This window comes from Oryctolagus cuniculus, chromosome 7, assembly GCF_964237555.1.
Source record: "Oryctolagus cuniculus chromosome 7, mOryCun1.1, whole genome shotgun sequence".
NCBI lineage: Eukaryota > Metazoa > Chordata > Mammalia > Lagomorpha > Leporidae > Oryctolagus > Oryctolagus cuniculus.
The window spans coordinates 72,086,573-72,158,661 of NC_091438.1; the positions used below are offsets into that span (position 1 = coordinate 72,086,573).

General features: G+C 39.1%; 1 long non-coding RNA gene across 1 annotated transcript; it reads left to right on the plus strand.

The window, feature by feature from the left end:
- The first annotated feature begins 23,653 nt into the window (after positions 1-23,653).
- LOC127493579 (uncharacterized) lies at positions 23,654-54,895 on the plus strand. The gene is made up of 3 exons (XR_007923971.2): positions 23,654-24,042; positions 53,888-53,982; positions 54,523-54,895. It is a non-coding gene; the product is annotated as an uncharacterized lncRNA (long non-coding RNA).
- Positions 54,896-72,089: the final 17,194 nt, after the last annotated feature.

The window sequence follows — 72,089 nt, forward strand, 5'->3', positions numbered from 1 at the left end:
AAAAGAAGGAAAGGAAAGGAAAGGAAAGGAAAGGAAAGGAAAGGAAAGGAAAGGAAAGGAAAGGAAAGGAAAGGAAAGGAAAGGAAAGGAAAGGAAAGGAAAGGAAAGGAAAGGAAAGGAGAAAAAAGGAAAGAAAAGAAAAGAACTCAGCAAAAATGAACAGGCGCACAGATTGTTCACAAGCATGGGGAGAAAGACACTCTTAGAGCCACAGTTCTATCAGAGATGATCCCTACCATGGGAGATATGGCAGGGAACCAGTTAGAGAGGCAACACTATCTAGGTAGCAAGGATTTTATCACAAGTGCCTATGGTTTCAAAGCTTAACCAAAAACTCTGTCTTTGAAGCATATTCATGAACCATTCTGATCATTTTCTTTTGTGTAATCTTTGTGGCTATTTCTCTATTCCTTTACTAAAACTTTAATTTGATAGATAGCTTCTAATATCGAGGCCTGCCTCTGGGTTTGGTCAAAGGATTTCTTGCCCAGATTTGTGGGTAGAGAAATGATGCTATTGAAACACAGTCCAGTTCTCACTTTCATTTCCATTAAATGGGGAGCCCAGTACAATGACTGAAGACATTTTCACTCAAATACAAATTCTTTGAAGGCATGGAATGTATGTCAGTAATATGACTTGTAAGAATATTTCAGTTTCTAAGTAATTTGTTTCTTCCAGATGTACTAGTACAGCCAAACTGAAGACAATAATAGTAAAATTGTGAATGCAGAAAAATGTTAGAACCCAGAACACACTAAGAAAGCAAAGAAAGGGGATCAATAATCTGCCATTTGGTTCTAAGATATTTTTCTAGAATGTCAAATTTGAAGTTTTTCTTTTCTTTGTGAACTTCTTGATTTTTCTTTTATTTGAGAATTTACTCTCATACTCTGAAATATTTTAATGCCCAGTTAATCCATTCCCTCCCACTCAGGTTTTGCAAATGGCATTTAAGATTTAGCTTCTTAAAACATCACCTGATTGGGCTTTAGAGCGCCAATGGATTTTTCAACCCTGAAAGCCTGAATCTGTAACTCTTCCACGAAATCTTTGTGGATTCTCTCTCCATCTGAAAGTGTGCTTTCTCTCCCTTAAACATTTTCCATACTCTTTCAATGGCATTTGATGCAATATTCCTTTCACCACAGCAATTCTTTTGAATAGCTTGTCTTCCAGACTCTGCTCTTGTATCATGGATGATGTGTCTGTGTTTGATTCATCTCTAGTTTCCATCAGGCCCCTGGAAACAATGTCAATCAACTTGGGAGACTAGTGCTCAACGCATGCTTGTAAAGTGATTCAATGAAGAATACTGGCACTCCAGAAACAGTACAAAAATTTTGAGATCTGATAGCCAGTGCAAACTCTATATAATGGTCTTAGCCAAATATATTTATCAAACACTTGAAATGCTATGATGGTCTTAAAAATAAGATTATTTTGTAGCCCCAAATCATTACACCTAGGATGTTGTCCTGGCTTCGTGATCAAATACTTACAAAATAGTCCAGCAAATCACTGTTTTGTTTGTTTGCTTGTTTGTTTTTTACTTAAAGATTTATATAAGACAGAAAGAGGAAGAAAGAGAGACATTCCATCTACTGTTCATTATCCAAATGACTGCAACAGCCATAGTTGGGCCAGGCAGAAGCTAAGAGCTAAGGACACCATCTGGGTCTTCCACATGGCTAACAGGAGCTCCAGTATTTGGGCCATCTTCTATCACCTTCCCAGGTACCTTAGCAGGGAGAGCAGGGAGCCAGATGAGAAGCAGAGGAGCTACTACTCATATCAGCACTCTGATATGGGACTCAGACATACTAAGCTGCAGCTTAATGAGCTGCCCCATGACACTTGCCCTATCTTGGTTTTTGATCCATGAAATGGGAAAAAAATCTCAGCTTCATGTTGTTGTTGCCATAATTGGCCAAGAAGCTCTACATGAAAATGCCGAGAAAACTACCAAGTGTTATATAAACATCAGGGTTATTGTCTTATTTAACAAATGTCAGTTACTGAATGTATTATATGCTTGTCTGTTTCTTCCACAATTTTACATGTGTAAATAAATGGACAACCAAAAAATATGAGGGAAAAATCTACTTAAACAGCACCCAGACCAAATATTTTTAGTATTCTTTACTATGCTTCTAAATATTTAATAGATTATTAGTAGATGCAAACATAGAAGACACTATTTCACATTTGCATGTTAATGAAAAATCATGAATTATACATTATTTGCTATGTAGAGTAGTGGAAACAGTATTCATTTTTTATGGCCATAAAAACTTAGATTGTCTCCTGAAACACACATCAAATCCCCTCCTGTAATAGTGCCAGAAAGAGCTGCAAGCTTTTTAAAACATCTCCAGCGAAATTAGATAGATTTGTTTATGCTGCTTTGCAACACGCTAGTGTGAAAGTTCATTTTAAACAAAATAGTTTTAATAATGTCATTACTAATGTATATTTGGTCATCACTAAAAAATGGGGTTTTAATATGAATGTTTCATTTTAATAAACGGCAGAGGAAGCAAGTTGCCCTGAGTCAGCAGGAAGTTGTTATACACCAGAGAACAGCCTGATTGTGTTAGATTCATCCAGAACACTGAACAGCCCAGAGATGGTCCAAGAGAAAACAACTGGCTTTATTCAAATGATTAGGCTTACTGCAGCTCGATAGTGAGATTCACACATTCTCCTATTATTTCTTGACCTTGTGCCAGAAACTCCCACTTACAGTAATAATTAGAATTAGTGTTTCCAGTGCATGCCTCCATCTTCCTAACAAACAGTAAAAAAAAAAAAAAAAGAAAAAGTGGTGCTTACAAACTCTGCAGCTAATGAACATTGTCTTTACAGCTCAATTTTCATAACTCTCTACCATTATGCCCAAGTCTATCTACCTTGTGTTACTAAAACCACTACAAGTACTATCTGTAGCACTGTCAGTCCGACAGTTTTGAAAAACCCCCAGTGTTTCCTTCCAGCTCTCATTAAATTAGAAGAAATTCCTTTTTATTTTCCTGGTTGGAGCAGACATGGAATGCTGTCTGTGATTGCTGTCATCCTGCGCCTCATGCACTTTTGGTCCAGTGGTGTGGAATCCTGTAAACACCTCAAATATTGAATCACAAATGTTGGAATGAGCATATAGTACAAATTATTGTGCCTGCTATTTTAATGAAAGGCAAAGTTTGCGAGAAGGTCTGGAAAGGTCTGTGAAATCTTTGTGGATGCCTGTGAAATGCTTCTGTCTACATTGCCAATCTGAACCCCTCCCGGGGCTTCTTGTTTTGTGCAGGTCTGCACTCTCCAAAAGAAAGGTAAGAAGGGAGTTGTGTTGCATTGATGTGTTTAGCGGTTCTTGTAGCGCTATGGTGATTACCACTCACAGAAGCCCAACACATTCATCCAAGGAGTTTACCCTTAGTTGGCAGGACCTAATGGGAAATCAAATAGAAATCATAAGGTGTGAAAAATAAACAGGAGAAAAATTATCAAAAGTTTAAAAAAAGATTAAATAGAATAAATCTAATTACTATACCAAATGTGATCTGAATTCCCTGTAGGAGACAGAAGTCAGAGTTGGAATTCCAAAACCTAGACCAAACCGCAAAGCACTGCCAGTAACAGATTTTACTCTGCCTGGATGAAGCACTTGGGTGGGGAAAATTCTGGCACACTGAAGCTCAGTTTTCTTATTTATGAAGTGGGGACAGTAAAATCCTCGCTGAAATCACCTGACCGGCTTGATCTGAAGACAGCTGAATGTGGGTAAGTCTAGTAAACTGTCCACAGCTAGATTCTGATGAATTTTGGGGTCTGTGGCAGAAGCTTGTGTGGTCAATTCATCACCTCATTCCTTCACTTCCAGCACGTGGTATCCAGGCTCCTCCCATGGCTTCCAAGGCCTGCGTGAGCTGGGATCCGCTGATCTTTCCAGCATGACATAACACATGCAACAGCCACATGTGCTGGGAATATGTCACTTCAAGGCCTTTTAGCTGTAGGACCCTCTGAAGAAAATGCTCTTTTCCCAGCTCCTTCTGTGACTTCCTCTTCCTGCAGGTCTTGTTGATTTTGACCTTGGCAGCAGGCCTTTTTTAGCCTCCAGCCCAGATGGTGCCTCTCCAACAGGGCACAACTCCCTAGCTCATCCACTGTAGTTTTACAATCTGAATTTATCCACCCCACTGACTGATTTGCCTGCTTATTGAAGGTCGCTAGAGGAATGTATGTTCCCTACAAGTAGGACCGTTACTTGTCAAGTTCACTGCCTCAGAGTTGACACTAAGAAATGTCCAGCCAACAGTAGGCACCCAATACTTGTTGCTTGAATGACTGAAAATGGCAATTCACTGAGACAGACAGAGACCAAGGGGGACCCATCGTAGCTGTCCCCAGTGTGTCCTGGGCCTCCACTGCACAGCTCCTCTCCTCTGCCTTTGGGACTTGCCCACGCATCTTAACTCTACCTTCTCTCCCAAGATACAGCAATACTAATAAGAGAACTAAGCATTGAGCCTAACTCATAGCTAGGTATTTAACTTGTGGGATCTCATTTAAGTTCTTAGAATGTTTTACTTTCCAGAGCACCAAGGATTCAACAGCTTGCATCATATGCTGAAGGTTACACTACAGGAGATAGATCTCATGTTCAGTGCACGTTCCGACACTCAGGCCCTCTCCTGCTCCATGTGGTTGCCTGTACAGCAGAGCTCTTACAGAGAAGAACTTACACTCTTGCTTCATCTCACTTTTTGTCTTGTCCAGCGTCTCCCCTTCTGGGTGAAGAATTGAGTGAATTATTAAAGAAATAAATTGAGTAGATCATGATCCTCTTTTCCCATTAAGGTAGATAGATCTGTTATCAGGAGCCTTCTGAACACAAACTGACTTGGAAGGGAGAGTTCCAGATTGATGATCATCTTAACAGCAAACATTTACGGGACACACATGAAGTGTTGGGCACTGGAAACTTTGCAACAACTCCATGAGACAGGTACCATTTTTATAAACATTTTATAAGTGAGGACACTGGGCAGAACAGAGGTGAAAAAACTTGTCCATGTGACACAGCTAGTCAGTGGTAGAGCTACAATGTGTACTCAGTGGTGAGACTGTGAAGGCCATGTGCTTTATCACCGTGTTAAACACATGGGCCCAGGAAAAAGAGGCGAAGGCTAGTTTAGTTGGCCTGTATGTTTAACTCACTTTTAATGACAGCTCATTTTTCCATAGAACATCTGGTCTAAAAATGAGCCCTTAAATTAATCAATCTCTATTTTTGGCAATGTTAGTGCTTTACTCTTGCAATAATTTTTAATATTAGAATAACTTAAAAATATAGTCTTAGATAAATAAACAACCTATTTTTCATTTGATGCAGATGAACTCTCAACCAAACAGTATCATTAATCACTGTAATATATCTATCACCAAGCCTTTCTCTGGAATTCTTTCTTTCTAGGTCAATGAGAAACATACGAAAGAAAATAATTGTTGTCATAAGATATCATGCAAAGAACTCACTAGCATTTTCTGTTTCCATTTTGGGTTTTATGGTGGTTGTTGTTACGGTCTCAAATCACATAGATTTTAGTAAGACCCACAGTTTCACTAATATGAACTTGCTGGAATAAGGGAGGACTTTAAAAAGAAATAAAAATAGTTGTAGAAAATTCCTAAAGCAAAGGCAATTTTAATGAGACATTTTTCATTTGAAATGAGAAAAATTTTAAAGAAAAGTTAATCAAAGGAGGAAAATATGACAGTTCAAAATCTGTGGCTCAGGCGTTTTAGTAATTAGCCACCAAATTTCCAGATCATAAGGCAGAAATTATGTTGTGTCTTGCAGAAATTGCCCTCTGGGGAGAAAAGGAACTAAGGATTTTGAGTTTGACGGTACAACCTTGTACCAGAACCGTTTCCCTCTCCTGCTGGTTCAAGGAGTTCTAAGCACCCTTCTGTAAATCATCCTCTCACATCTGTTTATGATCTTCCAGCTCAGTGCACAATACTATCTGTTACACATGGATACCAGCAATAATACACGGGGGGCTCTGGTCTAAGAGACAGCAAGCTCTGCGCTCGTCTGCGTTTGAGTCTCATCCTGCAACAGGGAGTTTCTGCTCACGCTGTAGCCACCATCGTCAGCAATTAAATCGCAGGTATTATGCTTCTGGTATTTATTCCTCTTTGCTGTGCTCATGCAATGTGATGTTAGCCGTCCGGTACCATACGGATACAGAGAGTATTTGACTGCCTTGCAGTAGCGTGAACTTGAAGAGATTATTTTTATGTTTCTTTCTTGCTGTTACAGTGGACAATTTAATAGGATTTTGGTAACCTGTATTACAAAATACTTGTATACACAGTAGCACTGTTTCTGTTCAGTGGAGAGCTAAAATAAAATGAATTCCACATCCCTGCCAAAATGCTACAAAAATGCTAGCTATTATTGCAGAAGAGGAAATCAGACTCTGTGAAACAAAAATTAACAACTTCAAATGTATGCTGCACTGCAAAGATTCTCAACACAGACTCTAAGACTCACCTACAAACTTTAAAAACCCAGACACCTGGAGTCCATCCACTGAAGACTGTGTTAATCTAGGATGGGGCCCCGCTTCTTGCATGTTTAAAAAGCTCCTCAGCTCCTCAGATAATCCTGTTTGCTGACCGTACTGAGGATGACTGGAGTGGGAAGACAGTCACGGCCAAGTTACTGCTTTGGTACCTGTCTGATTGTGACCTATTATGAAACTTTCAATGAGTCCTTCCTCTTTCGTTTTCTTTGTGGTCTCATCCATTGTATAGATTTGTCATAAGGATTAATTAAACCAAGCAAAACTGCCTCGATGAGCATAAAATGTTGTAAAAATGTAAAGTAAGAAAATGAAAGAAGTCTGTGAAATCAAAGAATCCGGAGAACTATTGTGAATTCCGGCATGATTTTTAGACTGAGATATTCATCTGACATCTGATGTATCCGTTTACATATCTTGACCTTACTTTCCTTACCTAAAAAATGGAAACAATGTGTTCAACCCACACCTGACAGACAGCGTGATAAATGTCCTTATTTTATAGAAGTGTGGGGATGAAAAGATAACTTTTTCTTAATAACTGAAAAAATTAATGAACACAAATAATTGTACATGCTTATGGGTTACAGTGTAAAATTTCAATACATGTATGGGATGTGTAATGATTTTATCAGGATAATTGGTATGTATATTGACTCTAACATTTATCATTTATTTATGATAAGAACATTAGCTATTCTGTGTACTAGCTATTTTGAAATATACAATTAAATATTGTCAACCATAGTTACCCTACTGTGCTATAGAATATTAGATGTTAATCCTCCTATCCAGCTGCACCCTGTACCCATTAACCATCCTCTCTTCATACTCCCATCCCCATTCTTCCCAGCTTCCGGTAACTACTATTCTTTTCTCTGCTATTATGAGGTCAATTTCTTTAACTCTACATGTAAGTGAAAACATGTGCTATTTATCTTTCTGTGCCCAACTTGTTAAAAGAATAAGGTACAACCTCAAGCCATTTTACAGAAAGTGACTGCCCTGGAGTACCACAAGATTTTATTTTTGTTCCTCTTCTTCCAACATACTTGAGGGTCAAATGAATTCATGTATGTGAGCGCATTACAACCATGTTTGATTATCACTGTGCTCCCATTATTACTGTAAGTTTTCATTATGCCTCCCTTTATTCAACTATAAAATGAGAATATCAAACTCAGTCATTCTAAAAACATCCCTCAAGTACTAGAAATCGGTGGTTCTTAAGAAATGGGAATTGTATACAATAGATTCTCTGTGTGTATGTGTGTGTGTGTATGTGTATTGATGAGAGAGAGAGAGAGCACTTAAAAGGAAGGAAGGAAGATTCCTGAGTTGTCTTAGTCTGGTATCCTCACACTTTGTGGCTGCATTCTTTCCTGAGAACCCACAGGAGACTTTTGAAGAGTTCACACAAAAAAGTGCCTTGCTGTTACACAAGTGTGGGTGCACATTGACTTCAGTTGCTTTTAAGTCACTGGGTTGGGTGCTGAGTTCTAACTTTGTTTCAAGCCAGCAGGCTACCAGACATGCCCAGTGGGCACATACTGCTCTCCAGAATTGTCCACAGAGGACCGATTCATATTGCTGTCCTTTCTGACTCACATAGAAACAGAGCTGCCAGACTCCTCAAACAGATGCGATGGCCAAATTTCTGATATGAGATTTGGGGGCGAAAAACACGTTTCTGCATTTGTGACAGCATCCAAAGGGAGCAACAGGAAAATGCTTCATTCTGTCAGTAGGTGAATTTCTGTATTGCGTCTCTATTATGTGAATCTTTAAAATTTCCTGCTCTGCAGGCTAATTTCCTTTAGGATATAAATATGCTCAGATTCTCTAATTTTAAAACAGAACTAAAATGAAAGTAGAAATTAAAAATACTTCCTTCTACCCAATATTATTGTGTAGCTCCGGTACTATTTCTCTTTCTGCTTCATAGCCAATGCATTTAGAGAGCTATCTGTGCCTATATTTTACCTCTTCTGATTTATTCTCCTTAAATTTTTTTTTGAGGAGGGTGGAATTGAAGAAGGAGGGAGAGAGAGAACACATTTGTGGTTCACTCCCGAACACCCAAAGTGCCTGGGCTAGAGCCAGGACCTGGGAACTCAATCCAGGTCTCCTATATAACAGGTAAGAACCAACTACTTGAGCCATCATCACTGCATCCCGTTGATGAGAAGCTCAAGTCAGGAGCCAGAGCCAGAAATTGAACACAGGCACTCTAATGTGCGAGACAGGCATCTTAACAACTATGCTAAATGCTCCCTCTTTTCTGATTCATTCTTTAAAAAAAAAAAAAAAAAGATTTATCTATTTATCTGAAAGGCAGAGTGACAGAGACATGGAGGAGGGTGGAATAGGAGGGAGAGGGAAAGGGGGAGGGGGAGGGAGAGAGGGAAGGAGAGGGGGAAGGAGAGGGGGAGGGAGAGGGGGAGGGAGAGGGGGTGGGAGAGGGAGATCTTCTATACCCAAGTTGTAAGAACAAATACAATTATATAGCTAGCTACAGCTTGGTTAAAAACACACCTGATTCTGCTCTCACAGTTTGATTCAGGAAAGCTGTGTAAAATCCTGTATGTGAGAGTGTCTTTTGTGTCTTCAGCCTCAACATATGCAGCATCAATTCCAATGCCTTTTCTTTAGATGGCACCTTCGTCAACCTATGAGCCTCAAACCAGAAAGAGAAGTCACCTTTGACTTCTCCCTTTGCCTCACCACCTACCCATTCTGAAATCTTGAGGTCACCAACTCCAATCTTTCTCCCATATTCTTCATTGCTGCTTTCCATTGGTTTAATTATATCACTTCACTATCATCCCAGTCATCCTCTTTGTAATCCATGCTTCGTTTAGCATCCAGAATTATCTATCCTTTCTATCATAACAATCAAGGCCACTCATGGCCTTGACTTGACTTTCATTTCATCATGTTGTGTTCCATTCCTCCTTAGTCACATTGGACTGCTTGTACTTTCTCCAATGTGATGTGATATGTTCTAGCATTCTTTGCATGCACTCTTTTTACAGCTTGGATTGTATCCCTCCCCCCAACTCCTTCTTCTCCTGATTTATGCCTACTTATTCTACAACTGCACTCAGTTGCCTTCCGCTAATGTGGATTTATCACCCTTCACCTTTTCCTCTCTTTGTAGTCAGCGTGGCCCTTTGTTGAACACCCTATTATGACTTTTTTCTTTGGGAATCATTTTCCCGCTAGATTGTGAATAATTCTCCATACACCATAGAAGATTTTTTTAAATCCTCCAATACTCAATATAGTAGCTGGCAAGTAGAAGATGTTTCATTAATATTTGCTGAATGAATAAGTGATCAAGATGGTAACTATATTAGTCAGTTTTTATTACTTCAACTAAAATACTTAGGATGGAAGAAGGCTTATTTCAGCCTTTTGGGGTTAGTAGTGCAAATTCAGGCAGCCCCCTTTAGTTTGGTGTCTGATGAGGGCAGAATACATACTGAGGGAGGAAGGCATGGAAAGCCAAGAGACCAACACAGGGAACCATTTCTGTTGTCTCCACACTATGCCATAATGATTGGATCACAGGTTCTAACCTAGGAGCCTAATCCACTTCCCAAAGGTCCTGCCTTTAGATACTATAATTGGATCAAATCTCCTCTCTTAATCCTTTGGATTTTGGGCTTGAAGTGTTTGCATGAGTTTGGGGAGCCAAACCATTTTCAAATTCATAAATTACAGTATATGCCACAGCTTAATATAAAGGAAAAATCCATGGGAAATGCATATTATGAAAAAGCTATTTATGGATTTCAATTTCTTGCAGCAAAATAAATTTTTTTTTATTTCATTTTTTCAGTACCTTTTAGAAGAGTCCTCATATAATGAGTTTCATTGTCAGAGAGATTAAATTACTTATCCTTTGTTTTTGTTATGATGAGGATGATGTTAGAAGTCTAGTGAGGGTTCTTTCATAGTTAAATGACTCTTCACTAAGCTGTTGCGTGTGGCTGCAATGTATAAACCTTGGAGGCTGAGAACTTCTGTTGCCTGGGAGTGATTTGTTTAAGAAGGCTATGTTCATTTTTGAGGAACTTGCAAGTAAGCAATCCAATCTTATTATCTGAATGTGAAAATTTCTCTGCAGATTTCAGAAGTTGTTTCATGTGCAACAGCTGGAAAAAGGGGGAGAAGATAAAGGGTGGCTCTGTGGCTAGTGGAACCGTGGCTCTGAATGGACTCACAGTGCGATGAATCACAACAATTAAGGAAGCTCAGAATCAAATTATCTAAGGGATGAATGGGCTGAGTGCATTATTTCACTATTCATACTATCTCTATTCTATAAGATATAATACTGAGCTTAATGCAAAAATGCTTATTGTGTAAAACTGTTGGGTACCAATATGGAAGGAGAAAGGGACTAGTAAAATCATCATGGGATGCCTCAACTGATTAGCAGATGTTAATTTGGTTTGGGAAAGTACATGAATGAAAGGCTTCCTAAGAAAGCAATAAAAATTTATGAATTTAAGAAACATAAGTATGATGGCTAATTTCATATGTCACATTGATTGGGTTGGGGTACCCAGATACGTGCTAGGTCTCTATTTCTGAATGTGTCCATAGGGTGTTTTGGAAGAGATTAGCATTCGAAATGAATCTGAACAGGTTCACAGTATGATGGACCACAGCACTTAAGGAAGGTCAGAATCAAATTATCCAGAAAATTTTATACAGAAGATCTGCCTGCGTCAGTACGGAAGGGCATCATCCAATTTGTAGAAGTCCTAAAAAAAAAAAAAAAAAAAAAAGGAGGGGGAGGAGAGCAAATTCTGTTCCTTGGTTTGAACTGGGCCAGCATCTTCTCCTCCTCTCAGACACCGAATTCTTGGTTCTCAGGCCTTTCTACTCCACTGAGTCACGCCACCAGCTATCCTGTTTTCCAGTCTGCAGACAGCAGAGAGTGAAACTCAGCATCTGTAATCATGAGACATTTTCTATAATAAATCTCACATACTTGTATCTTCTAATTGTTTGGTTTCTCTGAAGAACCCTGTCTATACATGTATAGTAAGTTTTGAAGGTTTTCTATCTGTAGGCAGTGCTTAATCAAACTGGCAAAATCATGGATGCTTCTTCATAGGAATGATCCAGCTCCTTCCTATCGATAAAGATTCTCACAACAAAACAAAGGAGACAGTGGATATTTATCCAGGGCTCAAAGTGTGTCAGGCACAGTATTTTACATGCATACACTTATTCCTTTATTAGGAAAACTAGTCTTTTGTTGTGCTATTGGTATTCTTTTTTCAGACCTGGGTGTAGTAAGAATAAAAGTGTCCCTGTGTTCAGGACCAGATTTCCTTCACAACACTCCATGCTTCTGCCTCAGGGCTCTTCCTCCTCCCAAGAGCTAATGATTATTTTACTTTGACCATGTTGAGCCAGGCACTGAGCTAAGCTTGTTCATATTCACATCAACCTGATGTGAAAGGGACTTTTTCCCACCAATGATACAGAAGAGCAGACTGTAGCACAGAGATTAAGTTTACCAGTATAATATTTATAGTAAATACCAAAATTGGGATTTCATCATAGACCCCAATCTCCAGAGCCTCCACATCACACATCTTACCAGCCAGACATTATTGTGGTTAAACGCACAAAGAAAAATAGGCACTGAGAAACCTAGCTCTAAGCCTTGCTTGTTTATTTATTTATTTATTTATTTGACAGGCAGAGTGGACAGTGAGAGACAGAGAGACAGAGAGAAAGGTCTTCCTTTTGCTGTTGGTTCACCCTCCAATGGCTGCTGTGGCGGGCACACTGCGCTGATCCGAAGGCAGGAGCCAGGTGCTTCTCCTGGTCTCCCATGGGGTGCAGGGCCCAAGCACTTGGGCCATCCTCCACTGCACTCCCAGGCCACAGCAGAGAGCTGGCCACCCCGACCGGGACTAGAACCCGGTGTGCCAGCGCGGCAGGCGGAGGATTAGCCTAGTGAGCCTCGGTGCCCGCCGCCTTGCTTGTTTTTAATCAAGCTGGGGAGCCTTGCCTTAGTCACTGGACCTCAATCTCCTCATCAATGCTAAGTTTAATTCTGATGCTTGCTACGGTCCCTTTCGACTCATATTTTGATGATATTATCACTGTGTTTGAACTGAACCTGACAAGCTTAACAAGAAAGAAAATAATCATATGTTTTTAACAGCCAAAACCAGTTTGCAAAAGGTTAAAGAAAAGTATCGGGAAAGTGAGGAAGCTCAAGGCTGCAACAACATGCACCACAAATCTAAAAGACTGTTTATATCAGCCTGTTTTAAATGAATTTACTGTCACTGTTTAAGCCAGCTTGTTATGAAAATCATTTATAAAATTGCTATTTCTTTGTTTGGGCCTTTTGGGCTTTTAACCTTTACTTCATTTATTTAATAAGATTTATTTGCAAGGCAGAAGTACAGAGAGAGCATGTGTGTGTGTGTGTGTGTGTGAGAGAGAGAGAGAGAGAGAGAGAGAGAGGTCTTCCATCTGCAGATTCACTCCCCAGATGACCACAAAACCAAGAGCCAGAAGCTTCTTCCAGGTCTCCCATGTGGGTGCAGGTGCCCTAGGACTTCTACTGCTTTCCCAGGCCACAGCAGAGAGCTGGATCAGAAGTAGAGCGGCAGGACTTGAACTGGTGCTCATCTGCAATCATGGCACTGCAGGTGGTGGCTTTACCCACTAGGCCACAGCACCGGCCCCAACCTTTACTTCTTTTGCCAGTTAGATAAATAAAATTACCTTCCAGAGTTATTGAGGCACACCCTTCAGGTATTTGAACAAGCAGAGAGAAGCCACTTTGTAGCTCATTTCTCTGAAGTTGAGGACTCTGTAGCCAAGGAAAGTCGTAAACACACTGTATTTCCTGGGATACATTCAGGAAACATAGGCTTCCAGGAGAAAATAACCTTTGTTACATTATATCCTTCTTTTCAGACAGCACTGCCATCAGATCATGGCTGTGAATATTACCCAAGAAACTCCCAGAAGCAAAAATTGCCCATGCGCGTGCGCGCACGCGCGCACGCGCGTGTGTGTGTGTAAAGAATTAAGTTCTTTCAAAAAAAGGTCTTCTTCTAATGGTGGTTTCTTAATTTTGCAATTAATAATAGGTTAGGAGCCTTGGTTCAAGCCCTTACTTCTGGTCCAGGAGGAATTAGCTAAACAGTCTCTGAGAAATTTCTGCATATCTTAATGTCTCTGTCTCACTAGCTACAAAATGATTAGTTGGACAAAATGATCTTAAGTTCTTCAAAGTCCTAACAGTCTATAATTCTCATTTTCACCAAGGCTCCAGGATTTGACTTGATTCTGATATCCCAGATATTGCCACAAATGTCTCTTTTGCAAAGTCAATTTTGTAAGCTCAGAATCTCAAGCTCAATGAAAAACATATGGCGGAGAGGGGAAAAAACATTTATTCTTCTTATAGAGTTTAAGGATGAGAAACTAGACTGCAGATGGTTGTCTTGGGTAAACTGCAGTGCGCCCACACTGCCCTGGCTTGGAACTCTCTTCTCTTGGGTCAGAACCAGACCAGCTTTGAGAGGAAGTCAATTGCCTCCCTACATTTTCCTCTAAGTTAGATCTGAATGAAAAAAATAAAAATAAAACCCAGAAAAGAAAATGTTTTCTTTTTTTCAGAAGTCAACAAATTGCTGTAAGTAAAAGATTGTTTGGGCTCTGAATCAACTTTATTTCTTGTCTTTTTCCTCTTTTGAAAATAAAAAAATCTCATTTCCAGCTCATAAAGTAGCATTAGTTCTTTGTATTCCCTACATTTAAAGGCAACTGGTAATTCATACAAATTGAATTAGCAATTTTGCATTTAATTCACTGATGACAAACTGTAGATTCAACAGTTTTTCTCTGATAACCTTTAAAATACTTTAATTCCACCAGTGATTTACACAGGGCTTCATTTCCCACTGCTTTAGTCTTATTCTCCAAAACAGAAATGCCCCATGGTTTTTCAATTTGTTACCTAATCAGCAGAATATATTCCTCCTTTACCTCCTTTTATATTGTCTCCTAAATTTGAGACTTCAATATTTGAAGAAATTGTACCAAGAAACCTCACATGGATTTTCTATTTCTGTGAACCTTTAGGGGAATAAACAGAGAAAAATTATTCCACTGAACTAAGAGCTATTGCTTGCAAACACAGTGGTCTTAAGATGATTGCATTCAAATAATTTTTTTTTTCAAATCATGATACTTGAACATTTCAAAAATATTTCCACAAATCCATCTAAAGCTCCTAATATCAGTATATCAAAGTCTCTGGGAGCTATATCAGTGACAAATATTGGCATTCTAAGAAGCAGCTTCCTAAGGTGATTTTGATGAGGCACACTGTGTCACAAAAGCCACTCACTGTTCCCTAAATGCCCCCATTTGGGCTCCAGACTAGGAAGTAAACTCTATTCTCTCTTGTCTCTAGATTAAAACATCGCAGAGATAGTGGGAGTGAACCTAAAATACAGAAAACCTGGGATCTGGGATTTGTTAGTCAGAACTCCATTTTATTTGACCCATTAAAATCCTATGACCATTGTAGCCATATACTTTATATCTAGTTAACACTGTGACCATATATCCATATATATTTATATATTACAAATATTTACATATTCTCTCTCATTCTGTCCCTCACGCACACACACACACACACACACACAAGATGGCACACACACATCCTCCTTCAAATTTTATGAAAGGTTTGGAGGTGCTCGTCTTGACTAAAGGCAGTGAAATCAAATTGTAAATGGAAAGTGCAAATATACTATGATTCCCAGTTCAACAAAAGCACCTCTCTCTTAGGAACGGAAATGGTAGGAAGGATCTAGGAACTTCCAAAATACCCACCACAAGTGCCTGGTGGTCCCAGTTGGGATGCAGAGCCATTTGACTGAACCAAGAGGCTGGGCATGAAATGAAAATGCACTTGAAGTTTTATACTGGACAGGGCAAATGGGAAGACGTTTGGCCATTTGAGTAGAAATACCCACTTTATAATATGCCTTGGAAATTTGACAAAGAAGATCCCTGCAGGGGAACTTGTCTTTGAGGGCTGCTCTGGGGAAATGTGTTTTGAATATAAAACGGAAGAACAAAAATCACAGCAACAACAGTCTTAAGGAGAGACAACAGTCTACAGGGATGAAATAATCCTCGTAAAAAGTCATTCATTTTTAAGTCACCTTTTTATGATTGCATTATATTCATTATAACTACACGTTGCCACATTTAACTTCTGACACTTAGTCTGTGACATAAAATTATATGCTGTGCCACAAATTTTACTCATAACAAAATAAGATATACCATGACATGAAGTATAAAAACATTGAACATATAGTACTGACTTTATTTTTATTTATCTCTCTTATCCAGTGCAATTTCTTAGTTAAGTATTTATATTTTATTTGTACACTGCTTTATAAATAACTTCCTTAACTTTTCCCAAATGCATAATTTTATGAACGAGGCTCAGGATTTCTTTCTTTCTTTTTTTTCTTACTTGTTGACATTGTGTGACATTTAAATCATCCTTGGTTTTCTATGCCTTTTTTGCAATTCACGTTGGCTTGGTTGCTATTCTGAATGAATGTTAGAAACCATGCTATTCAGCCGGCGCCGTGGCTCAATAGGCTAATCCTCCACCTTGCGGCGCCGGCACACCGGGTTCTAGTCCCGGTTGGGGCGCCGGATTCTGTCCCGGTTGCCCCTCTTCCAGGCCAGCTCTCTGCTATGGCCAGGGAGTGCAGTGGAGGATGGCCCAGGTGCTTGGGCCCTGCACCCCATGGGAGACCAGGAAAAGCACCTGGCTCCTGGCTCCTGCCAGGATCAGCGCGGTGCGCCGGCTGCAGCGGCGGCCATTGGAGGGTGAACCAACGGCAAAAGGAAGACCTTTCTCTCTCTGTCTCTCTCTCACTGTCCACTCTGCCTGTCAAAAAAAAAAAAAAAAAAAAAAAAAAAAAAAAAAAGAAACCATGCTATTCAATTTCCACTTTCAAAATACACTTTCCTGTTGATTACTGTCCTTTCCTTGCGTCTTCACTTTGTATTTCACATTCTCCTTTTGTCCTTATGACTAAACAGAGCAACAAAGATTGCAGTGTGACTTCAGTTAACTGGAATCTATGCTCCATGAAAGCAGTAACTTTGTTCTTACTTCCCTAATATCCTCACACTATCTCCCCAGTTTCTAGACAATGCCTGGCACAGAGTATGCAGTCAAAAACGTGTTTGAAAAATTAATTATCAAAACACTCTCAAGATCAGTTGATCACAAATCTTCCCCAGCTCAGCTCAAATGGTCCGGCAGAGGGTGAGCCTGGTGTGGATTTTGTCAAGCTGAGCCCAGTGTAGTCTGATGCATCCCATCGCTAAGGGGAACTAGAGGTCAGAGTCACTGTAAAGCATCATTTTCCCAAGTGTGGATCAAGTGCCAGCCCCTAGCTTCTTCCTCTATGTTCCATTAATTGAGCATGTCTCATTAATTTCTAAGGCCTGGTCAGCATTAAGGCCTGTGTCCTATCAATTCACTAATCATAATTGGGCTAAAAAGAAAAGCTTAAAGAGCAAGAACACGTCTTATTTTGATTCAAACAAATGACTTTTAATGTGTTACTATGAAAGAAAAATACCAGGAAAATGCAATATTTGTGAAAGGAATTAGAAATAGGCCACTAACATAGTTCATTATTTCAAGATTACCCAAGAAGTTCTCAGCTAAAGCAATCTGGATATTTATTTCATTTTAAAAAAATCTCTATATAAATTGAGTTGCATAGCATCACTCTTAAAAACATGACTGCACTTCAGAAATTCTTGGAAGCAGAATTAAAAGATAAACTTATCTTTTAACAAGGAGGCTTATATTTGAAATATTGCTTCCTTAAGTCCTAATATAATATTCAATTAATCCAGTAAGAACCTATGTCACTAAAGTGTTTGTGTTTTATTGAAAATCTTTCTTATGCAGTGAATATGTGCTTATCGGAGACTCTTCAGCCCCTGCAACGTCTGACCTGGCACATTTTGGATATTTCTCTATGAGGCTGCACTCTTTTGTTATGGTAATTAAAGCCCACATGTAAATTTATTACATGCTGAAAAAACGTTCTTTCTCTCTCCTTCCCCGCCCCATGGCCCTTTCTTTCTTTTGAAGATTCAGACTATGGTCTGCTGTTTAGGGAAACTGATTCACAGACAAGAAACCTACATATTATTTCACTCCCAGGCTTTGGCATTTTCTGTGGTCTTAAGCAACCCCGCCTCTGCGGCTTTCCATAGTAATGTGGAGAGTCTTTCTGCTAAGTAAATTCTAGAAATCAAGTCACGGGAGTGCTATGAAAGATTCTCGTTGAAACCAGCACAACTAATTCTTCACTTGATCTTAGTCAAAGGCTGGAGTGATTGGCATAGCTAAGTCTTGCCACAACACAAAAAGAAGAACAGTGGTTTTTCTGCTTATTACTTGTTGAATTCTTTATTTGGTGGAGGGTTAAGCGTGTGATTATAAAATAAACTGAAAGCATGTCCTTGTAAAAATTAAAAGAAAAACTAAAGAAGGAGGGAGGGTGGGAGCGTGGGCAGGAGGGAGGGTAGGGTGGATCTCATTATGCCCTTAAATCTGTATTTATGAAACACATGAAATTTGTTCACCTTATATAAATAGAAAATTTTATTTAAAAACAGATTTCTAAAACTTAAAGATTAAGTATATCCTACTGATACTGGAGACGGCTGCTTATAAGTTCTTGCCTCCCCTAAAGAAAGAATTCAGACCAGACCACAGAGAGTAGCAGCAAGCAAGTAGCAAAGTCTGCTGAAGAGAATGCATGTGCTAGGCTAGGGGACATCTCAGTGAAGACCTGAGAGCGCAGTCTGTGTTCATACTGGAGTTCCCTTATCGAATGCATTGTGTGACACTTAAAGGATACTTGGTTTTCAAAGCCTTTTTTACAGTTCATGTCCGACTGAGTCTGGGTCCCTCCCCCATTTCTCCTCTTCACCCTCTTCTGGGAAATGACTGGGTGGGAGGATGTTTCAGGGTGTGGAGCTCCTGAAAATCCTCTCAGGAACTTATCAGCACGGTGTTTGGAGACCTAATGGCCCTCTTGATGCAAGGTGGAGCATATTCCCCTAAGCTACCCCTAAGCAGACTGTTGGACCTCGACTAGCAATAATATTGGACAAGAGAAAACTGTAGATATATGATTGCTGCTTCGGTTTGCTTCTGCAGTTTTCCTCATTCTACCACAGAAAAATTTATTATTTTTCCAAAAAAATTCCTGTGTTCTTCAGCCCAGCTTGAACACACAGGCTAATGTCTACTTAGCTACCTTCACACTACCAGACATTCCAAATGTGTTAGAGTTTCACCAGTACGTTTCTGATTGGGAGCATTGTTGGAGGGGGGCCTCCTTTACATGTAATTTGCACCATTCAAATCTTTAAAGCCACTGTGTAGACTTTTCTGTGATTGTACATGCAATGTGGTGGCAAATAATTTATGTTGGAGAAAGTCCACAGAAAGAAGAGCACAAGCTCTCTTGGTTCCACTTGTACCAGAGCATTCCAAATCATGCAAAACACACTTCAGAAAAGGGACATAAGTGCCAATGTGAGAAACATAGATGTTTTGGAAATAAAGCAAATGCTCTTTATCTGTGGTCAGATCTTGTACTCATACTTCATGGCCTCACTTTTTGCTCCTGACCTATTTCCTAGAGCAGAGGTACTAAGAAGGGATAATTTCCTCTTTTGCAATGTCTCTGCAATTTATATTTTCCCTGACTATGGGAGTCATGTAGTGACTTAATTTCCTTCTTCCTTTGGATACTGGTATTCCTGGAGGTTTGCAATTATGTTATTCACTAATATTCATGGTAAAACTTTACCTGTCACATAACAGTTATGTGACTCAGTTGTTGAACATCCTCCAATTTTAGCTTTATCCTCAAAATCAAATTTTAGTTTTTTTGGTACATAGGTTAATGTTTCAGTCCAGGGACCAGCAACCTTTTATTTTCTGTAAAATGCCAGATATCAGATATTTTGGCACTTGTGCCCCATATGGCTACTGTTGCAATTCAACCATTATATCACAAAAGCAGCCATAAACCATACTTTCATAGATGAGCTTGGCTTTTTCTAAAACTTTATTTACAAAAATTTGCACTGGGCTGGATTTGGTTGCAGTTTATTGATATCTGTTCTGTTTTATTCTCTCTCTACTCCTCTGCCTTCATTTCTCTTTCTTTTCATGAGTTATTTCCCTAATGCTACAATGAGTACCTGTCTTTATTCTTCCTTTCTTTCCCATCTGATAAATTCCTTCTGAAATATCAAGACTCAGCTAAATCAGAATCTTATTTATATAAAATCATGACCCCTTAAGAAGTGTTTTCCATTGTAGCCATGAGGCTCCCACTGTGGCTCCAGAAGAGGATGGATCACTTGTAATGCCATTCATTTGTATAGATGTCTTTTCTTTTAACTTTATTTATAAACTTCTCATTTTATTTGAAATATAGACAGACACCTTTAATCTGCTGGTCCATTCTTCAAATGCCTACAGCAGCCAGTTCTGGCTGAAGCCAGAAGCCTAAAACCCAATACAGTTTTCCCACATGGGTGATGGACCCAAGTACTTAGCTATCATCTGCTGCCTCGCAGGTTGTCCATTAGCAGGAAGCTGGATAAAAAGTGGAGAAAACAAGACTGTAACTAAGTACTCTAATACGGGATGTGGGCAAATGTCTTTGATATGACTTAAGTGTTATGCTAAATGTTGGTCCATATTTGTATGAATTTCTGTCTCTTGCTTTGAGTGCCTAACAATTAGAAATTAGTTATTCATCTGTGTATCTCTATTACTAACACATAGCAGGCACACAGTAGGTATTTAATAAATTTTTGGCAAGTTGTCAAAAAACATTTATTACTGTCTGAGATACAGAGCACTTAGGGTTAAGTTGTGAAGCATGAATCTACAATTTCAAATTGATGTTACACTTTTTCTTTTGTATTTGCTATATTCAAAAAGTCAACAACTTGCTCATTATGTAACCAATTATGTCATGAAACAGCTAGCATTTCAGTTTCTTCCATTAGGATAGAAATTACATCCTTTCATTGAAAAAATATGCAACCGGAATAAAAAGGAATTCCAAGTCTGAGGGATAGCAATTAGCAAAATCAGTGTCTGAGGCACTGCCTGTATATAATTGGACTCATGGACTATTGCCTGTAACAACTGTAATAACCATATCTAGCATTTGCCTTGTTCAAGCTGCTTTGTGCAAAAAAAAAAAAAAAAAAAATCCATTAGAGCAGACTCATAGATCTAACAACAACATACCACGCCCCTAAGTCAACTCTGAGTTGTTGCCCATGCTGAATTTTATTACTCCTGATGGACTGTGCTTTTCAATATCCTGCTTCCCAATCTGTGTTCCTATCTCCAACAACTGAAAGAGCATTCAGGGCTTATTTCCTAGTCAGAAAGATTATTTTTCAGAACAGTCAGGTCTACAAATCTCAGGACCCTTGAGTCTATAAGAAAGATTTTATTTTCCCTTTTCTGTTATTTTTTTCTTAAATACTGATGAGAAATTTTAGTGTAACTCTATCCTGGCATTCATAATGGAAGTGGAATGAATTTTGAAAGCTCTGATGAATACTATGGCTTAGCACTGTTAAGACAAGATCTGGAAGAATCTTTCAGAACTGATTTAAGCAAAAATCCACCTCTGAACTGCTCCGAGTAGTTCTAGTTTTTCCTGCCATAGAGCGTTCAGGTGTCTCCTAATCTATGTCTCTGGTACTAATTAGCCTCTGAGCACTAGACTTTAAAATTTGGACAAAAGCATAAAGAAACCAGTCCAGAGCTATTTAGTCTTCTCTGCCAAAAGCCAAACTACATCTTTAAGATATTTCTGGGAGAAAAATCCAACTCTGTCTTTCAAAGTACAGAAAAACTCACTTCCAGTGTCCCTCTCATTCCTTTGTAAGACTCGTAGCTCCTGTTCCATTAATTCCACTATCCTTCCAAGAGAGAGGCAGTGCAGTGTTTATGAAGGATGGACTCTGGAGTCAATTCAATTTTGGGAGGTGACAGGTAAAATACAGAAACTACGCTTGTTTAAACTTGAATTTCAAAGAATATTTAGTGTACATTTGTTCCCCAAATTCAAAAGAAATGCTTATATTAGAAACTATTCGTTGCTGATCTGAACTCAAATTCAACTGAATATCCTATACTTGTATTATTTGCTAATTTTGGCAATCCTAGGTTCTGCTACTTACTATAGTTAGCCTTGACAAATTTCTTAGTCCTTCTGTTAAATCGTTATTATAACCCTACCTTTCTAAGGTGCTTAACCATGTACACGACACAACATTGCTTAGCCCATGGTTAATATTTAGAAAGTGTTAACTAATTTTACTTTTCTGATCATCTAGAATATGGATCAGCAAACATTTATTGCAAAGGACAAGACAGTAAACATTTTAGATTTTGAAAGCTATATGGGCTTTGTTGGGACTACTTGCCTCTGACATTTTAATGCAAAAGCAGCAACAGTTAGTACCTAAACAAATGGGTATGGTCATATTGCAATAAAAATTTATTTACAAAAATGGGCAGTGGGCCAGATTCAACTGGTACACTATAGTTTGCCTTGCTATCAATTAAAGCCCTATGATCATCTCCTACTACTTCCTATGACAGCTTTTCCCTTTTATTAAAATATTTATTTTGTATCTATCCCTTTTAATTGTAACTTTTCTATTTAAAAGGAATTTTTGAGAGATCTCTATTGCTTAGCTGTTTAGTGATGATAATCTTATCTGATACCTATCAGATATGTCTCAATTTTCAGAGAGCTTCATATGAACAAACATATAGTAAGATTATAATGATTAATATAAATATATATCAATGAATGTGTGTATATACACCAATCTTCACAACAGTATCATAGCATAAATACAGCACAAAATTTTCCATGCTATTTGTTGGTTCTTTTAGAGATTCAAATTTTCTTTCATGCATTATCTCTCAGTTTTTCACAGTCGCTTTCAAATATTCTATGTTAGAATTTATCTGGAAAATTTCCTAGTTCCTGAATATTCCCCTGCCTTTCATTTTTCTGGATTTCTGCATTTCTGCCATATCATAATATGCCTTCTCTCCTTTCTCTTCTTGTCAACAGACTGTACCTTCATAGAGTAGAAGTCCCAGAAATTCTAAAAGATCAAGTTCCTAAAAACAAACCTAGAGATTGTCTTCACTTTCCTCGTTTTGTAATTGTGGATGTTAGTATATGTATAGGAAAGTAGCTCAAAAATTTTTGTGGACAAATGGAATGAAAATATAAGATTATTTTACGTGAAAATTTAAAATCTATGAATAGTTTGTTTCATAATATATATTTTTCATTAACTTTTCAAAAAATGTTCCTGTGCCTGTGTTTCAAAATTGTTTGCACCAAAAATAAAGCTGTTACCCTCGTATGTGTGTACATGTGTATTTGTGTGTGTATTCCAAATAGTTTGCATCTCTCTCTGTATCCACTTTGAAGTCATGGCACTTCTTTGTCCAGTGCTTGGAAATATGATACCAATGTGCCCAAGATCCAATTTGGTACCATCCTTCTCCATACCACTGATTGCTGTTATCATTGAGTGATTGCAGCTCTGCACACTAATAGCTCTGCAAAAAAAGCAAGCTTAAAACCAAAGAGAGGTGGGTTCTTTGCAGACAAATTTACAACAGTTGAGAAATTAGAAGGCCTCTCTTATTATTGTATTGCTCTCCTTTCATCTTGAGCCTTCTGATGTTTTCTTTTCATTTCCTCCCTGATGCTCTGAATGAATTTGCAGACATTTTAATGAGATGAGGCTAGAGCCAGTCCTGGCCCATCATTAACTCCTTCCCCTCTGTCATTCTGCAAGCCTTTTATGACATTTCTAGCTTCTAGAAGTTTAAGTACAGGACTTTAGTAAGAAAAGGCATAGCACCTGCAGGATTTTTAGGATATGCTGTATCTAAATCAACAGCTAGTGAAGAATTCTGCTTAAGAAGTCAACTGCAGATAGATACCAGCTATGGGAAAACAAAGAGACTAAGAAGGCATAGGCTTAACTACACAGGCAATTTTTGGCCAGCTGGGAGGATGGTGTGATTTCTAGGGAGGATGAAGTTGAACAGGAGATTGTCACAACCACCACCACAAACAGCCAGCAACATGCAGTCCGAAAGTCTCAAGAGAGCCAAGGATGGAAAGCATTAATCTGTAATCCTCCTCATCAGAAAGTAAATTTCACAAAGGGAAATGTGAAGAAGATAAAGTTCAGACTTCCAATATAGAAATCCTATCCCCACCCCCAACACACACAAAAGGTAGGTCAAGAATCTGACAAGTTTTGCCAAATGTGTATGAATGTTCTGTATCTTGACACCACTTAGAAATCATTGATTACATGACATTTTGAAATGGTTCAATTAGGCAGCTCAGAATGTCTGCAGCATGAATTATACAAATATTGCTGAGAGAGTCTCCATTTGGTTTTAAAGCTTTGCCAGTTATATTCCTTCTCCTTTTTCAAATGGCTGTGCTTTTACATGAAAAGTCCATTATGCCTGCTCATAAACATACCTAAATGAAGTCTTCAGAGTATTTTGTCACTACCTACAATTTTTAAAACTAGGGCCTCAGAATATTTGAGCAAGGAGGAGCCCAACTGTCTTCACCTGATCTAAGGAAAGTTTGGTGGGAGAGAGACCTCATTCAATCAGTTTCCACTGCCTTGTCCACCCTCTCAGACCCTTTTCTGCAAGGCACTAGTGAGAAAGTTTTTATAGAACACAGCATATTGCTGAACAAGAGTACTGAAGAACAATAGAACAAGAAGCTTAACAGTTGCCTAGGCAAATGCCCTAAACAGCACTCCGGCCTCAGAATCAACCCTTCGGGCGTTCAGATCTGGCTAAAAGGCCCATGAGAGTCTCGCAGAAATGGAAAGCCAAGACACTCTGGCAAAAATGACCTGAATGAAAGATCTCGGTGAACGAGATCCCAGAAAGATCGGGCCATCCAAGAAGGAGGCACCTTTCTCTGAAGGGAGGAAGGAACCTCCACTGTGATATGGCCTTGACTAAATAAGTTCAGAGTTGGTGAACTCAAGAGGCGTCCATAGCCTTAACAGCTCATGGCAAGAGCCTCGGGTGATTGCTGACATCATAAATAAGAGTGCCTATTGTTAAATCAACAACAGGAGTCACTGTGCACCTGCTCCCCACATAGGATCTCTGTCCTTAATGTGTTTTACTATGAGAATTAACGGTAAAACTACTAGTCGAACAGTACTCTATATCTTGTGCAGTTGTGTGGGTGCAGTCTGTTGAAATCTTTGCTTAGTATATACTAAGTTGATCTTCTGTATATAAAGATAATTGAAAATGAATCTTGATGAAGAGTGGGATGGGAGAGGGAGTGGGAGATGGGATGGCTGCGGGTGGGAGGGAGGTTATGGGGGAAAAAGCCACAACAATGCAAAAGTTGCACTTTGTTAATTTACATTTATTAAATTTAAAAAAGTGAAAAATAAACAAAGAGAAACTCAGAAATAAAAGTCATATTAAGGGATAAATATTCTTGTTAAGAGTAACTATATAGGGCTGGTGCTGTGGTATAATGGGTAAAGCCACCACCTGCAGTTCTTGCATCCCATATGGGTACCAGTTCAAGTTCCTGCTGCTCTACTTCCAATCCAGCTCCCTGCTAATGTGCCTGGGAGAATAGTGGAAGGTGGCCCAAGTGCTTGGACTCCTGCCCTCTAGTGGGAGACCTGGAAGAAGCTCCAGGCTCCCTGCTTTGGAGTGGTGCAGCTCTGGATATTGCAGCCATATGGTGAGTGAACCAGTAGATGGAAGATCTCTCTCTATGTCTCTCCCTCTCCCTCTCTCTCTGTACCTCTGCCTTTCAAATAAATAAATAAATATTTTAATTACATAAATTAAGAAACAATAACTCTATGGGATTGCTAAAATTAATATTTTTATAATTAAAAAAAGAAAAAAACAGTTGCCTAGGGTCCAAAATCAAAGATGGCCTCGCAAGTCACAAGCACTCTACTGGAACAGCACCCTGTCCAGGCTGTGGGAATGGCAGCACTGAAGAAATGCTGTGTCTGATGGTCATTGTGCCCCTCTCCTGCTACTCTTCCTACTCATTCCAGTGTGTCAGGACTCCATTGCTGTTAGCTTTCTGGCATGCCTGTTTCATTCATATCAGCACTTCCATTTCTTTGATGTGGAATAATCTGTTTCCATGGAACAAGCTTCATTGAGACTGAATTCAGGTGCCCTGTCCTATACTGCATTAACTAAGAGGCAACCACTTGACTCTGGCCTAATCAATGGTTCTGGCTTAGAATGTGGAACACAAGACATGACTCATGATTAAGAATGATGATGGAATCTGTTCATCCCACATCCAGGCAGCAGGCCTTGGAATACTGTTTTGCTGTTACCATTTCCATCAACTAAGGTTCACCACTCCGGCATATCCCACAGTGCCACAATCTACTTCCAAGCCTGGGTTCCAGTCTGACTACAGATTCATTGAGTTAGCAGGATTATTCAAGATTATCCCCTTTTGGGCAGGTGCCACAGCTCAATGAGCTAATCCTCCGCCTGCAGCGCCGGCACACTGGGTTCTAGTCCCGGTCGGGGTGCCGGATTCTGTCACGGTTGCTCCTCTTCCAGTCCAGCTCTCTGCTGTGGCCAGGGAGTGCAGTGGAGGATGGCCCAAGTGCTTGGACCCAGCACCCGCATGGAAGACCAGGAGAATCACCTGGCTCCTGGCTTCGGATCAGCGCAGTGCGCCGGCAGCAGGGCACCGGCCACAGGGGCCATTAGGGGGTGAACCAATGGAAAAAGGAAGACCTTTCTCTCTTTCTCTCTCTCTCTCTCTCTCACTGTTCACTCTGCCTGTCAAAAAAAAAAAAAAAAAAGATTATCTATTTTTGTTTAAGCTAGCTAGAAGCAGTTTGTCCCATGGCAAACAAAGAAATGAACCAGAAGGGCCAACCAAGTTCATGGTAAAAATTGCTGAGAAGTGTTTATCATACTTTCAAGGAAATTGTGCATGGGCGTGTATGTTTGTGTGTCTCAAGACATCGTATATGATGAAGAAAAACATAGGTACAGTGACATTTCCTTCTGGAAATTACAGAAGCTAGCATACAGAGCTGTAACTGGTTTCCATGCTGAGCTCAGCACAGGAACTGAGCTACCACCATGTAGTTCTATTCTTCCCCAGCCATTTAGAAGGGAAAAGTCCTGGGAGCTCTGCTCCATCGTGTGTATCACTTCTCTTTTCTTGAAACACCCAATCAACTGTTAGCAGAGGATGCTAAGATGTATTTATTAATTTGAAAGGCAGAGTTACAGAGAGAAAAGGAGAGAGAGACAGAGAGACAGAAGAGAGAGAGAGAGATCTTCCGCCCATCGATTCACTCCCAAAATGGCAGCAGTAGCCCTGGCTGGACCATGCAGAAGCTAGAAACCAGGAACTCCGTCTAGTCTCCCACATAGGTGGAAGAGTTCTAAGCACTCTGGCTATAATCTTCTGCTTCCCCAGGCAGATCAGAAGTTAAGCAGCTGGGACTTGTTCTCATTTAGGATGCTGGTGTTGTAGTGGTGATTTAACACATTGTGCCATGATGCTGGCCCTTTAGCAGAATATTGATCTTTAACATGGCCTACAGTTTAATAGTGCTCCACCTTATCCATAAAAGATACCTTCAGATGCCTGAAACCACAGACAATACTTAACCTTATATATACTGTGATTTTTCCCATACATGCATGCATATCTATAATAAGTTTAATTTAGAAATTTGGCATAATAACTAATAATAAAATAGAACAATTATAAAAATGTGGCAATAGTAACTAATAATAAAGTAGAACAACTATAGTAATCCTCTGTCTCTTTCTTTCAAAACACTCAGTTTTACAAGAATATACTTGGATCGCAGTTGACTGTAGGTATCTGAAACTGCAGAAAGGAAAAGCCTGAGTAAGGGGAACTACTCTATTTGTCACTTGGAATAAGAAGGTGTTGCCTGCCACTAACTATGGCCAAGGAAGGTGAAGCCTCTCTCCACATTCACCTGCAATTCTACACGCCCTTCCTGATGTCTGTCTTCCGAACATCCCTCCCCTGTCCCCATCCTGAGCTGGAGTGTTAGGTTTCCATTAATTCTCCACTCTCACAGACCAACTGACTCTTTAAAGCCCCAAGGCAGAAATTCAAGGAAAATGAAATTGCAAAGTTAGGCATGTTCTTTCAATTGTTTTTTCCATCTCGTCCTCTGTTGCAGTTTGATTAGAGAGAAGTTTTCTACTTTAAATGGTACTTTTTCTCTGGAAAAACAAATCACTTAAAGAAGGGAGAGGTTTAGAACTCTGGATTTAACTTTACTGCTAATTACTGTGCCACATTGAGTGACTCAACAGTTCTGAAAAATGGAAGTCAAAAATATTAAAAGAAAGTTCCCTAATGCATCATTGGATTTCAATTTAAAGAACCTTTAGAAAAAATTTTGCCTGTCTTTGATTTACAGTGGAAAATGAGAAGTGAGGAGGAACTAACCATAAGAAATTTTATATAAAAATTAAAAAAAATCACTGCTTGGTTAGAATAAAACAGCTTATAAAATCACCTTAATACAATAATTTAGAGAAACTTATAACAAATATATTATTCCTCAGGAAAGCCCTTAGAAATTACTTGTTCTTTGCACTGAGCCATGTTTTCAAAGCTTTTTGCAGTTATTTCAAGGAAGAAGATAAATGGGTCGCTCGTGCAGTAAGCACATCTCCATGTTAGAGTTTGATATGTGGGTTATTTTAGTGCCACTCTGAACTCTTTAACAAGGAGCACACAGTTGTGTCATGTTAATATGATGTATGTTATAATCCAGAAATAATCATCTTAAAAACATCAATATACAAAGCTGACATTTTACTTAAGTTGGAATTTTGGTGAATTTTTCCACCATGTTCTTTATTCATTTTTCTTTAAAGTTTGGAGGTTTTATTTACACTCAAACTCAATAAGCATCTCAAATTTTAACTTACTTGGGATGTGGTAACAGTCATTAGCAATGAGGAAGAAACAGCCCCTGATCACGGATCAGGAGGGGAGCACTGTCCGGATCACCTCTGCTCAAGCCCAGGAAATGGAGTGCAATGCACAGCTGTGTGAGTGAGAAGAGTCACCCTGCCAGGATACAGCCCACCCTGCTTCTTGGGAGTGAGCCTCGGCTGGCAACAATGATTACTGTTCCTAAGGGAAATTACACTGGCAGAGTGTTTTCTTGACGTATTTCTCATCATCATGATCAAGGGATGACTCCTGGGCATGAACTTTTCTCAACTGTTTTCATTTGGAAGTTCTTAAAAATGGTTCTCATGCCTTGTTTACAGACGATGAAAACTAATAAGGAAGAGCACATCACTCCTACTTAAGAGATTTTAGTTTACACACGCACACTGCACCTAGGTTCTGACATGCAATCAATAGTCCTCTCTCACTCACTGCTCCTTCCCCACCCGTCAAGTCCTCCTCCTCCTTCTCCTCATCCTCTTCTTACCCCGTGCTTCTCCTTTTGTAGCTATTTATCATATAATTAACAAATAAATATACAGTTGGGGTATGAGTAAGGGAGAAAGCTAACTGATGGAAGATAGGAATAGAGTTCTTAAAGGAAAAGAGCAGCTTCTTCACTCTTACTTTTTTCGGGATTATTGCACAGTGGGCTCCATACCTTTTATCACAACATTTTTCTTAAGTTTTATGGTTAGTCTTGGTTGCCAAGTTAAATTGTGAATTAATTATGCTTGTAAGCCACTACAAAGGAAACATCTATGTTTTTTTTTTAAACATTTAGAAAAGTGATACTAAATAGCACATATGTCCCAACAATGGACCAGGAGAAAGATAAATAGATTTATGGATTAAAAAACTGCATTAAGGAAGATCAAAGTTATGAAAGATTGACTTTTAGGAGAATAAGCTTTTTATTCTTTCATCCATTCAACAGAGAGCTACTGAACTATTACATTTCATTTAAAATATTTGATCCTAGAATAAAATAATAATGATGAAACATTTATTATCCGTATTAGGATAAATCCTAGAGAGTTACCCTTAGGGGTGTATGAAAAGTGCTCCTGCCTTAGAAAGTGACTTTCCAGAACAAGATGACCCCAAAGTAAGAACTTGTAGGTATATTCTCAGAAATGGATTCTATGGGTGGGCCACTAACAGCTCCATTGTAGAATCACTGTGGGGAAGGCCTTCATGGCAGCAACCAATGAAATCACAGAAGCTTCCATGATAGACTTAATATCAACATCAGTTATGTCCAGAGGGTGCAAAGTCGTGTAAGAAAGGTGCCTCTGTCCAAGAAAAAGCAGACTGAACAGCAAAATAGGGATAATGGATTTTTATCCAGGACTGTTATAATAGGGGAAATAGACCTCAATGTAGAACAGAACTGGATTCCTAACACAGCAGCACAAGTGTAAATTTATATTAAGGAGTTGGGTAGAGGTTGTGGATGAAAAATTACTAAGAGTTTGAAACATCAGGAGTAGGGAATTTCTAACTCAAAGAGCCCTAGTAGGATTTTGGCAGAAGACAGGACAAGGTGACCAAACATCACCCTGAAGGGTGGCGGAGGAAGAGGAACCCATTTAGATAACCGGGGTGATCAGATCTGGAGGATGGGAGGTTCAGACTAAAGTGACTTAGTTTTCTTGCTAAAATCAGAATTTCCATGGAAGTACACAGGTGAGCTTGGCTTCAGTCAAGAGTCTGACAAAAGTTCGGTCAAACAAAAGAGCTTTGTCACCTCTGAAGAATAAAGTATTTTCTTGCTCCACGCTCCACATCCATGTTGGAGGAGAGAACAACCTTGCAAAGGGGCTGGGTTGGGGAAAACCAGTAGAGGGTCCACCAAATCCTCTTCGCAAAAGGCCTGCTGCTTATCTTAGCCAGAGCCAGCTCCAGGAGAGGAGGACAAAGACTGACATGTTGACTCATAAATACATTGGCCGGGGCCGGCACTGTGGCACAGTGGGATAAAGCCTCGGCCTGTAGTGCCAGCATCCTAAATGGGCACCTATTGGAGTCTCGGCTTCTCTGCTTCCGATCCAGCTCTCTACTATGGCCTGGGGAAGCAGTAGAAGATGGCCCAAGTCCTTGGGCCCCTGCACGTGGGAGACCTGAAAGAAGCTCCTGGCTCCTGGCTTCAGATCAGCTCAGCTCTGGCTGTTGCAGTCATTTGGGGAGTGAACCAAAGGAATGGAAGACCCTTCTCTGGGTCAATCTCTGGCTCTACCTCTCTATGTAACTCTATCTTTCTAATAAATAAAAAAAAATCTTTAAAAATAAATACATACACACATACATACATACATACATACATACATTGAACAGACATTTTACAGCTATTGAATTGTGACCCTGTTTAAAGAGCCCAAAGAGTATATTTATATGAATAGTACTGAGAAACTTCTAAGAGTGTCTGAATTCCTATCTTGTCAGTACAACTCACACTACACATGTTTCACAGATTACTGACAGAGAAATTTAAAGATGCTTTACTGGTTGCTCCCTATCAGTGCTGCCTGTTCAATACTTAGTACATGAGCATTTTGCTTCATCCTAATATGTGAGTTTTTCCTCTCTTTTTTTAAAGGCAGAGTTTTTTTATTTGAAAGGCCAAGTTACAGAAAGAGAGAAAGAAAGAGGGAAGTCTTCCATCCACTGGTTCACTCCCCAGATGGCTGCAACGGCTGGAGCTGTGCCCATCCAAAGCCAGGAGCCAGGAGACTCTTCATGGTCTCCCACACGGGTGCAGAGGCCCAAGGACCTGGGCCATCTTCTACTGCTTTCCCAGGCCATAGCACAGGGATTGGAAATGGAGAAGCTGGGACTCGAACCGTGCCCATATGGGATGCTGGCACCACAGGCAATAGCTTTACCTGCTACGCCACAGCGCCAGCGCCTTCCTCTTCTTGATTTGTTCTTCCTTCCTTTCAGTTATACCCATACCTTGGAATCCATGGCAGTGTTTTTCTCCACAAGGAAATGTCACTTCATTTTCGCTGTTATGGACATACTGCAGGTGTTAATTATTAAGCAACACAAAATTACAGATACAAGTGTACTTAATCTCAGGCTCTCCTAAGACATGTCCCCTGAGCCATTAGAAGTCAGATGACTCAATCTTTCATCAGAAACAGGAGGAAATGGCTTGAAAACATTTCTGAATCAAGACAATTGAGGAAATTTTTTGAATCAAAAGATAATTTTTCTGCTGCAAAACATTTTTAGAATCTGCATATTTTTCTATAATGTGCAATTTCCATGAACTTTTTGAGGACCCCTCACCAAATATATACACCTGGAACTGGCTGTATGGTATGTTGCACTAATGTAACCAAAATGCCACTTATTTGACCAAAATAAAATGTGTATCTTTTGTTTACCAGTCTGAACTTTAACATTCTGCATCTGATTGATGGCTCATGCCATGGGGTTGGGATCCAGTTTCCTTCAGTGTTGAAACACTGCTTCATTCAGTGTTTACCACATCTGGTCTCCACTCCATCATCCTACTGAAGTTTCAGCGAAAACAGAGAGTGAAATTTCCGGAAAGGGGAAGACAAACCTTTTTCTTTAAACAAAATATTGAAAAGTAGAGCAATAGGGAGGAGGCAGGGACAAGTAAACAGAGAAAGATCTTCCATCATTTGGTTCACTCTGCAAATGCCCACAACAGCCAAGACTGAGCTAGGTCAAAGTCAGCAGCCTGAAACCAAATCTTGGTCTCCCGCAGGGTAGTATGTGGATGCCAGAGGTTCTGCCTCTATGGTTATCCAGTGAGCAGCGTGACTAGATAGGCTGTCAGCCTGCCACTGAAATGGTACTGGGAGGTCTACTTTTGCCGTGAACTTCAGCCATGTGTCTGCTTTATCAGTAATAAAGCTGATAATTTATTTCCACCTGCTTCCCTTCTATCATAGGACTCTTTTGGGATAGGAGAGAGTTGACTCCTTAACTCACTAAAAACTCAATAGAAAGAAAAAAAAACTAAACAATATTTTCTCTCAAGAGTGGCTTTTTGCTGCTATTTAAAAAGGGAGGACATTATATTTGGTCGTCTTATTTTTATTCTTATTACAGCTATAATTTACCTAGAGAACAGTTTTTTAAAGATGTATTTATTTGAAAGGCAGAGTTACAGAGAAAGATAGAGAGAGATCCTCCATCTGCTGGTTGACTCCCCAAATGACCTCAACAGTTGGGGACTGGGTGAGGCTGAACCAGGAGCCAGGAGCTTCTGTCAGGTCTCCCACGTGGGTGCAGAGGCTCAAGCACTTGGACCATTCTCTGCTGCTTTCCCAGGCCATTAGCAGGGAGCTGGATCCGAAGCAAAGCAGCTGGGACTGAAACCTGCTCCCATGTGGGATGCCGGCACTGCAGGTGGCTGTTTAACCCATTAGGACACAGTGTCAGCTCCCAACCCATCATTTTCCAAGCACTGCTTTAGGCATCCAATGCACAATGTTTAACTTATTCCTGTGAAAGACTTCAAAGGTTTGCAGGTCAGCAAACTGAGATTTATTTCTAAAGATTAAATTTTCATTCAGCATGTATTTATTGAATAGCTATTATGTATCAGTACTCAATGAAAAAGCAGGCTGGATCTGTCCTCATGTAACCTAGAGCTTAGTAGAAAGACATACATACATTAATCTATTATTCATATGAAGGAATGTGATATTGCATCTGTATTCAGTGGCATACAAGAAATAAAGTGTACAATATGTACAATGAGAAAGCAATGACTAAACTGGGTTCTGGAGCATGAGTAAGGATTAATTCAAGGAGATGACGCATGTTGTGGCTAGGTAGGGGCATAGGAGAAGCCAGAATTCCAAATTGAGATAATAGCATGAACAAAAGTCCTGTGGTATAAGGAAGAATAGAGAAGGCAAAACGTACTTTAAAATGGACAGTATTTCTGCAACAAAGAGAATGAGAGGAAGACTGAGTAGAGGTAAGACTAGACATATACAGAGCACAGATCATGTTTTTTGGTTCATCAAGGCATTTTTACTTTATTTTAAATGGAACAAAAAACTACTACTCAGCTGTAAAAAAGTATGAAATCCTGTGTTTTGCAACAAAATGGATGCAATTGGAGTCCATTATGCTTAGTGAAATAAGCCAGTCCCCAAAGAACAATTATACGTTTTCCTTGATTTGTGGTAAGTAATATACAGAGTACAAAAATGTAATGTAATATGAGTGAAATTGACATTTTGAGATGTGATTATTGTTTTCACTTCTTGTCTATACTCTGGAGGAACAGTGGTCTTTCTACTTATTACTTGTTGAATTCTTTATTTAGTGAAGAGTTAAGCCTGTGAGGTAAAGTAAATTGAAAGTGTTGTTTTAATCATAAAAATTAAAAAAAAAAGAGGAAGGAAAAGGGAGCGTGGGAAGGAGAGAAAGAGAGGGTAGGGCAGAAAGTATCACTATACTCTTAAAACTGCATATATGAAATAGATTAATTTTTCCCTGTATATAATTTTTTAAAAAAATTAAAGCCATTGAGAGGTTTCAAGTCTGTGATGCAATGATATTGGCTTTGACTGAAATTTAGGGAGTGCATCGGGGGAAGTCAGAATGGGTACTTTTTTTAAAAAAAAAGATTTTATTTATTTATTTAGAGGTAGAGTTACAGACAGTGACAGAGAGAAACAGAGAGAAAGGTCTTTCTTCCATTGGTTCACTCCCCAAATGGCCACAATGGCCGGCACTGCGCCGATCCAAAGCCAGGAGCCAGGTGCTTCCTCCTGGTCTCCCATGCAGGTGCAGGGGCCCAAGCACTTGGGCTATCCTCCACCACAGAATGGATACTTTTAATCAGAGAACAAACTGTTGCCTGTATTCAGATGAGATGGACTAGTGAATATAATAGAAAGATGTGTTGCAAATTTGAAAAATATGGAGAGGATTGTATGGATTAGATATAAAGCATGAGGGAGACCAAAGTATTAAGAATGGCACTTACATTTCAGTCATAAGGTGACTGTCTAAGGTTTATGAAGCTAGTATGTTAATTTACAAATACAAACCTTTTTCACTGAAACAACCAAAAACACTTCTGCTTCCTCTAAACTACTTGACTAGGTTTACTACAGAGTGTTTTTTCTGTTTCATGTTTGCAATAAATGTCTACCTTTAAATTTTTCCTTTAGGATTTTCCAAAATTTTTGTTACTAGGGATAGAAATCAATATAAAATTGTCTTGAGATATAGTTAGACATGTCATCAAAGTTTACTGTTGCTTTTAAATTTCAGATGTATCCTTTCCTATCATAATTAAATATTTCTGTGATAACCAGAAATATTTTGCGTGGATTTTGTGTACTTCACTACTTATTGCGATTGGAATTTTGGATATTTGGTTTGGGTATTTCACATTAATCAAAATTCAGGGGCCGGTGCTGCGGCTCACTAAGCTAATCCTCCGCCTTGCGGCGCCAGCACACCGGGTTCTAGTCCCGGTCTGGGCGCCGGATTCTTTCCCGGTTGCCCCTCTTCCAGGCCAGCTCTCTGTTATGGCCAGGGAGCCCAGTGGAGGATGGCCCAAGTGCTTGGGCCCTGCACCCCATGGGAGACCAGGATAAGTACCTGGCTCCTGCCTTCGGATCAGCGTGGTGCACCAGCCGCAGCACGGCGGCCGTGGCGGCCATTGGAGGGTGAACCAACGGCAAAGGAAGACCTTTCTCTCTGTCTCTCTCTCTCACTGTCCACTCTGCCTGTCAAAAAAAATTTAAAAAAAAAAAATTCAGGAGCTTCTCTGGTGGCTATGAAAAGTCAGAAACAAAGGAAAGGTGTAGTTAGCAAAAGGCTGGTTCTTATTTAGTACATCCTATTTCTGCATCTTCTCTCACACGGCAGATTCCTAAGACAGATATAACTTTACCAAAATACCTATTGTGCTCTGCAGCTGTGAGATGGACGCTTTCCTAGTTATGGATGCACAAACACCATGGCGTAGCTTAGCTAACAAGGCTTCTTTTCTTAAATGAGGCAGAATAGTTAAGTGAAAGCCCTTTAATTTGAGCATGAGTGCTCCATTCCAATTAAGCCTGAAGAATCAAAGAAAAGAGAGTTGATTTCATTTTTTTTTCTGAAGTAAAAAAGTAGGCAGCACACTAAAAGATGAAAATGGTACAGTGGCATCTGCAAATTGCACATTTTTATTTAGAGCTTAGGTCAAATGTGGAAACTTCTAAATTATGGTATAAAAAGTAAAATGAATACAAAACTTATTAGTATACTAATAAGTATAGGGGAAGGACATTAACCAATGCATGCTTTATTTACATTAAAACTGCCAGTGTTGGCATCCTTTCATTACTGGCAATAATGTTCTGTGCTTGGCAGCAGAGTAGAAGAAAGTTTTCTAGGATGGCCATCATTTTTATGTCTCCTGACCCTATTCATAAAAAAGATCACTGTCTGCAGAAATAATTTTGCTAGTTGAGAAATGGAGGTCTATAGCCAGTTAGTCCATGCTGTCACCTGTATAGCTGGCTTAGTACTATTGAGTTAATTACCACTGAGTCTAATTAACCAAGGACTATAGCCAAGTTGGGCTGGTATATGTTTGGGAAATATGTATTTACTCAGGATCTTAGATGCCTTACACAACAGGAATATATTTCTCACTGGTACTATGTATTCAGCTCTGGTTGGGGGTGGGGAGTTGGTAGACAGGGAAACACTAAGGGACCCAGACTTATATTGCTGTAATGATCTCGTGACAATACTACCCTACCATGTAGCTTCCAGGGCCTGCTCCTAAGTACCTCAAACCTAAGTCACTTCCACTCGTATGCCAGCCAGAACTCATCATCTAACGTCAACTTAATTACAAGGGTTGCTGGGAAAATAGGGGAGTACATGGAATATTTAGTAAGCACTACTGTATTTGTTACACTACATTAGTCAGCTCTGTACAATATAAGATTGACCAGATGGCAAACATTGATTGAAATTCTTCTAAAAAGGAATTTGAGTGTGATTTCATGAGAGGAATGTTAGGAATACTCAGTGTTAAAAAGAAATTCTTTGTAAGCTGGAGAGGGGGCGCAAGAAGCACAGTTATCACAGAAGATTGATGTAAAGGAGTAGAAGAAAATGAAGTAGTTAAGGGAATAAAAGGAATAACAACTGAGATTCTATACTCATAGAAGCAAGCTAAATAAACTAATTAACCAAAATGACCTTGAAAGAATACAGAAAAAATGAAAACTAAATATAACATCTTGAGAGCCTTAGTGTCTTCATGAGGAGTTTTGACTTCACATGTTGAATCACTGGATGATTTTAAATAAAGGAATGATATAGCTGCAGGGAACCTTAAGCAATTCCAACTGCGATGCTTAAACTAGGTAAAATCAAAATGGTATCAAGGAGATGCAATAATCCAGAAGTTTGTGAAGGACTTAAGAAGGTTCAATATTAAACATATGAAATATAATTTTGGCAACGTGAAAGACATGCATATAATTCAAACAGCAAGGATGAACTGGGTGAATCTTAGAGCTGTATAATCATAACGTTTGAGAGTTTAGGAGTAGGGAGTGAGAAATTTGCAGAACAAAGGGGAGAGAAGGGTGGGGGAGAATATTCTGCATGCATTTTTTGATGCATAACATGCATCTAAACATGAATGGGTGCAATATATTTTTCTTTTTCCTTTTTAATTTTCACCATATTAGTGGTGCAAATAGCAACCATTTAAACTGATTGCAAAGCTTCATTATAAGTACTTAAAATATATAAAATTTTATTTTATTTTCACAACATATTATGACTCAGTTCATGACAAATTATGACTTAGCAATGGCAAATAACTTACCAACATCAGTGAGCTGATCCACAGGATTTGAGTCCAAGTTTACCTGAAAACAGATTGTTAATGAATGAATTCTTATCTCTTCCCCTCTCTACTTTTCTGCTTTCATTTTTTCCTCCTTTCCCCCCATTTTTTTCCATCTATATATGTCATCCCTCACAGCTGCAAAAGCACTGTACCTTAAGAAAAGATCAAAGGGGCCAACACTGTGATGTAGCAGGCTAAGCATGTTTGGATCCCTACACTAGCGTGGGGAACCTGCAAGAAGCTCCTGGCTCCTGGCTTCAGATTGGCCCAGCTCTTGCCCTTGCAGCCACTTGGAGAGTGAGACAGCAGATGGAAGACCTCTCTCTCTCTCTCTCTCTATCTATCTGTCTGTCTATAACTCATATTGCATCAAATTATGTGTTTAAAATCACTGAACAATTGACTGGGGGAAAAACAACTTATCAATTAAAAGGAAATGACTTGTTCATGGATTGGAAGAATCAGTATCACAATACCAGACTTCAAGACATACTACAGGGCAGTTATAATCAAAACAGCATGGTACTGTTACAAAAATAGATGGATATACCAATGGAACAGAATAGAAACCCCATAAATCAATCCAAACATCAATAGCCAACTTATATTTGACAAAGGAGCTAAAACCAATCCCTGGAGCAGGGACAGTCTCTTCAACAAATGGTGCTGGGAAAACTGGATATTCACATGCAGAAGTATGAAGGAAGACCCTACCTTACATCTTACACAAAAATCCACTCAACATGGATTAAAGATCTAAATCTATGCCATGACACCATCAAATTAATCAAGAACATTGGGGAAAACCATGCCAGACATTGGCACAGGCAAAGAATTCCTGGAAAAGACCCCAGAAGCATAGGCAGTCAAAGCCAAAATGAACAAATGGGATTACCTCAAATAGAGAAGCTTCTGTAGAGCAATAGAAACAGTCAGGAAAGTGAAGAGGCAATGGACAGAATGCGAGAAATTATTTGCAAACCATGCAACCGATAAAGGATTAATAACCGGAATCTATAAGGAGATCAAGAAACTCCACAATAACAAAACAAACAACCCAGGAAAGAAATGGGCAAAGGACTTAAACAGATATTTTTCAAAAGAGGAAATCCAAATGACCAACAGACACATGAAAAAATGTTCAGGATCACTAGCTGTCAGGGAAATGCAAATCAAAACCACAATGAGGTTTCACCTCATCCCAATTAGAATGGCCCTCAAGCAGAAGTTAACGAACAACAAATGCTGGAGTGGATGTGGGGAAAAGGGCACCCTAACCCACTGTTGGTGGGAATGTAAACTGGTAAAGCCACTGTGGAAAACAGCATGGAGATACCTCAAAAGCCTGAATATAGACCTACCATATGACCCAGCCATCCCACTCCTGAAAATTCACCCAAAGGAAATGCAATCAGTAAACAAAAGAGCTATCTGCACCTCCATATTTATTGCAGCTCAATTCACAATAGCTAAGACATAGAATCAACCTAAATGCCTATCAACCAAAAACTGGATAAAGAAACTGTGGGAAATGTACACTATGGAACACTACACAGCAGTAAAAAGGGAGAAATCCAGTCATTTGCAACAAAATGGAGCAATGTAGAAAACTTCATTTTGATGAAATAACCCAGTCACAAAGAGACAAATGCCATATGTTCTCCCTGATCTGTGAGAATTAATAGCACTCCTCAAATAAAAGCTATAGAAGTGAAATTGATACTTTTACAAACAATGACTTGAATAGCCCTGGTCCTCACTGTTAAGGGACAGTTTTAATTGTTACATTTTCTTTTTTTCGTTGTTTTCTTTCTTTATTTTTCTTTTCTCTTCTTCTTTACATAACATAGTTAAACATATGTATATAAAATCAATTGAAAAAAGATCCCAATGAAAATAAGAGGGGGAATAAGAGAGGGAGGAAGTAGTCTACCACTGTAAAGCTGTATAGTTCTGCATACGGTCCCGCAGACTTACTTCTAAGGGTACAACCTAAAAACCTGTCATGGGAGTCCAAACCCATTAAAATTGGTGGTATAAATGCCATCCTAATTGTTAAAATGATCATATTAAATGTTAAAGTCAACATATAGATAGGTTTAAGTGTAGAAGTGATTACATAAATAACATCAAGTGCTGGTAATAATAATAGACAGAATTAAAAAGGAAGGAATATGGGAAGCAATATGGGAAGCAGCCACACAGCAGACTCCTAGAATGACATTCGCTGTAAATAACACCCTGACCTCAGAATCAACCCTTAAGGCTTCCTGGTCTGGCTGAAAAGCCTGTGAGAGCATCTCAGACATTGAAAGCCAAGACTCTGTGGCAAAAAATATCCTACACGAAAGATCTTTGTGAGACCTCAATGGAAATAAGTGCCCATTAAAGGAGAATGTACTTTTTTCTAAAGGGAGGAGAGAACTTAGACTTTGCTTATGGCTGTGTCCAAATACTGATGTAGTCTATGATCACAAAAGGCTTCCATAGCCTTGGCAGCCCATGGCAAGAGACTTGAGTAATCACTGATGTCATAAATAAGAGTAATAATTGTTAAATTAACAACAGAAGTCACTGTGCACTTACTCCCCATGTAGTACCTCCATCCTTAATGAGTTATACTATGAGAATTAACTGCAAATCTTGTTTTCAAACTGTACTCTATGTTATATTTGTGTGTGTATGTATGCAAACTGTTGAAATCTGTACTTAATATACAGTTGATCCTCTGTATATAAAATCAAACTAAAAATGAATCATAATGAAGAAGGGGATGGGAAAGGGAGAAGGAGGTGAGATGGGAGTTAGGGTGGGAGGGTGGGTATGGGGGAAAGAACCACTATATTCCTAAAGTTGTACCTATGAAAAATGCATTCATTAAATAAAAGCTTTTAAAATAAAAAAAACAATAAATTTAATAGGCAAAAATTAGATCATTTTGGTATTGTAATTGTAGAGAAATCACACCTTGACAAATATAATGGCATATACAACAAACAAAATTTGATGAAGATTGCAGAAACAGTGTGGCCAGTGCACTTCATAATGCCTGGAAGTATAGCAAAATGTTTGGCAACCCCAAAGAGGAAGTAGTGGTTTTACAACTAGGTTACAATTTTTATTGACATCCAGCCTGAGTCCAATATCTTTGTTCTAAAAAGTGGAACTAGGCCTTATAAAAGAAAATCTCTTCATGTTAGGAATCCCAGCTGCCTTGTTTTCCCCAACTAAGCTATGTGTAAAACAGAAAGAGAATTCTTAGATCTGCTAGGATATAAGGTTGCCAGGGTGACTGTTACAGAAAGTGAGGCTGAGACGATCAGAGATCAATAAGAACAGGAAGGCACTAGGGGCTAAAGTTAAAAAATATTAAATCTTTGGACAAGACCTTTCTCTCTAAAGCTGAGAGATCTAATTGGTTTTCCTGGTTTTATCTTTCAGCAATGGTTGCCTCACACACGAACATCTCTTTTCAGATCATACATTTGTTTTCTCTTCTGTCTATGTACTTCTTCAAGACACACAAGAGATGAGTAAAAATTCATAACCAGAAAAGAGCTGCTGTTTTTGGCCATCATATTCCATACCTCCCATTATCTCATTATTGGTCCTAAAACTTCTCTGCTCATTTCTTTTCCATGACCCCTTCTGGAAGATAAATGCCCCTAGGCTTCTAAGTAAAACCTCCTCACGGTATATAAAGCCTTCTCTCCCTACATAAGTAATAATGAACCAAAACTGCAGACATCATAACAAAGGAAAAAAAAAGTAAATTCTCACTCAGTGCAGTGATCTTACACAGGAAGGAGGATGAAGGCAAACAGGAATTAGGAGAAGGCATGCCTACCTCTTGAACTCACCAACCTAGAAGTGACACATGAATCCCATTGATAATTTATCACTTGGCCATACCCAGCCCCAAGCAGAGGTGGAGATTATGGTTCCTAGCTGGGCAACTGCATTTCAGCAAGAATTGTACAGTACAGAGTCTATAATATCAATCCTGTGATATGAGCAGGAAAACAGGAAAAAATTGGATGGATAGTTCTTAATTACAAAATTATTTAAATGTTAACATCAACATAATCAATGTGCAATGAAATCCATGATGTTATGCTCTGTTTGGCTTATTTATTTGTTGGTTGATTAAACCAATAGTTTATTAATCGAATGTTTATGATGCAGCCAGATTTTGTCTAGGTATTGAGATAGGTAATGAATAAATAGACAAAAATCGCATCTCTCATGAAGCTTATATCTTAAGAAGACTAAGTCAGAGGCTAAGAAAAATCTACAATCAATTCTATAATATAGGGGTCATGAAGAAAACTAAAGTGGGGAAAAGGGATAGGAAGTAGGGAGAGCAATTTCAATAGAATGATCAGGGAGGACTTGGAGAGGTGATGTTTGAAGAGAGGTGATGTTTGAAGGTAACAAACGAGTAAGTTGTGCAAGAGCATTTCAGGTACAGGAAGGAATGCAACTGGTGTCCACAGAGAACAGAAATGTGTGTGTCTAGAGTAAATAAGAAGGATATTAAGAAATAAGTCTAAGACAGCAATGGATGGAGGGTGGATCATCCAGTTATAGCCTATATAAGGGCTTTGCATTTCACTCCAGAGAAAAAATTTAATTTGAAGCTTTTGAGCAGAAAAGTGGCAGATTTTGCTTTATTTTTTTTAGCAGAATCACTCTGGTTGCCGAGTTGAAAATAGACTGAGGCAAGACAAGGGTGGAAGCCTTTAAACCAGTTAGGAGGCTACTAAAAGAATTCAGGCAGGTAATAATGGTGCCTTAGATCAGATTGCTAACACTGATTACAGTGGCAAGGCACGGTTATGTTCTAAATACTTCTTCAGAGTAGAGCTAGAATAGTTTGCTGAGTCATTAGATATGGACATGAAGGAAACAGAAAGGTCAAAGTGATTCTAAGATTTTTGGTCTTAGCAACTGGAAGTTTGGTGTTGCCATTAAAAGATGGAGGCCTGTTTTAATCAGGTTTGAGGAGGAATGTAGAGTTCCATTTTAAACATATTGAGTTGAGATGCTTATTAATCATCAAAGTGGAAATCTAGGCTAATAAGTTGGACATGCAAATGCAGAGTTCAGGGGAGAATTTCCAGCCTAAAGGAGGTATTCAAATCCATGAGAGGCTGGGATCACAAAGAGGGTGAGCACTGAGGGAGACCCCAGGGCCAAGCAGTGAGGAGCACCAAGGTTAATGGGTTGGTGGACAGGTGAGGAGATATGTGTCTTGTCTCGTTCACATTTGGAAAATAGGATCAAAAGTCAAGATTCCAACATCATGGTAGATCAGCCATCCTTGAAAAGAGTGCTCAGAACATGATAGCTAAGAAAATAAACCAATTGCATGCATTGTTTTAGTGAACTTGTAATGCTAGAATGCATGAAATTAATTACAGATACATATCCTCTTAGGCTCCATTTCACATGAAATAATCCAATTTCTAAAAAATTACGATTTTCAACTGGCATAAATGATTCCTTTCTGTTTTAAAATTCTATTTCTTTTAAAAGCAGAGAGAGATACAGAGATCATCCATCCACTGGTTGACTCCTCACACGCCTGGAAAAATCAAGGTTAGGCTAAGCCAAACCCGGGAGTCAGACACTCCATCCAGGTATCCCATGTAGGTGGTAGAGACCCAACTATCTGGGCCATCATCTGCTGCCTCCCAGAGTGTACATTAGCAAGAGGCTGGAATCCTGAGTAAAGCTCAGACTTAAATCCAGGCATTCTGATATGGATTATGGGTGCCCCTGTTGCTGTCTCTACCACTACAGTGGCCAAATACCCACCCCCAAATAATTCATTCTTAAAATAGTCAATGGGGAGTTTCCCAAAATTAGCTCTCCACAATAAAATTAGCAAATTTCCACAAGTTGGGAGTTAAAGCACAGTCATCTCTAGGAGGCCATAATTTGGTTCCAGAAGAGACTAGGAAGATGATAGATTTTCCAGGCAGATATGGGTATACAATCACCATAACATTTAGTGGCGTCCAGTTTTAAAACTTGAAGCTTAAGCAGTTCAGGTTCTGAAATTTAATCTTCTCTTTCTAAATATCAAGTTTTCTTTAGTTTCAACTGTACTTTTAAATGATGGAATTTTAAGCCAGTATTGCCCATGTGGAAAATACTGTGGAAATTAAATTATAAACAAAAACACACATGCTAACTAAACAAAAATTTGAAAAGAGACTGGGAGGAGCTCACACCAATAATAGTATCACCATAGTTAGTACTTACATAATACTTTCTACACACTTTTGTAGTCCCTTATTACTATTTAATATAGTAATCATAATAATTCCACAAAGCAGGTATGATTATTATCTTCATTTCACAGATGAAAGAGCTCAGGCACAGAGACTTCTAGTAACCTCCCTAAGGTCTCACAGATACTACAGAAAATCATGATCTAGACCCAAGGGATTTTGCTTCCAAACCTCTGCTTTTATTCACCTTATCATTTAATAATTATTCTATTATTTTTCATTATTTCATTACTATCTAAAGTTTTATGATATTGTTTGAGCTACTTGCATCTGTGTTTTTACCCAACCAAAGATTTCCTTGAAAGATCTGACATTGTGTCACTCATTGTCACAACAAACAGGTCCATTCACCATGATTGATTAAGTTCATTCACTCATTTAATTTAAAAAATACTAAATATCCAACTTATGTGAGAAATTAAATAAGAAACCAGATTTTGTCAGTCAAATGAGGGAAGAGTGGTGTTAGGCAGGGAAACCTGATTAGAATTTAGTTTGACAGGTGACACAGCTCTGCACCAGATCCTATGGGAGTAAAGAGAAGAGAAACAGGAACAAATTATTTTAATCCTAGGCTTAGAACAGAGATATGAGTCAGTCAGGTGATGGAGGAAAAAACACGACGTACAGACGAAGCAATGGTGTGAGCAGATCCAGAGGCACAGATGAGTACAGTGAATTGGAAAAATCCCACATAGTTTTGGTTTTATTCATATTTTAAAATTTTGAGCACCCACTAGGTTCCATATCCTGGGCCAAACACAAAGGATTCAAGATTCCTTAGAATCACCATCTTCAAGAAATTGATGTGGTCATGAGCAACTCTTTGAAATGAGCACAATAGTCTTACACAAATTGTTTCAGACCAGTTTTTTAAAAGTATCAAAAATCAGTACATTATAATACTTGGGAGTTACAGTCCTTATTTAGAAGATACTCTCATTGTTACTTCATGGTCATCCCACCACAGAAGGAGACAGGAAGAAAAGGAACTCAACTTTCAGGTACCTGTGTGGGATCTGGAGCTCTGATCTGATCCTAGTGCCAAGGGAGATTTTGTCAGACTTAAATCTGAGGCTAACATGAGATGGGGATGCCCAATGCTTGGTGTGTTTTAATGTGCTGTTTATTCAGCTATAATATCTCCTTTAAAAAGAGTTTAAATCCTGCAAAATAGATATCAGAATGATAAGACATTATACTGCATACAGCAATTTGTTGTAAAATAGAAGCTGAGCTACAACATAACAGGAGAAAGGTAAAGTAGGCATGTAAGTTTCCCCTTCACATCTGTACTGAATAAATTCAAAATGCTAGAATTTCAGATGAGAATAACAATTGCGCTTGTGAGTCAGAGTCTGCTTTGGTCCATTTGAGAAAAGCATGTCAGTCAATCTTAATGGTCTCTGCAAAACCCTGACCATGCCTTCGCCAAGACTCTCATAGAGCAGTTACATGATAAGCCCCACTGTGCTTCACGGTAAATCAGGGAGTTCCACAGAGAAGTCACACGATAAGCCAGGCTATATTGAACAGTAAATCATAGAATTCCTCAATAAAGTTACACACTAAAACTCTCTAGCTTATTTATTTATTTTTTCTTTATGGTCTGTCTCCCAGTGGTGGATAAAGGTCAGCAACATGGCTTCTGTCCGGCTGCTTTCCTCCATCCCTTCTGCATACCCATGTCCAGAGGATGCTCCTCTTCGGCAGGAGGCTGATGAATATTCAAGCTGACAGACACCCCAAAACTACTCACAACTGGAATCTGTATGGATTGTGAGGAGGATAGGAATGGAGGGCGTGGAGAAGTATATGTGAGATGAGAACTCCGTTACAGAGAAATAAAACTGAAACTTTAATATATCATTCGTTCCCCCCAAATCAGTGTAATATAAGTAATGTAACACCAGTACAATCTCTCCGATGATAATTTAATGGTTATGACCTATTGCATTATCAATATAAAGTTGTTTCCCTAAAGGCATTAAGGACATTATTTAACACATACCTGCAGATGATACCCAGTACTAGAATGCACTGTGATGGTACTAATGGAATCCTGCAGCAAAGAACAATCACAGTGGGGACTCTCTTCTTACCTCTCTCTTCCCTGAGACACAGAGTGACACATAGAAATAATAAAATAGGCTACTTGGTAACTAAGAACATGAGGATCAACATGAATCTATGAGCTAATAAGGCCTTTTGTCACAAGGATCCTTGTACACCTTGAGAGAGATTCTGATTTTGCAAGTCTAGTTAGACTTAACTCACATGCACAAATATGGCAGCATAAAATAAATGCATCACTTTGAGATATGAAATGTCAAACTAGTATGCACTCAAACCTTGATAAATCTCACAAACAATTACAATTTAAAAAATTAGATTTGACATCATATCTAGCTTCTCAGAAAAGATTTGCAAGCAAAGTAATGCATTGGCTACTCATATTACCAAAACTTCATTACTGTAGAAAACAGTCTACTGTACATTTGTAAGAATACTATTATCATAAATAATTAAACTCAAACACTGGTCAAAATAAATAACCAAAGTACATTCTGTACTTTAATAATGTTGTTTTGACTATGGTTGTTTGGGGATGGGAGTATAGGGAGAAGGAGAGTTGGTTTGCTGGATTCTTACTTACTTGAGTGCTAATTCCCTTAAATTGGTAACCCACATTTTTCTCTCAGTTGTCAATTAAATTTAATAAGGACACACTGTTTGGACAAATAATGTTATATAAAAATTGTTAGTGCAGCAGTATAAGAAAGAAATTTTATTGAAATTGCAAGTTTAAAAATTCAATTATCAGCACATTTTACCTAGTAGAAATGTATGTGAGTTTTTTTTTTTTTTTTTCTGTTACTACCAAAATGCCTCACAAATTCAATCAATTTAAGTGCAGGTCTACGGCCTCTTTCCAAGCTCTGAAAAAAGTATACTGTGCTTTTCTGCCAGTAAAATGTGTTTAATTCCAGTGATCCATATATAGAAAACACTGTGATTAGGAGAGATGCATCAGCATAAAGAGTTGAGGTTACAATTATGAGTCTCTGATTTCTAAGATGGATGGGTGGATGCTGGTACTTAAAAAAAATAGACAAAAAGAAATATGTGCAGTTTTTGGGCATTTAATGTAGTAAGAGCTGAATTATATATAGTTAATATATATTCTTTTTAATCCTCATAACTATGCTTCACTCACAGTTTTTCATTTCTTCAAACTGAGCTTCAGGGATACTATGATTTTATGGTTTTTCCTACAGAACTCATGTGTTGGAACACAAATCCCCAAAGTCATATGTTAATGGCATTTGGAAATGGGGCCCTTGAGAAGCCTTCACGAACAAATTGATCCACTAATGGATCAATAAATTAATGAGTTATCAAAGGAGGGAGTGGGTTAATTACCACAAGAGTGGATCTGTGGGGAAGCCAGTTTGGAGTTCTCACCATTTGATGGCCTGTTGCCACTTAGGACTCTGTGGAACCCCAGTCAACATAAAGGCCTTCACCAGATACAGCCCCTTGACCTTGGACATTCCAGCCTCCTGAACTGTAAGAAATACACTTTTTTCTTTATAAATTGCTTACTCCTGTACTCTGTTATTGTAACAGAAAACAGACCAAGAAAAAGGAAATTAATTTACCCAAGCTCATATAGTTAATAAGAATCAGAGCTGGTATTTAAACTGAGACTCACCCTGCTACCAAGCCTTTGTCATGCCTTTCTCTGCTCTTCCTACCTGATTTGAGAAAGCGGCCCCTGGTCTCCCTCTCTACATGACGGCTCACACAGAAGTTGTTCCACTGCTGTCTGGAACCAGAGACAAGTAGGAAGACATGTTCACTTGCTTTCCTCTATGTAGTGGGCTGGTCGTCTCCAATTATGTCAAAAGAGAGGGTGGAGTTCAGGGGAACTGGCTACTTGGTGCTGCTCTTTAATAGTTCTCTACCAAATAGGGGAGGAAAAACAAACAAACAGAAAAAGACAGAACACAAAAAGAAACAACAAATCTTATGAAATGTCCTAATTTGAAAAAAAAAAGCTTTCTAATTGAAGTATCTATGGAGAAAAGGATACTTAGGGTATTTAGTTTATCTGTATTGCGACTCAGGTTGTTTTCTTAACCATGTGACTGGGATGAAAATAGGGGAGAAAAGGTGAACCGTGTAGAAATTGGTTCTTTAGAAATTCAAATTTTTATGGACTGAGTTGTTTACTCATCCACATTCAAAGCAGATTTTTCCTTGCATGCACGACTAGTTCAAAAATAGCCTTCATCAGGACACTCCTGGGACTGGCCTGGAATGCAATGGAGTGTTTTTTCAAGGCTCTTAGCCATCTCTGGAGCTTGGAAAAGAAGACTAGTGGATGTCTTTTTTATTTTAAATCTAATTACCTTCCTTACTGAAACCTCATAAGCTTAGTGAAAGTCTCCCAGTCTCTGATGCTATCTGGCTACCAGGGAGTCGTTGCACTACTTGCAAACCTTGGCAATGCAATGAGAATCCCTTGCAGCAGGAGGGGTAACATGAGGTGAAGGGACAATATCACCTTTATCACCTTTGTCTTCCCCAGCCCTAGCAACTAGGTCCTAGGAGTAACATTTGCTGGTTAGTGCTTCAAAATGAGCACTATCTCCAAAGGTAGATTGTTTCATTAAGTACATTGAAGAATTTTCTCTGGTAATGCCAAATGAAATGTTCCTTTTATTTGAAGAAGTGGATTTGATGATAGCAGGAGAAGGAACAGTACTCGTGCAAAGATTCTATCACAAAGGAGGCAGAAATGGAAACCAGTGGGTGTCCCTGACAGAAGAGGGGAGCCTCAGCTCTAATTGACTAGATCAGGGCAAACAAGCACTTTTGGGGCAGTGTATGTGGACAATACTGAATGTGTAGACAGTCAGGTTTTCTACTTGTTTTGCATTCACCAGAATTCTTTAAGAATTTTACTAGCCAGAAAGTTTTCAACGGTAAAATTTCCCTTGTAAGCTAAGCCTTTTCAAATAATGCTATATATTTGCCAAAAATATTAACCATTTCTCTTTATGTAATGAGATAAAGTACACCTGCCTTAAACTGGCATTCAAATCATTGTACCCTCTGTCCTCAGTCTAAATGCCTGTTTTTATACTTGACATCGTGCTGCTCAAATTCATCTACTACATCATAATAATCTATTCACTGTCCCTTGAAAATATTCAATTTTTCTCATCTCTGTGCCTTTTCTAATGCCATTTCCTCTCCTAAGATGTTTTCCCTTCTCTTTGCTTCATTCAAAGTTGCAGAGACTCCATAATGCCTTGTTTAAATTCACTACCCCAACAGTGAACTTCTGAGCTCCTGCAGTTTTTAATGTCTGGGACTCTCATTTGGTCCTTGCCACTTGCTGCCGTATATGGTTTATCTTTGTGTAAATGGGTATTTTCTTTTCTAAGATTTTTATAATCACTTTTCTACTCACAAGCATGACTGATTTCTTTTTTTTTTTTTTTTAATTCTACCTTCCTCCCACCAGAAGTTGGAAGAGTGTCTTGAATTCAGTAGATCCTGAACAAATCTTTATAGCTTTAAAATTTGGGCTTCAGACAAAATGAGTGGTAAGAGAGGAAGTTAATTTGAATATTTTTAACAATTATTAAGTTTGGCTTTCACAAACATTTTATCATGCGATTTTACACAACAGCTCTAAGTGATGTGTAATGTTATATCAACTTTACATATCAGGAAGGTGAAGCTCAGAGACCAAATGCATGCTAATATTCTCACAATCCACTGTCTCATAACCTACTTGATAATGTGAAAAAAAGGAGGATCTTTCAACCCTGTTCACCTCTAGATTTCCAAACACTCAGCCTATAAGTAATTTCTTTGCAATCATTTTGCAATTACTAATCTTTAAAGCAAACTAAGGTAATCATATTGGTGATGTTTCCCCTGAATTCCAAGCTATGTATTTATGATGTCAGAAAGTCCATGGATTTGGTGCATTCTGACATATCTGTCATGCAGAAGTAGTTTAAAGCTGGTTTGCTCCTCAGGAAATTTGGAAGAAGTGTTAATGCTAAACAGCAGGGAAGTATGAGAAAAATTTCCTGTCCCAACAGGGGATATAAGACAGATACACATATACACTTAGCTTTAGTAATGATTTAGATGTCTGTTTTCCAAAATTCATTCCAAAGAACTTCCACTGGATATTATTAGATACTCTATTTCTTCCCTTTCTTCCATTGTTTTATTGTGTATGAATGGTTGGGCTATTCTGTGAACAAATCTGTATGGGAAATACTGTTTTAAGCAAAGTTTCTTTAGTATGTCTTTAAATATGCTAAGACACATCTTCATCACAATTCCCCAGGGATGGATATAAGCTAGAGTACTTCCCAACAGAATTTAGTCACAGAATTTTTCCCCACAACATTTTAAAAGACTGGAAACTCATGGAACAACCTTAGGAAAACACTCTTAAGAGTATGATCTGAGGTGGATGTTTGACCTATTAGTTAAGACATTGGTTAAGGCATCTGTGTCCTACATTGGAGATTTTGACACATGGCTCCAGCACCAAATTTCAGCTCACTGCTAATACAAACCTAGGGAGGCAACAGTGGCGGCTCCCTAGGGTTCCTGCCACCCATGTGGGAAATCTTGATTGTGTTCCCAGCTCCCAGCTGCCAGTCTGAGTCCAACCTAGCCCTAGCCACTTGCAGGCATTTGGGAGAGTGAACTGGTGGGTTGGAGTTCTCTGTTTCTGACTTTCAAATAAATAAATAAGAATTGAAGATAAAATTATGCTCACGTTTAATACATTTCTTGTGGGTGTTTAAATGAAGTACGATCTATGAGATAATGCCTAAAATTAAGGACACTGTTAACAATGGATCCTCCCCATAATATGTGAGAGGGGTTGGATGGTGTGACCATGGGTATAATATATGAAGCATTTCTAATTTATATCTTAGAATTTCACATTTTATCCTTCTTCATGAAGTATTCTTCCATTTGGTTAACCTAATTGTGAATGAGACTACTCAAATGTATGTTTACTATATGCAGTGAATATTTATTATGAGCATTTATATGTATTATATAAATTACACATATTATTATAGACCATCTTTTATTCTTCTTTGTACAACACCTACTTTATTTGGGGGGTTACCTTCACTTATGCCTGTGTGGTTATGGTGGGCCTGCCAAATACATGACCAACAGGCTGGGCAAGTGGCACTGAACAGGCAAATTATATTCACATTCCCCTAGCCAGTGATTACTCTAGCAGGGATCATGTGATTCATGCTAGGCCAGTTGAAATCCTTCCCCAAGTACTTTAGATTTAGACCTGAAGAAGAGATCTTCTATGCCATGTTCTATAAGTTGGAAGGAGACCTCTCAGGAGCTATATATCAACAGATAAAACTCACAATGATAGAGACAAAAGCTGTTCGGAGACCACTAGGAATGAAAAAAAGAAGGAAAAAAAAAAACAAAAACAAAAACAAAAGATCCTGGCTGCCTCTGGTCACATCTGAAGACTACGTCACCTTTGACTTTGCTGTTACAGCAGCCAGTGCACCCTTTTTTTCTAGTTAGCTAGTTTAAATTGAGTTTCTGGATCAAATGATAAAAACAAAGCTAGTCACTACTACAATGACAGCCAGTGTGCCAGAAAACTCAATTCTCTTATGGAATTGGTAGGTGTCTGGTTGGTGAGGGTCAATTTGAGCGACAAAAGATTGTGTACTTAAATTTTGGAAGCACTATTGTTAAGACAAGACCTTGAGAAACAAATAAAATCCTGCACCCTAACTTTTAGGGGACATAATTGAGGCATAAAACTGAAGTGACATCCTTTAAAATGTAGCACACCACGACTGTTGTGAGGTAGATTATGTCCTCAGAGACAATGTTGGACTTAGAGGGTAAAAAATGTGGTTTTGTCCCAGACTTGCCTTTTCCTTAGGCAAGTTCTTAACCTCACTAAATCTGAATTCTCTTACATGGAAAATCTGGCTAATAGTATATATGCTACATACCTCAGATGATGATATCTGTAAAAGCACTTGGCAAATTCCTCGACACTATTCAAGAGACATTCTAAAAAATTATACTCCATCATCATAAATATGCTTTATTTTTCCTATTTTGTAAAATGAAGGTTTTATAACTCATTTTAGGAGCAGTTACTCCTTTATCCATATACAGTAATGACCTTATATTTTGCAATAACTGTTTCATCTTATTCTCAAATAGGAAACAGTAGCTCACTGCTCTAATATCCATAGGGCATGTTTAGCTCTAGATGCACATTTTGGGATGGTAATATAAACATGCTACTACTAATAGAACCTGTACAATTTTTCTGATCCATATTCCTGAGGGCAGGGTCAGTTAGAACTCCGTTTTCTCAGCAACTGTAGCACACTGATTGCGATGTAATTCTTCACATGAAAAAATTGTTTTTATTGAATATTTGCTACTATAAAATCAATGTGATAATTCTCCTTACAATATTATCAAAAGAGTATGTATACAAGCTGCAAACCTAAATCCCTGCCAAACACTTGTGTTCATATATCTCAAATGATATAATAAAAATTTTAGGATGTGTGTGTGTATATGTGTGTATGTGTGTGCATATGTGGAGAAGAAGTACATTTCGCTGGTTCCAAAATCAATTGTATACTCTAAGGTAGCTTATTCCTCCTTACTCCACCAGCTTAAGAGTTGACCTTTTGACTCGCTTGGATGAATGAGATTGGAGCAGAAATGAGATATGCCGTTATTAAGCAGAACATTTGAAAATCGTCAAGTGATTCTGCCAACTGTCTTTTCCCCTCTTCGTTGATACTAACAATGTTCCAGACTACAGAAGCTCCTTCAGCCTGGGTCCCAGAATGGAGAGCCTAGGCCAAGACTGAAAGTGTGGTATGAGTGAGAAATACATCTTCACTGAGTGACCCTCCACAACTTGAGGTGTTTGGTTCCTGCAGCACGACTTGGCTTAACCTGATTGGCAGCATAAGTGATGATAGGTTAAATACATTGATCTACATTATAATAATGATATTCCCTTCTTAGTACAGATGGAGAAACTGAGGTATAGGAAAGAATGTCACTCGAGAGAAACGTAAAGGAACAATTATGAAGGAAACAAAATCTTTGTCAGAAATTTATTGTTGATCCTTGTATTCTACAATGTTTTCAAAAATATAAGATTTGAGGATGCTTAATGATGCCAAAGGTATCCCAAGCCCCTGCTGATTTGAGAATCCTATTGCTAATTCATAGACATTCTTTAAAGTGAAAATAAATCATAATCACGCTATGGCATCATTGACTTTTATTGTATTTTACCAAGCAGATTATATTCTTAGAATTGTATCTACAAATCACATTGAATCTGTTAAAACTAACCAAAAACAAAAATAAACTAAAAAAAGAATTACTGAAATTGCCCTTGGGGTTCTCACACCATAAGTTTCTTCCACTGTACCATCGTGCCTCTATTTTGACAAATATAATGTTCACTGTCATTTGGCCATCAAGAATTTCCTCCAAACCCTTACTCACCAAACAGCATGTAGGTTGTAATGGACATTAGATTTAAAATGCGATCTGAATACTTTTCAATTTCACATACAAATCTATTCAATGCATATTTGATCACACTGTCATCTCTGTGTCTCTTACTTAAAAACAAAGGATAAATTTGCTTTTGTGTATAATTTATATAGAAGAAAATTGACTTTAAATATAAAGTACAATGTTTATTTCAAGTGTTCCTTAAATTATGTATCTGTAAAAAAATCTTCAAACCAAACAATGCAGAATATGTGAAAGAATTTCCAATATAATCTTTCTCTTTCTTTCAAGTAACATGATATCAGCTCACTACATACCATGCCTGGATTATAGTACCAGAAGAAGAAGAGAGAAAAAAAAGAACCATGGACATGGAATCGTGAAAGGTAAAGAAACACCGACTCTCCAAGCTCCCTTGCTGTATTTATGTCTTAAGAATTGTATCTTTAGTTTCAAATTAAAAATGAGTTGTCAGCTTCCCTTAATAATTAATGTTGAAATGAACAACTGTTTTAAGTACAACACATTCCATTTAATGTTAAACAGTGTTATATTTACTGCAATTCCACCTTTCATCCTAATGTCAGCCTTTAAATCTTTAATGCTTTAATCACACTCCTTTTTCTGATATCCCTTGTGAGTTCCTCAAACCATTGCCCACTCCTTCGTGATAAGGTGGACATTTTTTGCTGCAAGGGTTAGTCAGCAGCAATTGTTAATTATTAAGGAAAACAAAATGCAGCTGCTGGAAAATTGTGTTTGTTCCCAGCAGGGCATGTTACCTTTAATCTCTGCTGACACTCAGGCAAGTGAAGTCATAAAAGGGAGATAATGCATTTCAAGAACATGGCCCCATAGAAAATTAAAGAATTTCCTATAAAATTAATGACCCTAATTACCAGATGATGCCTGCATTTGCCTTTCAGGAAGTTATCCACCTTTCTGATAGAGAGCCTGGAAGAGGGGAAGCAACAGCGTGGAGCCCTAAGGAGCTGCCTTACTGCAGGCTGCGTGGAGTCAGAAGCAGCAGAAAGTCAAACCATGTTCCGCAGGAGCTTCATTCCTCCTGGAAAGCCAGGAGAAGAGAAACGAGCTATCGTTTGTTAAGAAGGGACTATGCATAAGACAATGTTTGGGGTTTGGGCCACTGCTTCACTATGCGAGCCTTACTTTGCTTATGTTAGACAAAGGCTATTTAAAGGGTTGACTTCAGATATTTTAGAGTTCTTAAAAAAATCCTTCATTAAATATTGTCACATAGAATTGGACCTCCATATCTACGGGTTCCTCATTCATGAATTTAACCAGCCATAGATAGAAAATGACTATTTTTTTTAAATTGTGTTGTTCTAAACATGTCAAAGTTTTTTGGTGTCATTATTCCCTAAGCAATATACTATAATAACTTTTTATATAGTATTTATTTTGTATTCTACATAATAAGTAATCTAGACATGATATAAAATATATGGGGAGGGCTGGTGCTGCAGCTCACTTGGTTAATCCTCCGCGTGCAGTGCTGGCATCCCATATGGGCACTGGGTTCTAGTCCCCGTTGCTCCTCTTCCAGTCCAGCTCTCTGCTGTGGCCCGGGAAGGGAGTGGAGGATGGCCCAAGTGTTTGGGTCCCTGCACCTGTGTGGGAGACCAGAAGGAAGCACCTTGCTCCTGGCTTTGGATTGGAGTAGCTCCTGCCGTGGCGGCCATTTGGGGGGTGAACCAACGGAAGGAAGACCTTTCTCTGTCTCTCTCTCTCACTGTCTAACTCTGCCTGTCAAAAATAAAATAAAATAAAATGAAATAAAATAATAAAATAAAATAAAAGGGAGGATGTGTATAGGTTAAGCACAAACACTACACCACATTATGCAAGCATTTTTAGATTTGGTTATTAGCAGAAGTCCTAGAACCAAATCCTCCATGGATAGAGTGACAATGGTTGTCATTTAACCACTACTGTGATTCTAAGAATTAGATATATTATCACCATTATAATTATCTTGCAGTGTAAACAGCTAGTACGTGGAGGACATGAAATGTGCATTTGGTTATGTTTGGCTACAAAAAATAAAAAAAAAAGCTGATCTAAGATTATGTCTTCCATGTGGAAAAGGGCTCATCCTCCTGCAGCAAATGAATAATAGGTTAGTGAAGATTCACCACCTTGCTTCAAGATTTTTAAATTTTGTAAATTTTGTCTCTAAGTTAGTGTTTATGGACATTCAAGTGGGAAAGATGGTGTATGGCAATTTTAAGAAGGGAGAGCCTCAAGGAATAGTCCCTCAAGAAAGCATGAATTTGGGGAGCAGGCAGTTAGCATAGCAGTTCAAAGGCCTGTATCTGATGTCGGAGTTTGTGGGTTCAATTCCTGGCTCTAGCTTCCTGCTAATGCAGATGCTAGGAGGCTGCAGTAATATCATAAATAACAACTCCTGCCACTCACGTGGGAAGCCTGGATTGTGTTCCTGGCTCTTGGCATCCCTGGCTCCTGGCTCCAGCCTAGCTCCAATCTGATTCACTGTGGAAATTTGGGGACTGATCCAAAAGGCGGGATCTCTCTTTCTGTCTGCCTCTCAGGAAAAAAGAAATTTTAAAGACTAAATTTTCACATTGTTAAATGCCAATTTTGTATTACTTGAAATATGCAATATCATTCAAGAGTTAAAAAAAAAGCCATAATTATCCTTCAAATGAATCTAGAGGAGTAAGACTGGATAAAGGCAATTGTACACATTCTGAAAATATCTTGAAAAGTTTTTAGGGTAAATGGATCTCCATATAGCTTCTGGGGAGTAGGAAATCCTATTTGGCCAGATACCTTGGGATCCTGCAATTGCAAGGAATCCCCAGAATGGTCCTAATGCAACAGAAGTTCTAAGCACTGTTGGTTTATAAAGCACTTTGAAAATCTCACCGATCCTATGGGTCGTCTGCTGAGGAAAAAAAATGCATATACATCCTTAGGTTAAGAATTTCATATGGATTTTGCTTTTGACTCAGTAATTTTAAGAGTTTAAAGTCTAAAGTGGGGCCAGCGCTGTGGCACAGTGGGTTAAAGCCCTGGCCTGAAGTGCCTGCATCCCATATTGGCTCTGGTTCTAGTCTGGGCTGCTCCTCTTCTGATCCAGCTCTCTGCCAAGGCCTGGGAAAGCAGTGAAAGATGGCTCAAGTCCTTGGGCCCCTGCACCTGTGTGGGAGACCCGGAAGAAGCACCTGGCTCCTGGCTTCGGATCGGCACAGCTCCAACCATTGTGGCCATCTGGGGAATGAACCAGTGGATGGAAGACCTCTCTCTCTGCCTCTACCTCTCTCTGTAACTCTGTCTTTCAAATAAATAAAATAAATCTTTTTTGAAAAAATAAAGTTTAAGTCAAATTCTTTGAAACCTAAATCCAAGACTGCCGTTAAGTTAGAGCAAGACGTTTCACACCATTCTCAGCACCACGTGGCTCCCCCTAGGATGACAGTTAGCCCTGGTGTACTGAGTAGGCCCTGCTTGCTGCTGCGTGGTAACCATGTGGCTAGGGATACATGCGCAGTATACATTCCGCACTGGTGAAGTGGCGCTGACTGCCCTGCAATATCTGACCCATACTATTAGTTAGGACTCCTTAGAAGCCGTGTCTTTTCAGCTCTTCATAAGTGCTGGTCAGCGGTGTTACTACTGACATAACACACAGACAATAAATCTTATAATTAATGTTTTATTTCTATGAGACTAAGCATATTCATATATGAAAACATTTTTATAAATGATAAGGCATTATCTTCATTGTATAGTTCAAGAGAAAGATGAAGAAAATACAAAAAAATTAGCATTTTTCATTATTTTGGGGAAGCTCTATACCACTCTTTACTAATAACTCTGCTTTATACTTAAGGAAATACATATGATGAATGTCTAAGAAAAAAATTTCTCCCTAATATCCTAAAATTGTTTAACCACACTTCTCCATGTGGCAACGATTACATACATTGCTAAGGCATGAAACTTAGGCAGAATTTTTTTAAATGAAGATATTCCTTACTGCCTTTAGGCTGTTGTGTCAATAAAAGAAAACTGTGTTCAGCAGGTACACTTTCTCAGCTTAGGAGAATGCTTCGTGATGATCAGACCTAGGCCACATGACAAGGCAAACCTTCATTGTTGATGGCATGATCAGATTCAAACACACCTGGGTTCAAATCGCATTTCTGCCACTTACTAAGGGTTTCATCTTGGACAATTCACTTAGTGTCTCAGAGCCCTGTTTTTGCTTCATTGCTAGAAGGAAAAGCATTTGTCATAGTCTGTTGTGTAGATTAAATGAGAGATGTGGGTTAAATGCTTAACATGAGTCTGGTACATCATAAGCCATTTGTGTATGTTATCATTAGTTCTATCATTTATCATGTATTGATTACATACCTCTTATGAGTTCCTTTACTACTGAAGGAAATTGAAATTCCAAGAGAGTTAAAATAACCCTTGATGACAGGTCTGTCTTTCAGGAGATGTAATCCCTTTTTCTTGAGCTTTATCCCTTTTGCTCTGTTTCTACTCTTACCATGCATTTCCCTTCTCATTTATCCAAACACAGCAGAGCTTCTGCTCAGCATTAGGGGAAAAAGAGATGAAGAAAGAAAAAATAAAAACCTGTCCTGCTGACCTTCATCAGAAAACAGCATTGTCTACCTGGCATGAGGCATGACCAAGGTCCAGTGAAGGAACAACGTGGAGGCAATTACCTTAGCTGGGACGGGATAAGAGAGGGAGTTCAACACAGGAAGCAAGGCATCAGGTACCTGGCACCCTGAAAGAATGTGATGAGGCATAATAAACCTCCAGGATTTGGACTTCACCTTGAGACACGAAGTAGGGAGGCAGAAGGTATGAGGGGAAGGAAAGAGTAGAAGATAACTCCTGAGGGTGAAACCCGCGCAACAAGACTGAGAAGTCAGGATCTGAACTAGAGATGCACATGAAAAAACTTTGAGGGAAAGAGAAGAGAAAGACTTCAGTTTAGAACACTATGAGCTGGAGGTTTGCTATGATGCTGAGCGGTACTTGCTGTTGCTTTTTTTGTTTGTCCCTCTGTCTAAAAAGGAAGTTTGAAGTGTGAAGACCTCTATTGAAGTTCCGGGCTGCTATAACAAAGTACCAAGAACTGGGTGGCTTCAAACAACATAAATCTATTCTTTTATCATTTTGGAGGCTAAAAGAGTGAAATCAAAGTACTGGTAGGGCACTGCTCCCCCGAAGGCTCTAGAGGAGAATTCTCTCTTGCCTTTTCCTAAGTTCTGGAGATTACAGAAATTCGTGGCATTTTTGTGCTTGTAAATTTATCGTCCCAATCTGTGCCTATGTCTCCACTTGACTTTCTCCCACCCTATATCTTTGTGTCCAAATGGCCTTCTCTTATCAAGACACCAGTCATTGCCTTGGTGCTCACCTTAATCCAGCATGCCTTCATCTTAAATTTATCATATTTAAAAAGAACCTGTTTCCAAATAAGAATGTGAATGTGAATGTTGAGGGGTCACAATTCCATCTGGCATAGCCTTAACAAGGGTAAAGGGCATCGCCAGTGATGGATGGGCTTTGGCGAAGCCTGACATAGACCATATTCATCACTTGTGTGATATCACTGCTTAATAGAGGCCACCACAAATAGAGAGAGCAGAATGAGCAAACTTTTCTCAGCCTTCTTCTGTGTCTTACATAGCTGCAAGACCTCTGGTGCTAAGGAAAAGATGTCCCAGGGCTCTGCGTGAACCTACATGGAATAGGAGAGGAGAGTGAGAGGGCTGATCAAAGCTACTCATTTCTCTTAAATAGTGGATAGGAAGATTTTGAATTATATATGGTATTAAAGGTATAAACTAGGCTGTGCTAAATGTTAATCATTGACAACGGCTGAAAAATTATGGAATCTCCCCAAATGTCATGAAGAGACAAAAAATGAGATTCAACATAGTAATGTAGCAGGGAGTTTCTAGAAAATAAAATTCACACCAATACCTATTGATCATCTGATTATGGGCATTTGTGGGATGTCTAACAAGATGTCATAATGCAAGTGTCACTGAGGCATTAACAGAATTTACAAGTACAAAGGCAGAACCTCAACAAGGTGATCTATTCCAATGACACTGTCAGGCAAGACCGCACCTAAATGTAGTCACAGAAAGAATTTCACACAGAATGAAAATAAGAAAAGTTCTTGTGTTCTGGAAGGCAAAGCAAGCCCCAGAGGACTTGCATTACACTGACCTCCTTCTCTAGATTTGCCTTTTTCTTGTCTTTTTACCAACTGCACAGGATTTAAGTTTTACACAATAATCTCTTTTCCTCCTCAAAGCATTTTCTTTGTCCAATACAGCCATGAGAGTTTCTGGCAAAGACCATTCATTCTTTTAAAAATCCTCAGTGTCAGTTTTCAAATAGATTTCCCTCCCCCACCCTACTGCGCATCCACTGCATACCCCGGAGATACCTGTGATATGCAGAGCAGGGGACTAAAAGCCAAACAAGAAGCCTGAAACATGAAAAAGGAGTATTGGAGTTGATCAAAATGAGGAAAGTCAAAATGAGGAACTATGAGTCATAGTTCTGATCCCCTCTGGTCTTCAGAGTAGGGATTCCAAACCTGCAGCCTGAACTGGGGTGCACCATGAGCTACATTTTTAAAAGTCTGCTTTCCCAGCATTATCATGCCAGCTGGAGTTACTTATTTCATTCCAGCCCAGTAGGAATCTACAGACTGCATAAAAATACATTAAGGAATATTTATAAGATGGCAAACAGGACAAAATGTATGGGGAAGAATAATATTGTGCATTGCTCATTACAAACATGATTATTTTGTGTATGTACCGGATGTGTTGTTAGAGCACAGTGGGTTGTTTGAAGTTTACAAGTTTGTTATGGATTGATTTATTCATGAAATGCTTTGTTTCTATGACAACTTTATTGGTTTGCCTGTGGTCTAAATACATATAGGCATGGCAGGAATTCCACGGTACAAAACAAATTACACACTCCCCCCTGAATCACTTGCTGCCTTTAGGGAGTGTAGCAAAAGGATTTCCAACCAGGGCAGACATCACCATACCCAGAGTGAGCATTAGAGAGATCATATAATAAAGGGGAAAAAGGCTTTTTAAAAAGAACAACTTAAAAGTCTCCAATGGCTTCGAACTCTGTAATATAAGGAAAGATAGAAACAAGCAATGAAAGCGCTCAATGTAAGATGTGAGAAAAACCATCTACCCACAATGCATCAGGGATTTTATTTTAGAGGAAACACTGATCAAAGACCCATATTTCCTGCTATAAATAATACCCCTTGAAGAATACCATTAATATTCACAACAGTTGTGTAACTACAAAAGAAACTGAGAATTATTGTTTAGAAAAAATAATAATGGGTTTCAGAAGATAAAAGGAAAAAGTGCAAGAGAAAAAAGTTAGAGGGAGAAAGATATTTACTTTGGATCAAGAATAATCAAGGGGGAATGGTCTTTAGTTATCTAGCAGAACTTAAGTCAGGGAAATCATACCTATGGGCACTTAGACCTAGTGAAAGCCAAAAAAAGAGAGGGCAGAATACAAATGAATCCTCATAATATCCCAGAAATGCACGTCCCTGTGTACAAGAGAAGAAAAAATTAAAATGAGAAAAATTACTTAGTTTAAAATTAGTGCTTTTCACATATTCAAAAAATGTCAGGCTATATAATGAAAGCAGTCTCAAACGTAGTAAACTAGTGAGAAATTAGGTGAAAACCACACATGAAGCCAGATAGATTATCCTCAAATCTCTATTTTATATTTATGTTGCTTCAGTTTTTCTGCCCTTATTTTTGTCTCCACAGACATTTTGAGAATGTGTGCTAGTAAATGTAGAAGGTTGATTATGAAGTATCTGACTGCATGCACGACCATTTCTTACAATCAGTTCCTCTCTCTCAGTTCGTATTAAGGGACTGGATTAAACAACCAAGGTTTTGTCATGTGACCCTGCCATCACAGCAATGGCAGATTAAATCAGATTTGAACATCTGACTCAGGAGAGCCAATCCATTTACTTACCAGCAGCTAATTTGTTTCTTTCAATAAAGTGCATATTCAGAAAATAATGGGTAGAGGGGTGCAAAATGAGAGTCAAGTCAACTGGGATTTGGCAGCCATTATCAGCAATGGTGCACCAATGCCCTTCTCCACAACGGAGCAGAAACAAGGGAGCAGATGCACCCAGAGAAGAGAAACCACACAGGCCACGGAAGGGGTTGGAAAAACACAGTAAATAGGTGCCTTAGCCTCTGGTGGGTCTAGTTTTCAAGATGCTTGGTCACAGTTTATTCTCTGAGGATGCTGTACCTTTTCAGTAAATGTATATCGGAGCTGACAAGAGGGCATTTCTCTCCCTTGCCACTAACAGACTTTACTGAATGGTGTAATCTTTTCTAATGATGGTTAGTTGACCCTTACAGTTGAAATATGTTACTTGTAGAAAGTTATATCAACCATTACCATGGTGTACTTGTAGAGTTCTGGTAACTAATATTTTAAAAAAATGAAGAAGAAGAAGAAAAAAGAAAGAATCATGTCTTAGACATTGCCAGGACATTGCTTAGAAGTAATTACTTGAATTTCTTGGTGGTCCAGTTACTGCTAAAATTGATCAGTAGTAACCTTCAGACAAATGTACGTGGCAGGGATCTCTTTCTGTGGCAGTAAAACAATGATGTATACATTCTGTATAATACCAACTGTGTAATAGTCTTTATGCACTGAATATGCTGGCATCCAGTTCAATGAATTTAGAAGATGAAATACCCTAGAAATCATCTCTTTTCTAATGAATAAAATTAAAACACATAAACATCTATACTACACTGTAGAATTTACACAAATTGTACAAATAAGATTGAATCAGGAGCACATTCATATGCCATAATTGAATGCTCCATTTATTTCTTAAAAATGTTTATTTATTTATTTGAAAAGCAGAGTGATTTACAGAGGGAGAGATGAGAAAGATTTTTTTCTGTGTTCTGGTTCATTCCCCAAATGACTACAATGGCTGGGGCTGGGCCAAGCTGAATCCAGGATACCAGAGCTCCATCTGGGACTCTCATATGAGTGGCAGGGACCCAAGTACTTGGGCCATCTTCCACTGCTTCCCCAGATGCATTAGCAGGGAGCTGTATGAGAAGTAGAGCAGCCAAGACTCAAACCTGTGCTCCTAAATGGGATGCATGTGTTGCAGGTGGCAGCTTAGCTCCCTGTGCCACAACACCAGCCCTGAATGTTCTATCTTTTGACTTTAGAGTTTAGAGTGTTTACTATACAATCATGAGGAGCCTACAGATCTGACTCCTTTGAGGCCACTACTGCCATGCAGAATAGGAAAATCTCCAGTTACATGCTACCATGAACTCAAGCAGTCTTGAACTCAAACCTTTTGGAAACTGGAAAAGAAATCATTAAACCTATTGATAACCATATCCCATTCAAGATCATTCTCACAATTTGACTCAAAAATACAGAAAAAGAATGGGTAGATTTTTAGGTTAACTGAATAGTGAACTTTTGTTAGAAAAAATATGGTGCTATATTCACTCAGTTATTCATGCATTCTTCTAAGAAAGGTTGTTTGAAGTCCTTCAGTGTGAAACACATTTCCTCCTTGATGATCACCTATTGTTGGGTAAGTCAGACAATTAATAAAGAAACATGCAAATCAATAGGATCCTGACATAGCAATAGAATCATATTTCTTATACTGATAAGGGCTATGTGAGGAACCAATTTGGGACTGAGATAGGTAAAAACAGAAAGAAGGCAGAGAATCAGTTCTAGATAGAATAGCTAGGGAATGATTTTTAAGCTGAGCTCTGAAAGTTAAGAAGCATTAGCCCTGGGGGTAAGGAGGTGAGAAGAGTTGCATTGCAAAACAAAGGGCAACAGTACAGAATGGTCTTGAGGCTGGACATGCCCTTCTAGTCCCAGCTACTTGGGAGGCTGAGGCTGGGGGATTGCTTGAGTTTGAGTTCTGGGTTGTAGTGTGTTCTATCAATAGGGTGTCCACACTAAGTTCAGCATCGTATGGTGAACTCCTAGGAGAGCCAGACCAACAGGTTGACTAAGGAGGGGTGCGCTGGCCCAAGTCGGAAATGTAATAGGTCAATAAAGGTCTTGAAGCAAGAAGGAACTTGTGTGTGATTGAAAAACCATAATGGCCGTAATTATCAGAGCTAACAAAGTTTTAAGTGCCTTACTTCTACTAGGTCACTTCATTGTGAAAAGGCCAGTATGACTGGTGCATGGAAAGTTCTCAGTACATAGTTTTTAATAAAACGATCTTAAAAATGTCTATTTACATCCCCCAGAATTCCAATTATTTATCCCTGTGACGTAAAAAGGGCTCTGGTTTGTGACCGTTGAGAAAGATTCTCAGATGACACTGCTACGCATCTCTGCTGTTTAATCAAATATCTCTGTTCTAATTCATGAGCCTGTTTTCAAAGTGCAATTCCTATAATATATTTTTACTTCATGGTCACAGCAAGGAAATTTGTCCTGAAGAAAGGCCCCTGTGTTGCACAACTCCTGCTTTATACAACTGCATGGGTACCCTTGCCTGTTGTATTCTTTGTGAATGGTGCCACCTGGAATTTGGTAATGCAGCAGCCCTGCTGACTAAGCTGTGTTTCCACAGAGGTCACTGGAATACAAAGTAGACCAGTCGGGCTTACATAATCGTGCTTGCTTCTGAAGGTAGAAAAGAAAAGAGAAGAAAAGTTGAATCTCCTTAGAAGAGGCTCCTGGAAAATCCTTCTGGGGAACAGATAGCCTATGAACATTTTATCTAACACTTTAGTGCTTGAACCATTTTGCTAATTTGACATGGGAAGCACTAATAAGATAAAAAGCTCAGGCGTCCTTATCCCATTAGCACATCCTCTATAGTTTTTCTGACCCACATTCTGACCTGATCGCTCCCCTATTCCCCATGGCTTGTATTGTACTGATTAAAACCTTCATCCTTCTGAAAAGATGCTGGGGAATTGTCTGGATTTAACTAAAATTTCCAGCTTAAATTACTGTGTGATTTTCAGCTGATCAGAACCCATTTAGCATAGGCAGCAGTGGCCAAGTCAGGGGACAGGCGACAGAGTGAGTAGAGAAAGATATAAACAGAAGGAGCCAGTTAATAGGCAATTAAAGCTTCATTGCCTTCCCCCCTCCGCAAAGCTCCTTATCTGGACTTACAAATGCGAGGAAGCAAGCCAGCCAGTTGAAATCGCGGTTGATTTTGCTTGCCCATTTCAGAGCTTTTCTGTTTCTTTTTTTTCAGATGCATCTGCATTCATTCAGAACTGATATTGTTCAACCTCCTTAACCTTATCCCTGGCCAAACTTTTTTAAATTTCTTTTTACTAGAAACATTTAGATTTCTCTTCATTGGAAACATTCCAGTTTATTTCAGAGTAAAATAATTGAGGGATATGGTGGTATTCATCCCTCGGGGTTCTTCCCCTGCCAGGGTACATATCCAGGCTTCGGTTATTTCCTGTATTAATGACCACAAGCGCCTACTTCTTGGCCTTTGTTTCTCGTATTTTCTGCTCCTTGTTTTATTTAGATTATTGCTGCCAAATCAATTTGCCTTGCACGCTGGGGACCATGTAGATGCGTTCCTTGGACCTGTTCACAAGCTTTAATGTTTATGCTCCCGCTGCTGACTCTTATCACCTTCCAAACCTATTTCTTTCACTAGAACCTTGTTTCCTGCCTCCCCATTCAACTTAGGTACCGTCTTTTCTCTTACTGGTCTTTAATTTGATATCTTACGTAGACAGAAAGCCAGTCTATCTTTATTTTGTTTGTCAAGAGAGACACAGTTCCATCTACTAGGAGACCCAGTGACCAGCCAGTGTGAGTGTTCATTTCACTGGAGCACACACTTCAGAAAGCTGGACCAGCAGCAGGCTGGTCAGTAGCAGAGGCCAAGGTGGAAGCTGATTTTCTCCCACAGCTACGATTTTCACCAGTGATTCTCCATGTTTCTAAGCATGAGGATGCCTTCTTGATGTTACCGTTTTTGAAAGGAGACATCTCATTAAAAAGAGTGGCTTAAGGACATTTGTTGATTCCATTTCCTTAATAAAAATTCATCTAAAACTGTTGTAAAGAATACAAAGATAGAAATCTATAAACCCTGAGGAAAGAAAGAAGCCATCAGTGGATGAGAGAAGGCAATCAAGTTCTGGATAATAGTGATTTGGAAGAATGATTGCTGATGCACTGGGGGCAGGAAAAATTATAACCTAGAGTTGGAGTCTCTAATTATTTTTTTATTATAAGCACTATCAACAGGAATATTTTAAATATAACCACTCATTCATGGAATATCCTATATATAAACACATTTATATTTTGTATATAAAATATACATGAGTATACTTCAAAAATTCATGGAAAACAGAATTAAAAGAGTTTACATTAGTGCAAAAACTTTGAAATTCATGCATGATTTCTTCATAACACATTTTTTTACAAACCTTTTAATATACCCTCTTACATCACTTTTAGGCTTTCTTTTTTTTTAACATTTATTTTAATTATTTGAAAGTCAAAGTTACAGAGAGAAAGAAAGAGAGAGAGAGAATATCTTTCATCTGCTGATTCACTCCCCAAATGGCCACAATGGCTGGAACTGAGCCAGACTGAAGCCAAGAGCTTCCTCCAGGTCTCTCATGTGGGTGCAGGGGCACATACCATTCTCTACTGCCTTCCCAGGCACACTAGCAGGGAGCTGGATCAGAAGTGGAGCAGCTAGGACTTAAACCAGTACCCATATGGGATGTTGGTATCACAGGAGGCAGCTTTGCCAACCATGCCACAGTACCGGCCCTTATTTTTAAGCTTTCTAAGCAATAACATATATTGTCTTAATAAAGCCGGACTATATTTAAAGAAGAATGCAGTGTTTTAAAATCAAACAATCCTATAGAGTGGAAATTATATTTTTTATTTTTCAGTAACTAAATAATTAAAAGATTAGTTTCAATTCAGGAATATTTTAAAACATATTTCTAACTTATTAGCCAAATAGTATCTACAAACATGTGAAACATAATACACAAGTAAGCAGGAATTTTAAATGTTTTTTACCAAAATAAACTTATTTTTAATTCCATTTTCCATGAACTTTATGAAGTGCCTTCATATAAGTATGAAAGGGCATTTTTTCAATATATAGATACTGTTTTGTGTCTGCATGAATGATTAGACCCTTGTAATAATTCAGTGATTATTGTGTTTGAGAACCACAGCTCCAAACTATTCAGGCTGTTATGGAGTTTAATGGCCAATTGGTTGAATTCAATTAGAATTAGAAAACATTGAGGGAGTTGGGATCTTTTTAGTGAAGCAGGAGACATTGACAAAAGAAGATACTGTTTATTTTTGAAACTCAGTAGTCAGTAGGAGACTAACTGAGGCTAGATGTGGTTTGAGCATATAAGGAAGGATGAAAGAAAGAGCCAGTGAACATATTGCTTATCTACCTACAGGAAGACAAGTAAAATTGAGCAGAAAGCATGCATCTCAACAATACAGAAGACACATTCAGTTCATATTATGGGGATTTAGCTCAACAGGTACCAAATCAAGCCAGATTCCTTTTCTTAAACAGTTAAAATAGTTACTAAAAAATTCCATTTTTAAATTTTATAGCTATATATAAGCATATTATTAATTATTTACATGATTTCAGAATAACTTTTCCAGAATAAGTTAGATAATTGTCTGCAGTCTCCAACTGGTTTGGAGAGATAACTGCAGACCTGCTCCTCCCATCAGTAGTTCTGTGGGCAGCATTCCTGTTTGTTCTTGACACTTTTAATCAGGCTTGGTCTTTTCTGCACTAAGTAAATAAAGGCCTCCATACCTATTCTGAATCCTCTGAACTAATGCTTTTAAGATTCTTGTATTTTCATTATCATTATAATGATATTAAATATCTTGATAGCTTTCGAAACCTAAAAGTCTCAGTTCAAGTTCATTGACTAAAATGGCTTGATTCTATATTTGGGACAAAGCCAAGACTTGTTTTCAAAAGCAGAAAACTTCTCTAGTATGGAAAAATTGTATATTCTTTATTACTGTGGAAGCAATTCAGATTAACTGTTTCTCTTAACTTTTTTAAAAGCACAAACCTGCTTCTTCTTAGCCCCCCATGTCTTTCTTAATTTTATGCGTCTCACCCTGACTGTTGATGAGCAGCTTAATATGTTATCCCTCTTAGTATTTTTTTTTGTTCTACTTAATACTTTTGGTTGAATACTGTAATCAATACACAATTCTTCTTAAGTGCTGAAACTTAACTGAAAAGTGATCGCTGTTAAATGTAAGAGTGGGAATAAGAGAGGGAAGATATGTGCAATTCGGGACATACTCAAGCTGACTTACCTCAAGCGGTAGAGTTAGAAACATACCAGGGGATTCCAATTCAATCCCATCAAGGTGGCATGTACCAATGCCATCTCACTAGTCCCAGTGATCAATTTCTGTTCACAATTGATCACAATGATAGGACTAAGAACCAAAGGGATCACATAAACAAGACTAGTGTCTGCAAATACTAACTGATAGAATAAAAAAGGGAGAGAACAATCCAACATGGTAAGTGAGATACACAGCAGACCCATAGAATGGCAGATGTCCTAAACAGCACTCTGGCCTCAGAATCAGCCCTTAAGGCATGCGGATCTGGCTGAAAAGCCCATGAGAGTATTTCAGGCATGGAAAGCCAAGACACTCTAGGGGGAAAAAAAAAAAAAAAAACCTAAATGAAAGATCTCCGTGAGTGAGATCCCAGTGGAAAGAATGGGCCATCAAAGAAGGAGGTACTTTTCTCTGAAGGGAGGAGAGAACTTCCACTTTGACCATGGCCTTGTCTAAATATGATCAGAGTCAGTGAACTCAGGGGGCTTCCATAGCCTTGGCAGCTCATGACAAGAGCCTAGGGTGATTACTGATGCCATAAACAAGAGTGTCAATTTGTTAAGTCAACAATAGGAGTCACTGTGCACTTACACCTCATGTAGGATCTCTGTCCTTAGTGTGCTGTACATTGAGATTTAATGCTATACCTAGTACTCAAACAGTATTTTTCACTGTATGTTTCTGTGTGGGAGCAAACTGTTGAAATCTTTACTTAATATATGCTAAACTGATCTTCTGTATATAAAGAGAAATGAAAATGAATCTTGATGTGAACGGAAGGGGAGAGGGAGTGGGAAAGGGGAGGGTTGCGAGTAGGAGGGACATTATGGGTGGGAAGCCATTGTAATCCATAAGCTGTACTTTGGAAATTTATATTCATTAAATAAAAGTTAAAAAAAATTTATGTGTCTCAAATTTTCAACATGCAGAATGAAGTAATATAATCATGTTGGAATCATGCTTTCATGATGGTGGCTACTATTTCTTTCTTAACCAATAACTTTGCAATAAGAAGATAGATTTCTACGTAACAACTAAGAAAATAGTTACAAACAATCTATTTTTTTAGGTTTCAAAACTAACTTGCTCACAGACCAGTAGATAAGGAGAGATAACTTGTAGGAACAACCTAGAGAGCCAAACTTAAACATAGATTTATATTTAGGAAAAGTTACTATTTTAGCCAAAATTTTATCTTTCTATGTGACAACTGTCAACAAAAAACGAAGATGAAGAATATGGACTATAAACCTATTCTAAATATAGAAATAAGTGATATACTACAATAATGGTATAACTCTTCTGCAAACTTTAGTAAATATTTTATTACAATTGTTTTGTCCAGTTAAGATAGTAACAAAATACCAAAAAACATATTTTTCTTGCTACCAGTCCAATGTGGTTCTATAGATTGGAGTTGTGAGCTAGAGGTTCTACACATCATAGTGACTCAGAGATCCAAAATCAAAGAGGCTCTACCTCACACGCTTCCATATTCACCTCAGCAGGGAACAGAAAGCACACTGGCATGGAATGTTCTGGAAATAACAAATATCACTCTCACTCAGAAGTGTGTCAAAAATGTTCATTGGTCAGAGTATTGAGAAAAACACTGATTTGTAGTGTTTACCAATATCTACAGTGAAAATATTTCCTGTCGCTCCCCCTCTTCGCGGAGGAGCGACACAAGACCCTGCGCTGTTCTTTTGTCTGCTCGGCCCTTCCCGGGTTTGCTGCTGGTTCTTCCCGGGTTGGCTACCGTCCCTTCCACCTCCATGGAAGGGCGGTTCCCACTGCCACTTTCCCCACTTCCGCGGGGGAGCGGCACACCACCAGCCGGCTCTCTCGGGGGCTGCACAGGTGTTCCTTCAGATAGATGTTCCTCGTGCATGTTGTCTCTCTCCTCCTTTATAGTTCTCTTCCACCAATCCCAACTCTGCTACCCACACGCCGAGTATGCTGCTCTCCTCCAATCAGGAGCAGGTCCTACAGTTTATTGGTTGAACTGGAAGCAGCTGTGTAGAAGCTGTTTCCTCCTCTCCCAGCGCCATATTGTGGGAGAGCAGATGCATAGAATAAGTCTTAATTCCAGTAACTTAGTCTAGTCCAAGTTGCTCCCAGTTGCTCCCCACAGATCCCCCTTTCTTTTTATTTTTGGCGTTGATACGCGCCTGTCTTCGGTGCCCCACGGCACACACTCTGCTCTGCTTGCTAGAGTTGCCCACAGGTGCTTACAAGCCCTATCAATCAGGCAAACCGAATCCGGGTCCTCTCTTTGCCATGTTATGAGGAGGTTTTTAGGCACTGATGCATGCCTGTGTTCGGTGCCCTGCAGCGCATGCTCTGCTCTGCTAGAACTGCCTGCAGGTGCTTACAAGCCCTACCAACCAGGCAAACCGAATCCAAGCCTTCTCATTGCCGTATTGTGGGGAGACTTATTGGTGTTGATAACGTGCCTGTCTTCGGTGACCTGCAGCCACCCACAGGTGCTTATCGTCTTACTAATCAGGCAGACCGAATCCAAACTCTCTCATTGCTGTGTTGTGGGGAGGCCTTACTTTTCTCTATTTCTCTACCTCCGGGCATTCCTATCTCTCCTATTTTACTTCTATCTGCCAGCATTCCTATTTCTCTCATTTTACTTCTAAACTTCTGTTTCTCTTATCCCCACGGCTTCCCGGCGCCCGCCCTGAGGCTGCTTCTCGGCGCCTCGCCCCGCGGCGGCTTCCTGGCTTTAAATGCTCCGCGGTCTCTGCGCCCTTTTGCGCCCGCACCACGGCCTTCGCACTAGCCCCACATTCCCTATCTATTCGTGCCCCGCGCACTCTCTCTGCGCGCGGCGGCTTCCGCGAGTCACACAGCCTAGCTCACGTTTCCGCCACCAGTATTCAATCTAAGTTTCCCGGGCTAACCTGGGGAATTCAACCTAGCTCACGTCTGCGCCTTTCGGTTTGGCTTCCCATCTTTTGCTCCCCGGGCTAATCTGAAGGATTCCAACCTGGCCCATGTCTCCGCCTCTGGTTCCAGATTTTCGCCCCTTATTCCCCGGGCTGACTCGACGAATCCCAAGGTAGCTTACATCTCCGCCTCAGCCTGCCCCCGCAGCTTCATCCTCCCTAACATTTTTTTCTACCCGGTGTGTTTCCTAACTTTTCTTCCAACAATATTCCCCTCTCATTTCTCCTGGCTTCTCCCCACAGTCCGTATCTGAGTCTAAGTTTCTTCTAGGTTTCACTTTGACTTTCAACCTGCAGTCCGTATCTGAGTCTAAGTTTCTTCTTGCTTTCACTTTAAATCCTAACTTCTTTCCCACAGTCCGTATCCGAGTCTATGCCTAGGCTTTCAATAGCTTCTTCCGGCACCTTTTCCGTCCGGCTTTTCCCTAGGCTCTTTGCTAGTCTCTCTCTCCGGTATTTTCCCACTTCTTCCCGTTTCTTCCCTCCTGGGTTTCCTATCTGAGTCACGGCACCATTATGTCGCTCCCCCTCTTCGTGGAGGAACGACACTAAACCCTGCTTAGGCTTCATATCCGAGTCACGGCACCACTATGTCGCTCCCCCTCTTCGTGGAGGAGCGACACAAGACCCTGCGCTGTTCTTTCGTCTGCTCGGCCCTTCCCGGGTTTGCTGCTGGTTCTTCCCGGGTTGGCTACCGTCCCTTCCACCTCCGTGGAAGGGCGGTTCCCCCTAGCCACTTTCCCCACTTCCGCGGGGGAGCGGCACACCACCGGCCAGCTCTCTCGGGGGCTGCACAGGTGTTCCTTCAGATAGATGTTCCTCGTGCATGTTGTCTCTCTCCTCCTTTATAGTCCTCTTCCACCAATCTCAACTCTGCTACCCACACGCCGAGTATGCTGCTCTCCTCCAATCAGGAGCAGGTCCTACAGTTTATTGGTTGAACTGGAGGCAGCTGTGTAGAAGCTGTTTCCTCCTCTCCCAGCGCCATATTGTGGGAGAGCAGATGCATAGAATAAGTCTTAATTCCAGTAACTTAG